Below are 72,089 nucleotides of genomic sequence, written 5' to 3'. Positions count from 1 at the left end.
GAGCAAACGGCCTGTCAAGGGAATTTCAGGTAGTGTATATTCAATACATAACAGGTGAGACAGAGAATACCAGTGGGGTCATCATGAAAGAGATCTTTAAAAAATGTGGAAACTACTTTTATATCAAAAAAGGCTACAGCAGCAGTGTTACAGAAATAATAATTAGTAATAATACATTGCTTTGCCTTTATTTAGTAATAATTTTTTCTAAGGCTTTTATTATGAAAAAAGAATCCTAGGATGAAAAATGAATCCAATAACTAATTTGATTTGCCCAAGATTAGAAGTAGAAACCTGCCCTCTGGGTTTCTAGTTTACTCTTCTGATAGGCCTTGCTCTCTCAGAGAATCCAACAATTTTATCTGAGTGGCCAATAAAAGAGACTACAACTTAACTATGCCATTTTATTTCATCAATTCTCTTCCGATTACATTCAGTAAAGTAAAGAAGGTGTGTCTGTAGGAAAGGACACACAAAATCAAAGGGTGGCTCCTGCAGAGGTATTGGCTTGTGCTCCGGACTTCAACTGAGGGGACAGATTTTACATGTATCATTGAAGTATTGAGAGCTTCTGATTGCTTACAATTAAAATGGGCTCCTACGCTCAGATAACAGGACAAAATTTGCAATCAAGGAGAGGAAGGCACAGAGATTCAAAGCACAAGGAGGATGTGATGTGTCTTTGCTGGCTCTGAAGCAAGAGCGGGTCATACACAGAGGAATGTGGGTGGTCTTTAGGAGATAAGACAGGGCCCCAGCTGACAGCTAGCAAGGAAATGAGGGCCTGCAAGGAACTGAAGTCAGCCCACCATCTGAAGGAGCTTGAAAGCAGATTCTTCCTCAGAGCTCTACATGAGCAAGCCTGGCTGACATCTTGATTTTGTCTTTGTGAGACTCTAAGAAGCTAGACCGGAATAGCCATACCAAACTTCTGACCTAGAGAACTGGGAGACAATAGATTTGAGTTTTTTAGGTTACAGCATGAGAGGTAATTTGTTACATGGCTATAGAAAACTAATACAGTTATAAACATTCTGCCCCCCAAGTAGGGAAAATGGAATCAGTCTTGCTTGGAAGGCTCCATTAGGTTTCAAGGCCCGGGAATATCCTCAGTGGCTTTCCTCCCTGCCTTCTGAGATCTTAGCTCTGAGTCATCCTTCCTTTTTCATGAAAGATAGATCCTATTTGCAGCTGAGTAGTAACCCTGCTTCCAGCCAGGAGAATTTGGGGATGCTGAGAGTCTCCTTTTATTTCACACTCTTTCTGTCCCTTACAGTCTCAGTTGGCAGTGCTCCTGCTGATAAAATATTCCCAAGTACCTTGTGGCTTTATGTGGATTTCTGGGGGATCACTCCATTAGACAAAAGGCTCATCCACAGATTTTTTTCCTGAGATAATTCTTTTCTATTTTTGGCTTCAGCTGAGATTGCTGAAGGACACTGCCAATAAGCTTCTTAGAGATCTTCTGGTTTGATTGAGATCTATGAAGCACACCTTTAACCTCTGGTGATTGAACACCCTGAACTTTTGATCTTTTCAGGGTTGCAGCAAAAGGTTGTATAGCCACACCTACAGTTTTTACTCTGTACACACTTTCAGGAGTAACCTCTTAATTTTAGTATCTTTTGCCATCTCTATAGGTTTAGAATGTCCTAAATCAGCATGTCCTGGTTCCTTTTTGCTTAACAATCTCAGTTCAATATCCAAGTTTATTATTTACGAGTTCTGCTTTCTATATAACTGCAGGAAACAATTTTCCTAAACTTCCCACTACTATATAACAAGGATCTCCTTTCCTCCAGTTTCCAGTAACGCGTTCCTCATTCTCTGCTGAGCCCTCACCAGCAGCGTTTTTAGTGTCCACAAGACTAACAGTCTTTTCAAGCAATCTAGGCTTTTTCTCTCATGCTCCTCACAATTCTAACAGCCTCAGTTCACTGCCTGCTTCCAAAACCCCTTCCACACTTTTGGGCATTTGTTACGGTGGCACCCTTGGTACCAAAATCTGTATTTGTTTTCGATTGCTCCAAAATAAATGATCACAAACTTAGGAGCTTAAAACAGCATACACTTATTACCTCACAATTTCTGTACATGAGAAGTCCAGGCAGGCTCAAGTTGGTTCCAGGAATTCAAGGCTTAACTCAAGATGTCGAGTTGGCTGTGTTTTCATCTGGAATTCAAAGTTCTCCTCCAGCCTCCTTCTTGTTATTGGCAGAATGCAGTTCCTTGCACTTATAGGACTAAGATCCCCATTTCTTTGTTGGCAGTTGGCCAGGAGTCACTCTCAGCTCCTTGCAGCCACTCTCTAATCCTTGAACACGGCCCTGTTCAACTCCAAAGGCAACAATCGTGTATTAAATCCTTTTCTACTTCAATATTTTTGTATCAAAAAAAAAAAAGAAAAGATTCTACCTTCAAATTATCACCTATGGTTGGGTTTAGTTCTACTGTGAGACTTCAACTGTGATGTTTCATTTCTATTTAGTGTATAATTTGTGGACTTTAGTTCTAATGTAACCTCCCCACGTGAACTTTTCAATAATCATTTCTGCCTTGGCCTGAGAACATACCTTGATTAAAATACGTTCTTCTCTCCAACCTCTTAACTCTTGTTATCAAATAACAGCACCTTGTTCCTCTTGAATTTCAGGAACTGTGTGAGAATTTCCTTTATGTAAACTGTGTACCTATCTGAAAGTCTTGCTTTTATCTTATCAATTACAGATTATAGACTGAATGCCAGGTACGTACTTATGTAACATTTCTAAATTATTCTGGAAGCAAATAATGAAAGTACACAAACAAATACAAGTAAAAAATAAAATATTCTTTATTCACTTTAGTTGGAAGTTAGCCAAATTAAACTACCATGTATTATAATAGTTGTTAACATTACAAAGGTTATGTTAAATAAGAAATATTTCTCAATATCTTGAGAAGATATTGCTGATGCCAGTTACTAAGTGTGAAGTTATTTTTGAAAAATATTCATGTTGATGTATCTTTTAACACACACCAGTTAATTGTTTAATAATTAACTAAAGCTAAGCAAAGACTGATACTAAGCAAAAATTCTACTTCACTTTCCTGTTTGAGGGAACTTCCTTCAACCACCAATGACTAAAGAAGATAAAATTAAGTTGCTTTTAACATTTTTAGAGTAAAAGAAGTTAGAGATAGAATGACAAGTTGATTAAAATAAGAACATCTTTATAGAACTAGGAAAGAAAATATTGTCTTTTGTTATGTATTAATTTATATAAGTGATATTCCATTCAAACTCAAACAAATTATCAGTCTCTGTTCAACTATAATATTCACGTTTTCTGAGCTTTAACTCCTCAAAGTCCTGTTGAGTAAAAACATAATTTTTTATAAATACAAAACCTAACACTGAGAAAAATGTCAGTGCAGATGGACATACTTTAAAAAATTTTTTTTGACTGTATTCCTGTTTATTCCTGTTAGGTGGCACACTGAATTTAGGGGAAGATGTTTAAATCAGAATTTCTTAGTTTCTTAATCTGGAGTTCTAGGACACAGAAGGGTATCATTCCTTTAAAATGAACACAGACTTTGTGTATGTGTACATTTTTTTTCTTCTGGTGGAGAGTTTATGTCATTTGTCAAATTCTTAAAGATTTCTATTTGTCATACTTAAAGAAACAGGACCATCCCATCAACAGGTAGAGTCTTTCCCCCCTCTTGAATCAGTCCTTGTGAATTTCTTTGACCTATAAAATTTGGCACAAGGGATGCTGGGTGAGTTCCAGAGCAAGGCCTCAGAGGCTTTCCAGATTCTGCCTTAGCTGTCACTGTACTCCAAGGCCACCTTGCTATGAAGAAGCCTGGGGAGAAGGCCACCTCATTCTTTGCAGCCAAAGAATGATGACCGAAACATGGGAGTGAAATCAGCTGAATGCACCTAAATGAGGGAGCCCAGGGCAGACCAGCAGAGGAACCACCCAGCTGATCCAGAGAACTGTGAGAAATAATAAATTAGTGTGGTTTCAAGCCACCTTTTAGGTTAGGGTATGTGATGTAGCAACAGATAACTGTTAGGTAAAAATCTAACACTCCACAAAAAACTGGTTGAGAGACAAAAAGCAAGTTCACCTTGAAATACTTTTCCCTTTACTACAGAGCCTTTTGGACAAATGTGTTAAAAAAGGGGACTATTATCAACATTTGATGATATTTCTCTTCTGCTCTCTAAGTCAAAAGGACTTAACATTGAGTTTCAGAAAAATGTATTATTTTACAATATATTGTAATAAAAATATATTTAATGGGAAATGGAAACCACCTTACTGCCCATATTGGAAATAAATAATGGAGTAGATTATGGTCAGAAATCACTTGTTCTCAACAATGGCCCTCTTTTTTCCTTCTTTCCTTCCTTCCTTCCTTCCTTTGCAAAATATATATATATATATATTTTAAAAATAAGTTTTTATTAAGTAAAAATTATGTATAGATTTTATTTCCTTTGAAGAACTCAAAGTTTCCAGGATTATTTTATCAATACAAGAGTTCACAGGCCTAAATTCATATTCAGCTTCTCAGGGTTAGGTAGCCACTTTTGCAGGTAATATTTGCTCTGCCCTATTATTCCCTGATTTTTTTTTTTTTTCTTGATTTTTCCTCCTTGGCACAGAGAAGTAAGAAATCCTGTGGGGGTAAAATTGATCTATGCCAATGTAGGAAATAGAGCGCAAATCTAGGAAATCTTGTTCTCTAGATTGAGAAGCAAAAGGGTTACCTGCCTCAGCAGATCGCACACCGCGATACGCCTATTACATTGACGGGCAATTGCTTTCTTTAAGGGTCTAGTAAGCTTACCTTATTATTTTTCTTCAGCCCAAATTCTTACAACATTGTCAGTGGAATTTCTTGACCTTCTTTATGTAAACATATAGAATCTCCAATTTGAACTTTTAAAAGCTCTCTCGGGGAGAATTCTCCCTCTGAGAAATTGATCACTTTACATTCACTGTGTCTTGACTCAAAAATAATTATATATTTAGATCATTTATTCTATATCTTCTTTGACCTGTTTATTCCCTGTCTGAATGAATGCATATAATATGAATTGAAATGTGGTCTTTCTTAAATAGAAGGTGATCTCAATTCACTTGTCACTGATGGTTTACAGATAAATGACGCTGCTGTTCAATCCATGATTTATTCAATTGTCATGTGACATTAAAATGCTTAGTTTTCCACACGCATTTTCATTAAAATAAAATTTTAAAAAATCTTTCAGTTATCAACTCACCACCTGTTTTTATATTAGATTTTCATTGTTAATGTCTTTATTGATTTATTATCAGTGTAAGAGAAATATTATAATTTTAAGACAAATTCAAGTAAAATTTCCTCCCTAAGGTTCAGAATGTTAAAATAAATAAAACAGAACTACTTGGTGAATATTAAGTTGAAGGGAAATAATCTGATGCCAATAAAATGAAAGAAATTATTGACTTTCTCATGTCAATTTTTTTCCTAGGATTTAAAAAGAATCTTGATATTTTATTATAAACTTCTAGTCTTCTATCATTTTTCTTAATAGGTGACATCCTTCCTAGCTTTATTCAACTTCTTCGCCAGTATGCACTGCATAACGAGCCATTTCAATAATGACATGCATATACCAAAATAACGTGTTTCCTTAGCCTTCTGCTATTTTTCTTTGACAATCCCCAGCCCTGGTTTGCCCTCCTTGTCTGCTTCCTTCATTCTTGCTCCAAGGATGCTGAGCATTCCTAGAGAAAGTCACAAAGCTATTCAGATATTGCTAAGTGTCTTCACAATGAACTGTCTCTACTTTTTACAATAGAACCCTGATTTTTTTTCAGGGCAGCAATGTGTCTAGCTAATACAATTTATTTCCCAGCCTACTTTCTGTGGTTCTGGTAAATTAGATGTGTGCTGAGAATGACTGGGAAAGTTTTACTTTCCTGATACAGGTGCCACCCATTTCTTATTCCCTAATTCTTCCCTCATCTTCTTCCTGGCCCCAATGGATATGAGAAGCTGGAGGTAGAATGCCATCTTGAGACTATGCAGGGTCACCAACTGTCCTGGTTTACCAGGGACTAAGGAGGTGTCTCAGTGTGTTACTTTCAGTTTTAAAACCAGGACAAGTTGGTCATCCTACCATGAGCTGACAATGAAGTGAAAGATACTTAGGATGGCAGAGAGAAAGATGAAGGGGGCTTCCCGAGTTCTGTTGAGCTACTATCTAAGCCATGCCTTCAGGCTTTTTATTACACAAGAGAAACAAGCCCTTATGTATTAAAACATTGGATGTGGGTTCTGTTACACGTGCTCAAACACAATCTCTAACTGCACTCACTACCTTCATACAATCTGGTCCGTTTGAAGTGGACCATAGTCCATTTGAATGGTGTAACCTGCAGTTGTGCAGTGAACAGCCTATGCAGCTGTATGTGGTGACCCTTACCCAAACTATACTTCCCTAAAGCCATGAACCTCCTAATGTTTCAACCATGATTTGACCTTACAGACAATGCTGTTTTTCAGATACACTCCTTCTCAAAATATCTCCAAACCGTTTCCCTTTCTTTCTTCCATGTGAACTCTCAGAAAAAAGGATTACTTCTCCTTCTCAAAGTGTACCTCTCCCAGGATAAAGTTGGTCACTTCTCTTCCCACCTCCTCTGGGCTCTCAGTTCACCTGATTTGATTGAAAAATATTCAGTTTTATTATCCTTTTTTGATTATAACAACCAATTTGATGAGATTCTCACATCAAGGTATGATCCTTGGGTAAACCAGTTTGTCCCCATGTTAGATATTCTAGTATTAAAAGTAACATTTTGATTTTTAATGAGTTTGTTCACCCAAAATTTAGATCTATCTTTTATCTGCATAAGTTTCTTAATTATGTGTTCTTAGCAAAATATAGAATCCCCTAAGAAAAAAGAAACAGAAATGAAACAAAACCTTTTTATTACTTAAGGTTAATGCTAAACCAAAATGTTTTATTCTTTTTAAATTTTGAAGTAGTCAATCTCTAGGCATTCAGAAATTAAATCAACATTATTGAGATTATGTGCTTCTGATTTAGATTACCCCCTGACACACCATCCCAGTTATATATAAAACTATGTTGGCAAATTGAGAGGGCAGCTTCTGATTCTCATTTATTTTAAGGCACTTTGCTAGAACCAGATGTTTTTTGTTTGAAAATATCATATGGCTGTCTGGCAGGCTAGAATCAGAGATGTTCTTGTTGAGTAAAGGTTTCTAATATGATAAGAAATATGCAGTGGGGAGAAAAGAAACTTGGAAATAAATATAAATTCTCATTCAGTCTATAAAATTTTTAAAAGTTCACTTCTGTCTCATTTCTCTAGTTCTCAAATGGATAGAAAACTAGGATGGTGTAAATAATGTTTCAGTTCTTCAGAACTATTTCAATTGCCCAAAAGACTAGATGAAGAGAGAGACAGAGAAATAACGTAATAATTGCAGAACACTAGGATATTTCTTATTTCCATCAGGTAGTGTTTTAGTTATTTATGACTATATAACAAATGACTCCACAACTTAGAGGCTTAAAATAGCAATCATTTTGACATCTCTTATGGTTCTGTTGTTCGACCGGGCTCAGCTGGACAGTGCTGCCAGTGGGCTCACCTGGGGTTCTTCGTGAGGTTGCAGTTAGTGGTAGCTGGGGCTGGAGTCATCAGGAGGCCCAACTAAGATGCTGGGCCGGCTGGACCTCTCCACATCTCCATCTGACCTCAGGTCCTCTCCATGTGGCCTTCTTGTGTGGTCTCTCCACATGGTCTCTTCAGCAGGATAGCCAGACTTCTTCAATAGTGATTCCCAAAGTTGAGCATTCCAAGACGGGACACAGAAGCTGTCAGTCCTCTTCAGATCTAGGTCTGGAGTGAATATAACATCACTTCTGCCACATTCCATTGGTTAATGCAAGTCACAGGTCAGACCAGGTACAGTGGTGAGACATCTGCTTAAGCGCGTAAATTTCATCAGGTATGGTTCCTTGGGAGTGTCTCTGTCCTACATACCCCGGACTGGTTGCATTAACAGTTGGAAGAAAAGCATAAAAACATTGCTTCCTTTTTCAGGAGCATGGAGATCTATACATGTGCCTTTCAGAAAATAATTTGGGATGGTATTTTCAGTATGGTTCTAGAATAGCGATCATCTCTGATAGGGTGCTTGCTGTGTTTCATGGTTAAAAGACTTGGCAGATGGCGGACCTCAAACAATTCAGTTCCAGACTTGGGATTTTAGTCACATTTTTCAGTCAGAAGAATTTTTAAAAACAGAGAGGGCTTACTCACAATTAACTGAACACGTAAGGGACGAGCTAAAGGAATGATTACATTTTAGGCTAACTGAAGAGTGCTAATAAGAAATATAGGCACCCAGATAAAACTGACTATTAAGGAAATTATCAATTACCTTTTGGAGGTCATTTGACATCTAGCCTAATGGAGAAAAAATAAAACAAACGAGCTTTCTGAGGAGTTAACTGCCCTGCCATGGGCCTCTTGGTGCTGCTATATTGTACAACTGTCTCTGCCTGCACCATCACCATTAATATAAACGAGTTCCCTGGCAACGTGTGTGGGATGGGAAGCGTGGGATTCCCAGGAGCCTCTGTGACCTTAGAAAAATGCCTTCCAAGATGAGTTACTCCCACAGACACTTCGTTCAGCTTATTTTTATGCTTTCTAGTATATAATACTTATCTTCCAAATTAATACAAACCTATCTCCCAGAGCTTGCTAATACCAAGGCAGGTTGGCCTAGTGAGTAACAGACCTGGAAAAAGACAAAATAAGGAATGCTTCTAGAAGAGCAGAGAGACTGAGGACAATAATATCTCTCATTTCTCTGGGAACCTATCAAGTTAATAACTATGTACAGCAAATCAAGAGATTAATTATATTAATATTTCACTGTAATTTGGTCGAAGAAGACATAGTGGACATAATAAAGTTATGCAAGTCTACTTCGATCAATGACATTTAGCACTAGTTTCAAGTTACTATAATTATATCTAATTATTGCTATTTTTTTACATATAACCATGTGACCTAGGAGTCAGGAAGGTAATATTGCTAAATCAGTTTTGACTGTCCTCAGATGTTTAAAATGAGGTTCAGAGACTACTTCACGAATGACCTTTACTAGGATGAAAGATTTGATAAAAGGATGATGGCGATTCTGTGGTTGGGTATGAGCTTATAGAAGAAAAAGTAGGAAAATGCAATTATAAGGATCCATTGGAGGGACATATTTTAGAGGATCTTAATTTGCTTCTTTAAATTCCTTGCTGTATTTGAGAGGTGGACCAGAAGACGAATTCCGGATTCATTCTGTCATGTGTACCGTAGGTGTAATTTTGGAGTCTATTGAGAGTTTTTGTTCTAAAAGCTTGTAGGATACGGTGGAGCCTTGCGAGCAGGTACTCAGTAACCACAGCTCGTGTGTCTGAATTCCCCTTGGCTGGAAATTCTGCAAAATAGATCTTATTTTGGAGTTTGTTTAATTCTTTGAAGGAAAGGTCTATACCTTACACATTTTGTAAGTAAAAAACTCTTTTTAGGCTTGTCTTCAAGAACAGGAACAAATACAGCTGGCAACAGTAATTTTAACATGTAAGGCTTAAATAAGCATTCTTTTCACAAGGGTATTTAAGAGGGCAGCCACAGCTGTATGTTCCTATCATTATGCTTACTTTGTCAATCAAAGGCTTTCTATAGTCTAGGACCACATCAAGTCCAATTAACATAACTAACATAACTTGTGCATGTCTGTGTAAACCAAGCACTGTTACTATTAGTAGTATTAAAATAATCTGGAATAGGTTTAGTAGACCTTCCTTCATATTTATTTCCAGCTTCTACCGTGGTCGTGTTTAATAGTGTGTGAGATACATTAGCAATGAACAGAGTTCTTTAAATTTGAGGGGAAATCTGAAAGACTGCCAGCAATAACTCTTTTCTGGACTCTTTCCAGATGCAAAGTAACTAACCCCTTCCTCTCAAGGATGGTGTGCAGGATACTAGCTGAAAAAACAAAATTCAGCTTGATATGAGAGGCTAGGTATAGCCAACTCCTGGTCTTGGTAGTATTCAGTGAAACTTTCAAGCTTTCAAGCTGATCCTACCAGGTACTTGGTGTGCTAGTCAGGTGTGCCCTGGCCTGCTGCTGCTGCCTTTGACATGCATGAACTCACCAGGCTGCCACTTCTGAGAATCAGTGGCAAACGCGGAAAATGAAAGGTAAGGTATATCTGAAATACATGAAACAGAGGCTGAGTCACCCTGTAATAGAGCGTATATCAAGTAGGCTGAATGCTTTTACAATGAACAGCGTTCTTTTAAATTTGTGACATAATCTGAAAGACTGCCAGTGATAACTACTTAAAGAATTACTTTGTCACAAATTACTATGTAAAAAATAGATAAGTAACAAGGATATACTGTACAGCACAGGGAAATATAGCCATTGTTCTGTAATAACTTTAAATGAAGTATAATCTATAAAAAATACTGAATGTTGTACACCTAAACTAATATAATATTGTAAATCAACTCTACTTCAATTAAAAAAGATGAATTACTCTGTAAATAAACCTGAGTGACCTACACTAGTTAAACCAGAGGACTAAAATGAGTCCTCTAAATTTTCACAGCATTTCATTTAGAATCACTGAAACTCCAAAATCAGTGTTCATCTTCTGCAGCTTTTTAAAGTATCGTAATTACTGAAAACAAAGGTTTCAAAGAGGAAGATACTGAAATTTATCTCTACCAATCAAAGAAGGAATTAAATGTATTACTTGATGAGAGTACAAATATTATAAAAGACCCCGTTTTCAAATTTATAATTGGGCTTTGGACTATCTCAACTTGTGGGGAGAATCTTGATGGAGCTGCTGTTTTTAATTGGATAAAATTATATTTTGTATCCAAATGGGTTAAAAATCAGAAGACATATAATTTTGCAGTATCTAAATTTAATTGAAACCGTCAACATAAACATATATAAAGAAAATTTATACGAGGAGCTTTGTTTTGTAAAAATATTTGTTGAAAGATGTTACTCTGTTTTAAAAAACACACACCTCAAAAAAGATTTGAGCTGAAAAAATTGTACATTTGAGCTGAAAAAAAGAAATTAGAATGTATTTTATAAGAATATATTTTCTTTATCAGAGTTTGCTTTGAACTTACTAGGTACCTCAGTACTTACAGGAAAAATTTTCAATTAGAATCATTATGGTCCACCAAGAAGCATTAGTTGAAGGTGTCAATAATTTCAAATTTAGGGGCTTCCCTGGTGGCGCAGTGGTTGAGAATCTGCCTGCCAATGCAGCGGACACGGGTTCGAGCCCTGGTCTGGGAAGATCCCACATGCCGCGGAGCAACTAAGCCCGTGAGCCACAACTACTGAGCCTGCGCATCTGGAGCCTGTGCTCCGCAACAAGAGAGGCTGCGATAGTGAGAGGCCTGCGCACCGCGATGAAGAGTGGCCCCCGCTTGCCGCAACTAGTGCCGCAACTAGAGAAAGCCCTCGCACAGAAACGAAGACCCAAAACAGCCAAAAAATAAATTAATTAATTAATTAATTTTTAAAAAGCCAACGTTTAAGAAAAAAAGAAAAAAAATTCAAATTTATGCAACTGTGAAGAAGATTTCAGGCAATTTTATGAACAAATTAAAAATAAGAAAAATCATATTTAAGAAAATGCATTCTTTAGAAAAATACCAGTACTTGATGGTGGAGAAAATATGCTAAATTGATTAAAGTATGTGAAAATGCACTGAGAGTAAATACGTAAATACTCTGCCTATGTCATTTTTAGCATTCAGGTAATTGGTAAAAAGATGTTTTGTAAAATTTGGTATGTAAATATATATTTATGTTTTAATATATATTTTATTGTATTTTTTGAAAAATAATGTTTAAATAGAATATCTCTGTTAAATACAATAGAACCAAGTTTTCAGTCAATAAATAAGTATATCTAAGAATTATACAATTTTAATTGTTTTTATTGTCTCCTTTTTGTTCTCAAAAATGCCCTGGTTTGGTCAATAAATAGGCCCACTAAGCCAGACTTTTTTTTTTTTTTAACAGTGGAGATTTCAGACTTTTGGTGAGAGAGACAGTAATTTGGCCGAGAGGAGTTGGAAAGAGCTTAAAAAACATCATTGCTTCATATCAAAAACTGGTGAGATAAATGGATATTCTGAAAAGAAAGAATGGCTAGAGCAGTCCCAAGTTTCCTTTGCCATCTGTGTCCATCCATCTTTATAACCTAGCACTATGCCCAGCATAATACCATACCTGCAGCAAGTCTCTAAGTACGTGAGTGTGACAAAAAGGAACAGACATGCTTTACATGCACGGAAACTTGCTACATACCTACAGGGGTGTGGAGGGCATAGTCCCTGCTTTTCAGAAGTTTTTCTATTAGGGAAAGCAAAAAGCCATAAAAATGAAACGTGAAATAAACTTTAAAGTAAAAAAAATTCTAAATGGGTCTGATGATTAATTACAGCTTAGTTATTGCTAAAGTTATTTAGAACAGCATTCCATGATGGTTAGTTACCTTTAAAAAATAGGCTCACTAAATCAAAAGTTTCTGTAACTTCTCTCACTATTGGGCAGAAATTATTTTAATTATTGTATTAGCAAATAGTTTAATGGAAATGATTATATGATGTACATATTTCTTATTTCAAATTTTCTCTAAACATGTAATTTTACAACCATGAAACTGAAGGAGTCAACTTTTCCAATGACAATAATGTATGGCAAACAAGTTAAGTGGTAATTAAAATTGCTTAAGCAAACGAATATCAAAATTGTATCTTTTAAAAAATCAATTTTCCTCACTCGAATTCTTGAGGATTTATACTCTTCTGCCTTTTTTGCTTGTGTTTTGGAAAAGAACCTCAGAATTTGCAACAAATGTGTTAAAGATTAAGATCAACAAACTTCAAATGCCATGGATAGCCAGGGAATAAACAGAATGCAAGAGTAAGCAAAAACACAATCCATTTTTCTAGTTAAGAGTGATAGCTAAACTTTGGAATTCCTAAAAACAGATGGGAGACTGGCTCAACATTTAAGAAATAAGCACATTTAAATTAATGGAGAATGGGAGGAAAGCTCATGGTTTTAGCATAAATAATAAAATAATAAAGATACATTTCCTACTCCATCAGTTGACAGTACTTTCCCAGCAGAGATTTGGAATCTAATCCAGGTCCACGTGAATGCAAACAACTGGCTTGTCTAGTTCAAAAGTAACTGCCCTGTGGTCAGGTCCTCTAGGGCAGTTCATGTTATTCTGCATTCTGACCTCGACCATGGTCTTTTTCTCATAGAATGGCCTCTGTGGGTAATCAATCGGTCCAGAAGGGCAGGGGCCTGAGACCCAATCGTGATTGCTTTCAACCTCCATCTGGCCATGTCCTTCACATGAGGCAGGTGGGAACATCGCCCCACACCCCTACGATTTTTAGTTTTACAACCTTCTACCCGGTCTTTACTTGCTTCTCTTAGCCCCAGACTGAGAAAGTTAAAGCATCACCGGAATTTAATAGATTGAAAGGGGACCCGGATGACTGAGGAATACAACGGGCCCGGAGTGGCCTTCTGGGGACAAGAGGGTTAAGGGAGTGGCAAGGGGCAACTCTCCCAGCTCAACTGCCCCTCCTAGCATCGGACACGGCCCCCAAAGCCAGCGGAGTCCCTCAGCCTGGAAGACAAAGGAAGGCTCAGGGCCGAGTGCTGAAGGGGGGGCAGCGACTCGCGTGAGCTCGGAGACGCGAGAACGCAGCCCCCGCCCCTTTCTCCGCCCCCGTCCCCGAGAAAGGCGGAGCCCCGAGGCCACCCCGAGAACGGTCTCCCCGCGGCGCAGGCAACGGGTCCCAGGCGGTTGCACACGCCCAGGCACGGGCGGCGACTGGACGGTCCGGTGGGGGAGGGGCGAGGCAAGGGGGCGGAGCCGGCGGCCGAAGAAAGGCCTTGCGGCCGGGAGGGGCGGGGCTTGTGCCGAGGGGGCGGGGCTGCGGGGCGGGGCGGAGCCGGCCGGTCCGGGGCTGCCTGAGACAGTCACTGCCCTGACGACGGCGGCTGCTGCGGCGGCGGCGGCGGCGGCGGCGGTTGGCCAGTGGGGGTTGGGAGGAGCACAGCCAAGGCTGCTGGGGCAGCTGGAACTGGCAGTTGCCGGGGGCCAAGAGGAGGATCTGGAACCCGGAGCGTGCTCCGGGCCGGGCGGAGGAGGCGGCTGCAGTTGGAGACCGGAGAGCGCTGGCGGCGGCGGCGGCGGCGGCGGCGGCTTCTCAGCGAAGCAAGTGTCTGAAGCTGAGAGTCCTCGGTGGCGGCGGCGGCGGCCGGGACCGAGGTAACCGAGGGGCGGCGGCGGCGGAGGCGGTGGAAGCGAGGCCCCACGCTCAGGTCGGATTCTTGGGGGCATGTGCCGGGGGCTACGACCTGACCCACCCACCCAGCCACCCTGTCCTGCCTCCGGCCCCAGACCCGACTTCTCCCGTCGTTCCGCCGCGGGCCGGGCGGGGGCGGGAGCGGCGCCCGGGGTAGGGACGCGGAGCTGGACGCCGCCCGGAGGCGACCCCTCCTCAAGGATTGGCAAGGACGTCGGGCACCCCCTCCCCCTTCAAAAGACACACCCCGATCTCGGGGCGGGGCGGGGTGTCGAGGCGTTCCCAGCCTTCTGGAAGGAAGACCTCGGGGTGGAGGCTGCACCTCCGTCCGTGGCCTCTCCAAGGTGGCCCCCCTGTGGCTCCTTGGGGCTGTTGAAACCAAAGGTGGTTCCCGTCGCTGGGAATCCCGGAGTTCCTTTTGTCTATCAGCTGAAACTAGAGGCCGCAACTGTAGGCGAACACCCACCGGTCCTGAAGCCCTCCGCTCCTTATCCCTTTCCTGCCTGGAAGGCACTCTGCCCCGCAGGCTTTTCTGCGGCCACAGTAGTAGATTTCATTTCTAACCCCCCTCCGAAACGTTCCCCCCTTCGGCTCAGAGGAAGGAAGCATTCCCATAGTACTTGTGTTCGGATTTATCATTCATGTAAGCTCACCCGCCTTTTTTTCTTTCCAACCCATTTCCATCTAGCCACAACCCTGATAATCATCCCCTAGGTTTTGCAAACTATCAACAAAGAAGTGTGGCTAGTCGCGTAAACAGAGCCCTTGACTGGCTGGGCTGTGCAAGTTAATGGAGCTTCCTGAACTGGCGCTGTTCTACCAAGCTGGTCGGAAAGACCTTTTTGGCTAGAGTTAAGGATGTTACTGCATGTGCCTAAAGTCTTTTTTTTCTCTCCTTTCTACAGTGAGGTTTTAAAAATCCAGGGTAACTTGATTAAAATGTAGCTGTTTGGGAAGCCTAACTATAGAGGAAGAAAAATACAGAAAGGAAAATGTAATTATGATTTTGGGGTAGTTGTCCAACTTTTTGAAAGTGCCGAAGATGAAGTGTATGGATTTTTGAGATTACTGTAAATGGTAAATTGTATTCTTTGATAAGTAAGCTTTTAGCATGTGATATTTTGCACTGAGATATTTTTGTTTTATTTTAGTTACTGGTGGGAATTATTGATTACCTGGACATCTTAAACCGAGAAGCCTGTGAACAGGTTCATTAAGAATCTATCTTGAAAAATGCGTTTTATGAATGCTTTGAATTAAGAAGGTGTTAACAGTGGTTTGCCATTTTTGCCACATAAGAGACAGTAATCTGAAACAGTTCCTTCCCTGGCAGTTGCCCATATACTTAAAACTGGCAGGGTCTCGTACTTTGAGTGACTATCCTTCAACAAGGAGTAGAGCACTGACAATCTACTGTATAAATGTAATCTCTTTGGTAGCATTTACTATAATGGACACCTTTTCTGCATCTAATTTTCAGATACAGACTTAACGCTTGCGATCTGGAAAAGCATTTTGTACAAATTGAAAGATTGGGCTTTCTCTTCAGTTTTCCAGATGTATTGTCTCATCTGCATACTTGAAACATCCACAATCACATGAACTCCAGATGTAACCATGGAGTTTTGCGACCCATCAAGATATAGGAAAAGTGTTGGCCAAGGTTCGGGACCAGGCAGTTTTCCATCAGTTCAACAATTAATATAAACTATTATATTCTCTGCTGATTATCAGGAATAAAGAGCCAAATAAAGTCATGCACATTCTGTTGGCAGATGGACTATGTGGCTGTTGAATTTTACTGTAACTGGTTACTCTTGTCATTCAAAGTCAACTTAATATGCAAGTTACGTCCTAATGGATGTAAAGACCTGTGTTGACGTACCCAGATTCTAGCAAATGTTGACGCTAAGAAACCTATTATGACTAATCCTTGGGAAGAGAAAGTCTGCAAAATGGCTCAAACGAGTTTACTGCAGGGGAAGCAGTTTTACTGTAGGGAGTGGGTTTTCCACAAGCTTCAGCACTGCCTCCAGGAGAAAACTAACTGCTGCAACAGCGCTGTCAACACACCGCCCCTTGTAATGAATTCTGGGAATAACGCTAGTGTTGTCTCTGGCAAAGGAGCTGCCTGGGGCGTGTTATTGGTAGGAGGGCCTGGCAGTGGCAAGACAGCCTTATGCACTGAGCTCTTGTGGCCAAGTTCACCTACAAGCTTGCAGAGAGGCTTACATCGCCAGGCTTTGGCCTTTCATTTCTGCAAAGCCCAGGACTCTGATACTTTGTGTGTTGGAGGGTTTATTAGAGGTCTGGTTGCCCAGATCTGCCGCAGTGGACTTCTCCAAGGATATGAGGACAAGCTAAGGGATCCAGCAGTTCAAAGCCTCCTACAGCCCGGGGAATGTGAGAGAAACCCAGCTGAAGCATTTAAAAGGTAACAATAAGAATGTCATGGTGTTCTGGTTTCTGTGCAAAAATTAAAGTTTTTTTCGTTTTTTTTTTGTTTGTTTCTTAACTTTGCCAGTGCTTTTACTACCGCTGTATATTTGGGGATAACCTGGGGTTATGAATACACCTGTTTACTTTGTTGAAGGAAATAAAATTTAAGCTTTGTATTGTAAGGATATGGATTAAAGTATATCTTTTACTTGTTTAATAACAGAACGTGAAGCACTGAAGAAACTTAATTTGAGAGGTGTGATATTCTTGCAGACTTTTTAATGTGTAAGTGCCATCCAGTAAAACTCAGGGCAAATCTGTTATCTTCTGCTGTTAGCCATCAAAATCAGCGTTAGAATTGTTATATCATTCTTAAATTAATGAGGAAATAGGTTAGGCAATACCTGTATCACAAGTATGAGATGCCAGGTTTGATAGACAGTGTTCAATATGGAATCACTGTGTATGGAATCAATAATGCAGTCTTTAATATTAAACTTAACTTTTAAGAGACTTAAGTCTCTGACCATAAACAGCTCTTTTCCTCTTGACTTACTGCTTTTTCTGGAGATACTATCACTAGTTGAAGAGCTGAGTTTTCATTTCTTATAAGTAATTTCATAAACTGCATTTATTGACACCTTAGGAAATGTTTCAAAGAGCTTATAGTCTAAGTTGAACTTAGTCTAACTAAATTATGTAATTATGCAATTTGTTTTATTGGAATTAGCTATGTAAATTTCTAATACCTTTAAATATTTAAAATCAAGTCTGATAACTATATTTTTGATATATTCTGATTCTAAGCAAATCTTTCCCTATAGTGTCAGAGATTTTCTTGAAAAAGATCCTTCTACTCAGATGGATTTTCTGTAATTTTTTTTCCTGTGAGTTTTAGTTACTCATTGAAGGGGAATAAGAAGCCAATAGAGCTGTGTGTAAAAACCACACCAGTATTGATTTTCTGGTTGACAGAAGGAGCTAATCACTTTGTATTCCCGGTCTGTACTTGGTTAGGGAAAGCCTAGTCTTTCCACTTGGACCATTTTGGTGCTCTTATTAATCTTCCACTGGATCTTTCAAAAACTTGGGTCACTTTCTTTTTCATTAAAGTAATGAATCATTAAATAAATTAGGTAACTTTGATATTGGAAAAGCTGTTTCTGATAATTCACAGAGCTACATTTCCTTCAAGACTGTGAAGCAGTAAAATGACCATAGTCGAATGCAGACGTGAGAACACAAAAATTAAAAAGAAATATTTTTACATAGTCTATGGCATTAGATGATCTAGGCCTCTGCTTTTGGACAAATAGTTAAGATTTCATTGTGGGTTTTATTAGTGACTGATTGACTTGTTAGATAAGTCCTTTAGAGAATTTTGATAGGAATGTATTTTTGATAGGAATTTTATTTAGGCAGGGTTAGATGTAATTCAACAAGTCGACAATGGAACAAAAGATAATTATTTTCAAAGAATTGCAATATTTTGAGGGAGACAGAGCTGGAGGTAATTATAACATGATAGGAGATGAAATATAAACAAAGAAAAGTTTGTTTTGTTTTTTTTTTTCATTTTTGACAAAAACAACCTCCCAAACCAGTTTGTGTATTGTTACTTTCTTAACATCTAACACTGGATAATATTGATGGCTTTATATATTCATGTGTGAAACAATTTAATAGAAATAGTAAATTGATAAAGATAATCTTAGTTCTTCACAGATCCACAAAGTTGGGGAAATTTCAGAGTGATTCAGTAATTAATGCTTTTTATCTGCTTTTCTTCAGTTTTACGTCCTAATTTTTTATCCCTATTTTTTTACCCTTAATGATACTAGATACAGTATGTAGTGCTGCAAGCTAACTTCTTACATGAAGTCACATAGCTAAGTGGTAACTTGTTAATTACCAGTTTTTTGAAATCACATTTTCTTCACGATAATTAAAAAAAGAAACTTCATGTTAATCTTAAACTTCATGTTAAATATTGCTACTTCTTTTTCTTCTGACATGGTAGAGTATAGTCTGTTGATTCTGAGATTTAGTTGTCAAGAAATTTCTTCTGACATCCATTCATTCATTCTTACAGCAAATGTTTATTGAGAGCCTTTTGTGTTTTAAGCACAGTTCAGCTGGAGATATTTATTGAGAACTGTCTGTGTGTTAGGTATTCAGATGTGGATAAATCAGTGAACCGAACAGACAAAATACCGTCTTCATGGAGCTTTAAGTTCTTATGCTAATATTTATCTTATTTCTATAAAAAGAAATAATATTGATACTTCAGGTATCAATATATAGATACTTACTGTAGATGCAGCACATGAACATTTTAACACGAATGGAATTAGATTATCTGTTGAAGAGAATGATGAATGAAGACATTAATTTCTTATTTTTGTTCTTCTCCATTTTTCTTCACTGGTTAAAGTGAAAAGCTATTGTTACTACATTTAGAATATATATATTTTATCTGTTTCTGTTGGTGGAACTAAGTTGATGACAATTACATTTTTACTTGTTTTGAGAACCAAATGCTGATTTCTTTCATTCTGCCTCCCGCTTCAGGCTTTTATTGCAAAACTTTGCCTTTTGTGTTGAATTGTCTTTTCTAGAATTAGTGTTAGAGGTAGAGTTTCCTAGTAGTCCTCTAACTATAAAACAAATTCCAGTTGTTTTTGACAGAAGGATCAAGGCATCTAAGTTATGGAATGAGGGAAGGGCTAGTGGTTTTAGATCCTGTGATTGGTTTAGAAGCACAACTGAAGATGGTTATTTTTTCAACCAGAAACTTCTTTCTGAACTTTACTATCATGGTCCTTGAACCCCCAAGGGTCTTTTTTGGAGAGTTAGATGGATGTGGAGTAGAAGTACAAAGCTTTGTTCCTAGTGGATATCATTCTCTTTTATTTCTGGTTAACAATCTGCAAGGCCAGGTGTGAGTCAATTCTGCGTGTGATGTCAATTTTTCGGAGTCGAGTAAAAAGATTTTGTTCTGTGTAATGTTGATAGGAATTAATTAAACATCTTCAGTGGTACCACAAATTAAGTGTAAATGGAATAAAATCGTGATGAAGAATTAAGGATGAACGACTCTAAACTTTGAGAGTTTAGTAGAAAAGTCGTGTGAGAAGTGGTGAAAGATAACAATGGCTTGTTAGAAAAGGATTGGGAGCTGGAAGACTAGACTGTGACCTTTATTTTTATGTTGACTAAGAATCCTTGAGTGGTGAAATTTTCTTTCTAATCTTTTTATCTCCCTCTTGAACATTTTATAGTTCTTCACTGGTATCTCTTTAGATTTTTAACTTCTTTTGTAATTATTTATGCATACATGTTCTGTAATCTCCTCTATTAGGCATATGTTTCTTCGTGACATTATTCATGACTGATTAATATTTTATGTTTACCATAGCGCTTTGAAGAGCACTTTGCATATAGTAAGTGCTGAATGATTATCATTTGAAGGAGTGAATAATACTACTTACCTATCTAGAATGTGCTTGAACCTGATTGAAGGAGAGCTGAAGTGCTTGCATAAGAAAGGAAATTGAAATGTTATATCATTTAGGTCAGTTTTAAATGCAGACCAGACTGGTATAGTGATTATTAATTTATTAACCTGCTGTCTGCTCTTTAGTGTGTATGAATGTGGATTGGTCCAGATAGTTTTACGTGGCCAGATGTCTGTCTTCTGTCTTAACTGGCTCCAAGTATTTTTGGCAAACTCAACAAAGGGGCAAAGAACAGAATGGGACTGGAGCGTGTGCTTCCTTCTTACCCTCAGTTGTGGGGTATGTTCAAGGCAAAATATTTCCTTTCCATTATCTGTCTTGAATATCTAAGACTATTTAAGATAACCATCATTATCTATTCTTAAATATTGTCAGATTAAAAGATCTTGTAAAAGTGTCTTTACAGTTCACATTTTGAATAAAATAAATGAAAATATAATTTTCATAATCAAAATTCTACATTTCTTTTAGTGTAATAGTGTCACTTTCCACTGAATTGTCTGTTGCTTCCAACTCTTATGTTATTTTGACTTTGATATGGACTTCCATGCATTCAAACCCTCGCACTTTCCCTTCCTAAAATCTTTTCCTTTTACCCTAGACGGGCTTTCTCTCTCTTTTATACTTCATGTCTAAGTGCTGCTTCCTTTGGTTCCTGGTACCTTTGTCATTTGCTGAACTAGTCCTCAACATTTAATCAGTTCTGTAGTGGCATAACATTGCTCCATATTTATACTGTTTAACATTAGCCACGTTCTTAATTCTGCTTGGCCATTTTTTTATTTACTTCTTGATAACTCAGATTTTATTTTGGATCAGAAAGAGTGAAGTAAAGTAGTGCCCTATAGGTTGAATATATTTTTTATCCAATTCAGGAAATTTCACACACCCATCCAGATTTGGGGGTTTTCTTGAAAAAAAAAATTGGAAATTTTGACACTATTAGCTTTTCATTTTTTTTGAAGCAATAATCTGGTGGCACTGTGTTAGCTGCTGTCTTTATGTGGGGCCTACACATTCTAATTTGATTCCGTCTCCTCCACTCTCTATTATTCTATCCCAAGACTACTTCGTTTGTTTATATATGCCAGCCTGGCTCCTGTGGGCATTTTCAAACATGAACATGTTTTCCATTCTTCTGAGTAGAGAAACACTATAATTTTTATCTCCCCCCAAATTTGCTATTATATTATCTTGAATTTGTACATGCAAGTACTACTACTTCTTCCCTATCACCTCATTTTTTCTTAACGTGCTAAAATCTGACTTCTACGTCTACATATTTACAGAAAGATGTTTAAGCATAATAGCTTTTCTGAATCCACTACTCAGTCGATCTTTAGCCTTAGATGATATATGTTAGAACTTTCTTCATTATTTGTGCTTTCTCGCATTCAGAATCTCCTGTCTGACTGTATCCTTTGATGGCCCTTCCTCTAGGTTCTCTCTGGCTGTTTGTCCAACAAAGCTTCCTTAGATCTTCTCTCTTTGTATATACACTCCTTCAGTAATTTTATTTACTTACATGGCTACCGATGCTCATGTCTAATATGATAGCAATCAGATCTACATCAACAGCCTTTGTCTTCATTCTGATCAACATGTATCTTTTCACTGGAGTGTCTCTCACTTACCTTCCTCTGTTCAATCCAGCGTCTCTTAGCATTTCTCTTCGTTGACTCATTCATTCCTTTTTTTTTTTTTTTATAAATTTATTTATTATTTTATTTATTTATTTTCGGCTACTTTCGTTCCTTGTTGCTGTGCGCAGCTTTCTCTAGTTGCAGTGAGTGGGGGCTACTCTTCGTTGCGGTGCGCGGGCTTCTCATTGCAGTGGCTTCTCTTGTTGTGGAGAACAGGCTCTAGGCGTGTGGGCTTGAGTAGTTGTGGCACGCGGGCTCAGTAGTTGTGCCTCGCAGGCTCTAGAGCACAGGCTCAGTAGTTGTGGCACACGGGCTTAGTTGCCCCGCGGCATGTGGGATCTTCCTGGACCAGGGCTCGAACCCGTGTCCCCTGCACTGGCAGGCAGATTCTTAACCACTGCGCCATCAGGGAAGCCCCGTTCATTTCTTAAACAAATAACCAGCACCTGCTATGTGCCAGATGTGTGCCAATGTCCAGATAACAGGACTAAAGTGGTGAGCCAAACAGGACACTGAGCTCAGTGGGGGGAAATACATTGAACAAATAATCACAAAAATAAATGTAAAAATGGAGCTTTGGTAAGTGCTAAGAAGGAGGGACACAGGCTGATAAGAAAGCATGTAATATGAGGCTTGATCGTTGTCTTGGCTTCTGGGAAAACTGACTCTCTTATCTAAGTTGTTCCATAATTACTCTTATTTCCTAGACCCTTTCTACTTAAAAGTATGATCTTAAGAGCAACAATAGTGGCACCACCTGGGAGGTTACTATAAATGCAGAATCTCGAATCTACTGAACTGAATCTGCCTTTTAACAAGATTCCTAAGTGAATTCTGTGCACATTGAAGTTTGAGAAGCACTGCCCAGGCTAGATTCTAGAATTTTCTTTGACTATTTTCTATTATATTTCTCTATTCTACGGTATTTAATCTTTTTCTTGGAATGGTTCTTGAATTCTTTTCCCCTAATCTAGAATTTTTGTTCATCACCTCTTGGATGTTCTACTTAATCTTAGCCTCTCTATATGTATTTCATTTTGGTAACAGTTGGCCAATTAACCATAGTAAAACAGTGCTTTCTTTAGGCCATTCCTCTGAGCCTGTGATAACCTCTACAACAAATTTAAATTTCTCTGCTTGGCTTCAAAAGCTCTTCGTAATTTGGTTCTCTTCCATCTAAAGTATGTATCATGTTTCCAGACTTCACCAGAACACATTAAGCTCATTTATTCTTTCAAGAAATATTTTTAAGCATATGAGACAATGTTAAAGTCGACAAGAGATATGAATAAGAATAGCCTTATTTTTCTTAGTGTTTAGTAAGAACTTGATATACATAGTAAGGATATGGACCTTTTGTTTGTTATATATCTTGCAGATTTTTTTTTTAGTTTGTTTTTTAGCCCTTAACTTTGTTTTTAGCAATTTTGCTTTTTAGAAAATATCTATGAAGTATAATGGCTTCTATACAATGTAATGGTTTGATTTTATGAAGTAAAATAAGTAAATACTTATTTTTCTCCCCTTCAAAAAATCTTTGAAGTGTATTCTGATTGGTTGCCTGTCTTTACTCTCTAGTTGTTCTAGTGATGTCTTTGACCATACTATACAATTGTTTTAAATTTCAAACCAGTTTCTTTCTTTCATGTTATCTTAATCTCAGAAATATCCCTAATGTCATTTTTTTTCTACAACACATGTAGTGTAGCTAAATATAGTCTTTGGTAATAAAGTAGAATTTGAAAATGTTCATGTAATTACTTAATAAAAATAGGTATTAATTAAGAGAACTAATTATATCTTAATTGTGGTTATCTTGAGAAATGATTTGGAACATTCCAAAAACTGGTGACCTTTTACAGTTGTGACTCATGATTTGAATATATAGAAACTGGTGTGGATTGAATTATTTGCTTTTGTTCTTCTTCTCTCCATGTATCCTTGGTCTTTGCCATGTGATATTGCAGTCCTTCTGCTAGAGAAGTGTACTTCTCTGCCTTTTGATTTTGGCTCAGCCATGTGATTTGCTTTGGCCAGTGGGATGTTAGTAGACATTACCCAAACAGAGGCTTAACATGTGCGTGAGTGATTGGACTTGTCCTTTTTGTGTCTCATTACCTTCAGAAGAACATGTTCTGGTGAGCTTGTTGGTCCAAAGAGGATGAGGGAGATGTGGAGTAAACCAGACCCAACCTGAAGCTTGACTCCAAGCCTGGAGTACAACGAACTCATAGACACAGGAGAAAGTATAAATGATTGTTATTTCAAGCCACTGGGTTTTGGGGTGGTTGTGGTATATTACTGTTGTGGCAATAGCTAACAATACAAAACTTAAGGAAATAATATTTCAAATAGGAAATCATTAATTTTCATCAAAAATCTAGGAGTCCTCATTGATTCCTCAATTTCACTCACCCCCTACACTCAAATCCGTCAGGTACTTTTGTTCTGTTTCCAAGATAAAACAAATACCTCAACTTTTCTTCATCTCCATTGCCGCCACTCCCATTATCCCTTTTAGTGGTGTCCTAACTGGTCTTCTTGTTGCTATTGTTGTCCCTCTTATCTTCACAAAGCAGTTAAGGATAATCAGATCTTGTTAATAACTCTCTGCATAAAACCTGCAGATAGCTTCTCACTACCTTCCGAATAAAATCTAAGCTTTACATGGTCTAGCCCTTACCTAGCCTTTGACTTCAGCCTGTACTGTTTTCAGCCTTGTTCATTGGTTCTTCATCCACATTGTTATTATTGTTCTGAAATAGGTCACATTCTGGCCAACAGATTTTTGTATGGCTACTTGCTCTGGTATCACTTAGTGTACCAGCTTTAATGTTACGTCCTCTGAGATCTTCCCTTGTCCACTGAATCTTTAGAAGTCTCCCCACCCAGTCATTTTCTTAAATCACAACATCTCACTTTGTTTTCTTTATTTCTTAATTTTCAGTGTCTATCATGATTGGGAATTATTTTGTGCATTTGTTCACTTTGACTTTCTGTCTGCCTTCTGGAATGAGCAGAGTACTTGTCTGTCTTGTGTCTTTATATCTCCAGGGCTTAGACTATAGCAGAGACTCAGTATTTCCTGAATTAATGAGTAACTGTATTTTACTTTAAAATGTTATAATTTTGTCACATTGATAATTTGTATTGCTCTAACCATATTCAGCTTTGAAATATTCTGTTTTCCTGTGGAATAATACTATATATGTAGATTATATAGTTATAGATGAAAAGTATTTAAAACCAGTATTTTTGATGATTTCATCAGTGTCAACAATTCATATTGAAATTAATTTTTATCAATGGAAAATCTTTTTAATAGCATCAGATTTATGTTATGTGATGTGAGTCATATGAGGTCATAAATCCATAGTTTCATCTGTAGAATTCTTATCATTCTTTCAGCCATTGTCATTTAAATTTCATATTCACTTAGAAAGGAGAAAAAACTTTTGTAGCTTAAATCTCAGCTAATATGTTTGTTAAATTGCTACTTTAGGGAGAGAAGCAACTTGCAAACGGAGGACTTCACAGGAATTGAAAGGGAAAAAATAATGGTACTAAAGGGGAAGAAATTGTAGAAAATAAATTTACAGAGGAAATGATAGATTGCTCCTACCCCCAAAGGTTCAGTTATACAGGAAAGTTAATAAAATAGAAAAACAAAGATGCATGTACTTCCTCATTTTGCCATATTTGCTCTAAATCTGGGTTTCCTGTTTCTGTTTTAAAGAAAAAATAATCCACATTTGAAGCCACCCAGGTATCCCATTAAGTCTGATCTACTCACACCCCGTAGGTGACCCCTCCTGTGAATTTACATTTTATGCCTATGCAGTTTGACCAGTTATATACATAGGGAGATAGATATATATGTATATACACATACTTGTTACATGCTCTAGTTCTGTACATTTTTGATTCCACATCAGCAATTCTCAAACTTTTTTATTCTAGGTCCCCTTTATACTCTTGAAAATTGTTGCGGACACTAAAGAATTTGTTTATGTGGGTTGTATTTATAAATATTTGTTTATTTAAAATTTAAACTAATATTTAAATATGTATTAATATATTTAATAATATTAAATCTTTATCTATTAACATAAATAACATTTTAATGAAAGAATAACTATACTGTCCAAGACCAAAAAAAAAACACTTAAAGAGGGGCGTTGTTTTACATTGTTTTGCAAATCTTTTTAATGTTAGGCTTAATAAAAGACAGCTGGATTATCATGGTTCTGTTTCTGCATGCAGTCTCTAGAAAACTCCACTTTATCCTTGAGTGAGAACAAGAGTGAAAAAGGCAAATGACATCTTAGTTTTATTATGACCCCGAATAGGGGACTCCTAGGGATCCCCAGACTACACTTTGAAAACCATTGTTCTGTATAAATAGTACTGTGTTGCTAGCACTATTCTGCAACATTTTCTGTGTAACATTTTTTTTTTTATGTTTGGCCAAGTTTTTATATGTGGATCTACATGATTCACTTTACCATACAGTATATAATTTCATTCTTTATACTATAATTCATTTGTTGTCATGTTGATACTCATTTAAGATGTATTCAACTTTTTCAACTTTACAAAACAGTTACAAACATTCTTGGGTATTCTGATGTGCTTATACTAGGAATATAGTAATGAAGGGTGATTCCAGGTTGAATACTTAGAAGTGAAATTTTGGATCATAAGGTGTGTATATCCATCTTCAACTCTGAGGAGATAGTACCAACTACCCTTTAAAATTACATCAGTTTATCCTCTTGTAGTACTGTGTAATTTGAGTTTCCATTACTCTACTAGGTCACCAATACTTGCCATAATGTCAGAGTTCTTTACGTTCTGGAAAGTGAATGTGAAATGGTACCTTATTTTAAATATCCTTGATCCTGTGGCTTGTCATTTTGCTTGTGAAATTTTTGTTTTGAAATGTACAAAAAAGAATATAGTCAAATATATCTTTTCTTTTTTTAAAATTGTTCTAGTTCTCATAACTTTAATAATTTTATTTATTCATTTATTTTATAAATTTATTTATTTTATTTATTTTTGGCTGTGTTGGGTCTTCGTTGCTGTGCGCGGGCTTTCCCTAGTTGCGCCGAGTGGGGGCTGCTCTTCATTGTGGTGCGCGGGCTTCTCATTGTGGTGGCTTCTCTTGTTACGGAGCACAGGCTCTAGGCGCACTTGTGGCACGCGGGCTCAGTAGTTGTGGCTCACGGGCTCTAGAGCACAGGCTCAATAGTTGTGGCGCACAGGCTTAGTTGCTCCACGGCATGTGGGATCTTCCTGGACCAGGGATCGAACCCATGTCCCCTGCATTGGCAGGTGGATTCTTAACCACTGCACCACCAGTGAAGTCCCTCAATCTTTTCTTTTTATGATTTCCTTTACACTTTGGCCTTTTTGGGTCTTAATATTTAAAAACTTGTTTTCTACTTGATTGTTCTAGCAGCATTTGTTGAATGGCTCATCTTTCACTATTGATTTGTAATACCACTGCGGTGAGATACACACACACACATACATACACATGCATGTATTTCTGAGTTCTCTATTTTACTTTGGTTTATTCATTCATTCATTGATTTATCAAATATGTATTAGATACCAGGAATGCACCAGATGCCATTCTTAATACTGAGATATATTAGTAAAAAAGAAGTGGCAAATATCATCTGTGTTTATGGAGCTTACATTTTGAGGGTTGGGGTGGGTGGTTAGTAGAAAAATGAAAAGTTAAGAAGATAGTATATAATGCATAGCATATCACTACACAATAAGTGCTACGTGGAAAATCAAAGCAGAGTAAGGATGGTAGGAGTGATGTGCTGAGTAGGTTGGGGGAGGAGTGTTGCTATTTATATAGGGGAGGTTAGGGCATCCTGAAGGAAGTATCCAGACTGAGGATATATCAAGTACAAAGTCTTGAGGTGGGAGTTGGCTTAATATTATCCAAGAGAAACAAGGGGGAGCCTGTGTGGCTGGAACAGAGTGAGCAAGTAGTTGAGTAGATGAGACAAGTAGAGATGTAGTTAGGAGCCACATAATGTATGGACTTGGAGGCCACTATAAGGACATTGATTTTTACTTTGAGGAGATTGGAAGCCATTAAGTCTTTTAAACAGAGTAGTGAAACATCATATGACATGATTTTAAAGGATCACACTAGCTACTGTGTTGAGAACTGGGGTGGTAAATGTGGAAGCAAGGAAACCAGTAAGTGGCCAGTGCAGCAATCAAGGTGAGAGACAGTATACTTGGACTAAGGTGAAGCGGTGGAGGTGGTGAGAAGTGTTGTATTCTGATTATTTTTAAGATTGACCTGATAGCACATTGGATGGTGGAATATGAGAAAAATAGAGGAGTAAAGGATACTTGGCTTGAGATAGGATACTTGGTTAGATACTTAGAACCAAGTACTTAGATAGGATACTTAGAACCAAGGATACTTGGTTCTAAGATACTTGGCTTGAGAAATTGTAAGGATGAAGTTGTCTTTTACTGAAAAGAAGAAGACTAACAGGAGCAAGATGGAGTTTGAGGTCAGAAGTTTAGTTTTGCGTATGTTCAACATTAGACGTCTGAAGTTAGGTAAGCAGTTAGATTTACAAGGCTAGATTCAAAAGAGAGGTGCTGTCTCTATATATCAATTTGGTTTCAATGGAATATAGATGGTATTTAAGAGCATTAAGTAGCTTATGTAAGGAATGAATGTAAATAGAGAAGACAGAAGATCCAAGATCTGAACCTTAGTGTACTTCAAAATTCAAAGGTTGAGAATATATGAAGAAAAAGTAGCTAATATGAAAGGAGCAGAAAGCCAGGTGACAAAGTGAAGACAGTGTCATTAGAAGGAGGAAGTGATAAGCTAAGTCAGGTATTTGCTGAGTTGAGGATTGATTTTAGTAACATGGAGGTCTTGGGGTATAGGTGGAGTGGAAAATAAACCTTGATTATAATAAGATCATGAGTAAGTGAGAGGAGTAAATAGACAGTAAATATCGGCAGAATTTTTGAGGCATTTTGCTGTAAAGAAGGGGAGCAGCAAAGTTGAATAATAGCTGGAGAAGGATATGTGTTTGAGGGTGATAAAGAAGAGATGAGATTGATGATTCGAGAGAGAAAGGGCAAAGTGCTGGAAATAAATCATTGAGAAGGTAAGATAAGAAGGATCTGTTATTAGAGTGGATGGGATAGGAGCACAGATGGTTCATCCATAGTTAGAGGAGGGGAGGCAGTGTATGTAGATATAAGTGCAGGTGGGTTGGGAGAGTAGATGTTCCAATGAGTTTGTGGAAGTTCTCTTCTAATTATATATGCCTAGAAGGGTGTGTGTGTGTGTGTGTGTGCATGCACACATTTATATATTAAATGTTACTTATACTTATTTAAATAATTTTTTATTATCTAGGAAACAAGGTCAATAGATGCAAGTGAATATGGGGAGCAAGGAAATCATGGAAGTTTGAGAAGAACGAAGTGTAAAATATCATCTAGGCAAGTGGGGCATGGATGGTTTAGTGTTTCTCCAAGTGTGGTGTAGGCCCCTGCAAGGTCAAAATTATTTTTAAAATAATACTAACACATAACACAGTATTTGTTTTTTCACTCTTGTTCTCTTTTGAGGGTATAGTGGAGGCCACATGAGAGATTGAGTGCACAAATATTCTGGCTGAGATTTTGATTAGGGTTGCATTGAATCTTTAGATTAATTTGTGGGAATTGACCTGTTTGCAGTGTTGAATCTCCTAACCCATGAATATATCTCCTAATTCACTGTTGAATCTCCTAATCTATGAATATATCTCCTAATTGAGTGTTGAATCTCTTAATCCATGAATATCATGCTAACAATAATATCTAGATTATTTAAGTCTGTATTTATTGTCTCTTTTTCCTCTAGATTACCAACCACGTATTTCTGCCCTTTTTCTGTCTGATAATTTTTGATTGTATGTCAGACAGTGTGTTAAATGACTAGAGTTCCAGATAATATCTTTCATCAGAGAAGGTTTTCGTTTTTCTCATTTGGTCAGAGAGAGTGAGGGGCTGATAAAATCAGGGATGGAGGTGGGCTGGGGCTCCTTTGTAGTCTTAGTAAGACTGCTAGTTTATTTCTATTATTTTGGTGTGGACCTTCTAAGCTTTTGATTGAGAGTTCCGAAAGGACTTGATAATTCAGTTCTTCCCCAAGAAATATTTATTTAGTCCTTTGACTTCCTGCCCTTTATACCTTCAAATTCTAACAAATGTCTTGAAGAGGATGGGTTTTGTGTTTAAAGCAAGTACCCTCCCATTAGCAGAATTTTGTCTTCAACATACAGACTATGGGAGATTTCATGCTGGCTTTTAGACACACTCATCCTAGTTCCCCAGCTTTTTAAATACAACCCAGAATTTAGCAAATGTACCTTGGAGAAAATCAGCCTCTTGTTAGGGACACCTCAGATTTGCACTTTCTCTGAAAGAGACATAGCTGACCTCTGAAAGTTGTGCTGATTTTATGCCTCTTTTTAGGGACACCTCAGATTTGCACTTTCTCTGAAAGAGACATAGCTGACCTCTGAAAGTTGTGCTGATTTTATTCCTCTGGTAGAGTCCCTCAGGGTGGCCCAAGCCTGATTCTCAGTCTATACTTAAAATCACTATATGCCTCAAATCAGCAAATGACCCCTGAGGAGAAAGCAGCAGGTGGTTTGGTTTTTTGTTTTTGTTTTGCTCATTTTGGATCAACTCCCATCCTCTGGAGTTCTAATTCATTTTGTTCTCTTGCTTCAACAGCTTTCTCATATCTTTAAAAATGTAAATTTTGTAACGGATAACATTTTTTTTCTAGCTATTGCAGCGGGAGTTTTGGGCTGCTGCCACCTACTGCATTTTATCTGGCAGTGGAAGTCCTGATGAGGAAGATTTCTCTGGTTCTCTCCTGTTTTATTTGATTTGTGGCTTTGCTTGTTAAATAATTCCTTTCTTAAAAAATGGATTTTATTCCCTCTTTTATTTATGTGAATATCACAACTACATTTTCTTCACATTCTTTGGCAGTTTTATAAGTTACTTTCATTTGGACATGAACATGTATTCTGATTGTTGAGTTTGCTGCTTTCTCTCTGAGTGCTATGAATTTTGTAATTTTTTTTTCACTCTCCTGTTTGGTTCACCACTTCTACCTCTGCTCTCCTTGCTCTGATTGCCGATTGCTTCTACCACTCCCCACCCTCAGTGCAGTCTAGGATGAGGGCCAATAATTGAGATACGAAGCTCGCACTCCAAGCCGATACAAGTGATTTTGTAGATTTAGTCACTGACCCATGATCATTTTAGGTTCAGTTCCTGTCTCCATGGAGGCTGATTTTTTGCCCTCCCTGCTGCTTCTTAAAAGCCATAGCCCTAGGCGGTAGTCTGTGCTTTTTGTTTCCTTCTTTCATTAGTAATAAGGAGAGCCCCTGTTCCAGCCCCTAGTTTCAAACAGTGAATCTGAGTCCTATTAGTAGAGGCAGGACTACTACCTCGTCCCTTTTACTTCCACCATCTAATCCCCAGGCTGCCATTGCAGACTTGTTTGACAAGCTGAAGTTTTTGGTTCACTCACAGCATTATGCTTCTTTTCTGTTTCTGATACTTTGAAATGTTTATTTTATCTTTGACTCTAGTTATGTTTTTCTTATTTCATTTTGTTTTTATAGTCCATCATTCCCTGCTATATTTTAGCAAAGGGGAAACAGTTCATAAAAGCATGAAGTTACACCAATATCTTGGTCGAAGTTTAGAGAGAAATTTTACCCTACATTTTGGCCAAGCTCCTGACCTGATTTTAATTATCAATTGTACTTATTAGGTTTTTTTTATTGAGTATATAAATTTGATCCCTAACTGGTTTGAGGTATCTTATACCCTGTTCCACATTTTTACATGCTTTAATTTACTGGAGGGTAATTTCATTCCTAAGAAAAGAAAATAGGGAAACAACCTAAGTGTCCATTGACTTAGATAAATTGATAAAGAAATTTTGATACGCATATATACACATAATTCAGCCATAGCAAAAGAAGGAAATTCTGCCATTTGTGGCAACATGGATGGATCTTGAGGGCATTATGCTGAGTGAAATAAGTCAGACATAGAAAGACAAATGCTGTATGATTTCACTTGTGTTTGGAATCTAAAAAACCCAACTCATTGAAATGGAGATCAGCTTTGCAGTTCCCAGAGGCAGGGGTTAGGAGGTGGGGGCATTAGGTGAAGGTGGTCAAAAGGTACAAACTTCCAGTTATAAGAGGTGTAATGTACAGCATGGCAACTATAGTTAGCAATACTGTATTGTATATTTGAAGGGTGCTAGGAGACTAGATCTTAAAAGTTCTCTTCACAAGGAAAAAAATTGTTAACTGTGAGATGATGGATATTAACTAAGCTTATTGTGGTAACATTTTACAATATGGACATATATGTGTTGTATACCTTAAACTTAATACAATGTAATATGTCAATTATATATCTTAATGAAACGGGAGAAAAAGAGAAAAGTAAAACCTGTGTTTGTTTTCCTAAGACAAAATATATTAAGTAAGTATTATTAGTGATTTAGTTTTATGCTAACTTTTATTTTAAAGCATAGCCTTTTGAAAGAATTTAATCATTTCATTAATAAAATGACGGGCCAGTTTGTCAGCATTGTACTTCCACATGGTTCTGGAAAGTGCTAGGTATTTAGGATTACCCTTCTAGGTAAACTTCAAATGTATAATATTTTGATGCTAAATTTCACTAGATAGTAGTGAGATTTTAGACTGCAGAATTCAAAGTGGGTAATCTGGTAATATTACGTATAATTTTTTTTTTGGTTGAAAAAACTTTCTCAATTGAATTCCCTTTGCAACTTTGTGAAAAATTAGCTTCCTGTATTTATACTGGTCTGTTTCTAGACTTTCATGTGTCTGTCTTTTGCAAATACCATACTATTTTTTTTAATTTACAGACTTTATTTTTTTAGGTTCACTGCTCTTAAGGGGAACGTGTAGAGAGTTTCCATTTATTCCCATCCCTGCACACACACAGCCTCCTCCACTATCGACATCCTGCATCACAATGGTGCATTTGTTATAACTGATGAACCTGCACTGACACATCATTATCACCCAAAGTTGACATTAGTGTTCTCTCTTGGTGTTGTACATCCTATGGGTTTTAAGAAATATATAATAACATGTATCCACTATTATTGTATCATACACAGTAGTTTTACTGCCCTAAAAATCCTCTATGCTCTGCCTATTCATCACTCCCTCCTCGTAACCTCGGGCAACCACTGATCTTTTACCATTTCCATAGTTTTGCCTTAAGAATGTTTGACAATCAGAATCATACAGTATGTAGCCTTTTCATATTGGCTTTTTTCACTGGGTAATATACATTTGATTCCTCCATGTCTTTTCATGGCCTGATAGCTCATTTCTTTTTAGTGCTGAATGATTTTCCATTGTCTGGATGTACCATAGTTTATTAACATTCACCTACTGAAGGACATCTTGGTTGCTTCCAAAGTTTGGCAGTTTTGAATAAAGCTGTTATATACACCATGTGTGCAGGTGTTTTCACGGACATACCTTTTCAGTTCATTTAGGTAAATACCAGGGACACAATTGCTGTTTTGTATGGGAAGAGTATGTGTAGTTTTCTGTGAAACTGCCAAACTGTCTTCCAAACTTGCTGTGTACCATTTTGCATTCCCACCAGCAACGAATGAGAGTTCCTGTTGCTCCACATCCTTGCCAGTATTTGGTATTGTCAGTGCTTGGATTTTGGCCATTCTAGCTTATATGTAGCAGCTTGTCTTAATTTGCAATTCCCTAATGACATATGATGTTGAACTTCTTTTCATATGCTTACCTGCCATCTGTAGCTTCTTTGGTGAGGTGTCTGTTCAGGTCTTTTGCCTATTTTTTATTCAGTTTGTTTTCCAGTGTCCAGGTGCATCTGCCCCAGGTAAGTAAGTGCTTGCATTCTGTGTCTGCCTGCAGATGTCTGTGTCACCTTAGATTTTGGGCTAGTTGGTTGCCCTGTGACCTGAGCACTCTCATGAGTTCATGAAAAGTCTTGAACTTGCAGTTTGCCTGGCTTATTTTGTTGTAGGACTGGGAGGGAGACTCTTAACTAGTTCTCTACACCTGAGGGTGTGAGCCAGAGAATGAGATGAAACTCAATGTTCAACAGTGAAAACCTTAAGAAACTATTGTACATGTAGTATCTGTCTAATAGTATACTCCTTATAATACTTGTAGGAGCTTTTAAAAGTTAATTAGCCTCGGGCTTCCCTGGTGGCGCAGTGGTTGAGAATCTGCCTGCCAATGCAGGGGACACTGGTTCGAGCCCTGGTCTGGGAAGATCCCACATGCCGCGGAACAACTAGGCCCGTGAGCCACAACTACTGAGCCTGCACGTCTGGAGCTTGTGCTCCGCAACAAGAGAGGCTGCGACAGTGAGAGGCCCGCGCACCACGATGAAGAGTGGCCCCCGCTCGCCGCAACTAGAGAAAGCCCTCACACAGAAACGAAGACCCAGCACAGCCATAAATAAATAAATAAATAAATAAATAAATAAATAAATAAATAAATAAATAAATAAAATTAAAAAAAAAAAAGTACTGATCTAGAGCACCCCTCAAAAAAAAAAAAAAGTTAATTAGCCTCTTGAGAAAGGCAGTAAGTAAATTCACTGGATTAAAAAAAAAAAAAAAAAAAAAGAATGGATTTCATTTCAGAATTGCCCTAATGGTCTTTTAGCTGCCTTTCTGCCTGAATATCAGAAGGCCAGCTACAGAAGCATGATGCTGCCGGTGCTTATTTTCAACATAGAATTGAAAATGGGGGGAAAGCTAGCTCAAGGACTTTAAATTCATAAAAGTATTAAGAATGTAATATATATTGCCTGAATTTTAATAATGTACCTAAGAAATGTAACACATTTTATTACATGTATCTACAAAGGTAAAACCCTGTGGCTCACTGCTGTTTTTAAAGACGGTGGTTATCTTTGTATGAATGTGATAATCTAATACTATTACATTATCTCATTTTGAAGATAATATATACATACATATTCACAAACAGGAATATCTGTTTTAGACTTCTAAAGCACTCTTGCTTTGTGTGTGTATACTTTGATGGGATTGTCATTTATAAAATGATAAAATGTAATCTGGTAGAGATATGGATCTGTGTGTCACTTGGTGGTGTAGGTATCCCCATATGGTGCTTTTGTTGGAATAAATGAAAGGGAACTGAATATGGGAATTCTGAGTCTAGAAAATTTTTTATCTAGTGTTTCAGAGTAGCAGTTTTCCTATTAATTACCATTCATCCATGAAGCAAATTTTACTGTTTGTGATGTGCAAATAATGGTTTTGAGTGCTGGGAATCTAGCAGTGCACAGGATGGGCGCCATCCTGGGGGAGGCAGCATGGAAGTGGAGGAGCTTCACCCCAGCCTTACAGTGAAAGCAGTACACGAGATAATGCAATAAATTACTTTGAGGATGGGATCAACACTACAAAGAAAACAGGATGAGTTGTTAGAGGAACAGTAATAGACGATGAAGGCCATTTAAGACATGGTGGCCAAGGAAAACCTCTTCAGGGATAAACTTTGTGTTGAAATCTGAAGGAAGAGAAGTTCGGCCTGGGGGAGCTTTCTAGGCAGAGGGAGTACCAAGTACATAGGCCCTGACTGGAGGAAAGCTTGGGGTTAGGACTGAAAGGGGGGACCGTGGCTGGAATAAAAGGGAGGACTCAGGAATTAGTCCTAGGATTTTGACTTAAGAAACTAGGGGGGTGATGGGATACCACTAATTGACATGGGGAAGACGGGTGGGGAGGAACTTATTTGGGGGGTAAATTGAGAGAGAATGCTTCTTTAAACATGTTAAATTTGAGATGCCTGTACGACATCCACATGGAGATGGTAGTAGACAGTTTGGAGTTTAGAGGTGAGGTCAAGGCTAGAAAAAAATTACTCAACATTTTTAAAGCCATAGTTTGGCTTCTGGTTTTAACATGACTGACTAAGGCCTGGGAAATAGTCTAATAGCAAGAAAGTGAAACTATGAGAGGCCTTTAAACCCCAGCCTCAAGTTAAATGTGGAAGTTAATATCAAACTGAGATGCAGACAAAACTGACACATTTATTCTTTGAAATAAATGTATACGCTGAACATCATCAAGAGCATAAAGACCCTCATTGGGAACCATGGAGACAGGTTATAGACTTATGCTAGAAGTTTCCCTGGACCCAGTTAAGCAGAAAGGAAGAACAAAGAGGGCTGGGAAGAATGAGTCACCCACATGAGCTATGTGCAAGAGTCAGACATTTGGGGGTAATGGTGAGGGGGTTGTGGTGAGAAAGGCCTCCTTGTATACATCCCCACAGCTTCTCATCTTAATTGGTTGGGGAGAAGTAGAAGCGCAAAGAAGTTGTTCATTCCCATAACTCTTGAGTCATAAGGAGATTCTTAGAAGCCTGGACACTGGACACACTAACCTGCAATTGCTGATCCAGAAAGAAGTTATCTTACTGAAGAGCTGTCACAAGATATGTAAAAATATATCTCAAAAACAGTAGGGAGAAGGCATCTAAAAACAGCATCAGACTAGGACTTCCAAAACTATGTTGAATAAGAGTGGCAAGAGTGGACATCCTTGTCTTGTTCCTGATCTTAGTGGAAATGCTTTTGGTTTTTCACCATTGAGTATGATGCTTGCTGTGGGTTTGTCATATATGGCCTTTATTATGTTGAGGTAGTTCCCTCTATTGCCCATATTCTGTAGAGTTTTTATCATAAATGGGTGTTGAATTGTGTCAAACGCTTTTTCTGCATCTATTGAGATGATCATATGGTTTTTATTCCTTAATTTGTTAATATGGTGTATCACATTGATTTGCGTATATTGAAGAATCCTTGCATCCCTGGGTTAAATCCCACTTGATCGTGGTGTATGATCCTTTTAATGTGCTGTTGGCTTCTGTTTGCTAGTGTTTTGTTCAGGATTTTTGCATCTATGTTCATCAGTGATATTGGTCTATAATTTTCTTTTTTTGTGATATCTTTTTCTGGTTTTGGTAATGGATAAAGAAGGCACATATATACAATGGAATGTTACTCAGCCATAAAAAGAAATGAAATTGAGTTATTTGTAATGAGGTGGATGAACCTAGAGTCTGTCGTACAGAGTGAAGTAAGTCAGAAAGAGAAAAACAAATACCATATGCTAACACATATATATGGAATTAAAAAAAAAATGGTACTGATGAACCTAGTTGCAGGGCAGGAATAAAGAGGTAGACATAGAGAATGGACTTGAGGACATGGGGTGGGAGGGCGAAGCTGGGGTGAAGTGAGAGTAGCATCGACATATATACACTACCGAATGTAAAATAGTTGGCTGGTGGGAAGCAGCAGCGTAGTACATGGAAACTGGCTTGGTGTTTTGCAATGACCTAGAGGGGTGGGATAGGGAGGATGGGAGGGAGACTCAAGAGGGAGGGGATATGGTGACATGTGTATGCACATGGCTGATTTGCTTTGTTGTGCATCAGAAACTAACACAGTATTGTGAAGCAATTATACTCTAATAAAGATTTAGTAAAAAAAAAATCTTAACAGTCTATTTTAAGTGAATAACAATTTAAGTTTGAAGGCATAATAAAGCTCTACATTTTACTCTTCCTCTCCCCCCCCAAAAAAAAAAAAAAAAAAAAACAGCACCAGAAATGCTCACCAGAAAAATATTGCCATGGAACAAAAAGAAAACCGTAGCCAAACATATTGTCTTAAATGAAAACATAATTAATGAGCAATTGCCTGACTTAAACAGTTGCATGAAGCAGAGATATAAATGCTTGGAAAAGAGATGGTGAGACAACAGAATGAGATGAAACTTAGCCAAAATATATATGGGGATTTACTCTGTGAAGAGAGAGAGATTTCAAATCAAGTCAATAAGAGAAAGATAATTTAGTAAATAGTTTGGGGATAACTGTGGAGCCATGTGGGGAAAAAAAATTGGAAACCTAGTTCACATCTTATGTCAAAACTAACGTGATTAAAAAATAAAATTTTCAAAGCTTTTGAAGAAAACATGAGGAAATGTTTTTTTAAACCTTTAGAGTAGGGAAGTCCCCTCAGAAATGAAACATATAAAACTCAGAATTCATAAAAGAAAAAAGACTGATATGTTAACATATAAAACTCAGAATTCATAAAAGAAAAAAGACTGATATGTTATATAAAAGTAAAACAACAGAGAAATTGTACATTTCAAAAAAACCACTTAAAAAGTCAAAAGAAAAGTAACAAATGATGGAAAATATTAGCAACAAAATCATTTTCTTAATACTCTCCAAAAAAGAGAAACATTAATCTTTTGGAAAATGGATAAAGGCTATGAAGACACAGTTTAAAGAAAAAGAAATATAACTCCTAGACATTTGTAAATAAGATGGACCTCATGATAAGGAAATGTCAATTAAAAGCATTATGATGCCATTTTCTGCATATCTATGGAAAATAACGTTAATTGCTATAATGGAGGGGCTAGGGAAACAGGCACTCTTACGCAACTGTTGGGAGGGTATATTTATATAATTTCTAGAGGGTATTTTGACAATATCTGTGAAGATATACCCAGATATGCCCCTTAACCTAGCAACTCTCATCCTAATAATATATCCTACAGATATACTTGTATATTTTAAAATGGTATGTATAAGAATATAGTAAATTTAAACTGAATCATATGAATAATCACATTAAATGTAAATGATAAATACCCTAATATAAATGGCAGTTTGTCTGATTAGATAAAAATGCAAGATCTAATTATATGTTGCCTAAGACAAATACATATAAAAAGACATATAGCTTAATTTTTTAAAAATGAAAAAATATATACCTGACTGTTTTAGCTTACTGCCCTTGGGTTCCTTTGTTTTTGAGGCAGAGATAGCAGTATGCTGATTTTTTTTTTTAATTTTATTATATATTTTTTTATACAGCAGGTTCTTATTAGTTATCCATTTTATACGTATTAGTGTATATATATCAATCCCAATCGTCCAGTTCATCACACCACCACCCTCACTCCCCGCCACTTTCCCCCCTTGGTGTCCATATGTTTGTTCTCTACATCTGTGTCTCTATTTCTGCCCTGCAAACCAATTCATCTGTACCATTTTTCTAGGTTCCACATATATGCGTTAATATACGATATTTGTTCTTCTCTTTCTGACTTACTTCACTCTGTATGACAGTCTCTAGATCCATCCACGTCTCTGCAAATGACCCAATTTCATTCCTTTTTATGGCTGAGTAATACTCCATTGTATATATGTACCACATCTTCTTTATCCATTCGTCTGTTGATGGGCATTTAGGTTGCTTCCATGTCCTGGCTATTGTAAATAGTGCTGCAATGAACATTGGGGTGCATGTGTCTTTTTGAATTATGGTTTTCTCTGGGTATATGCCCAGTAGTGGGATTGCTGGATCGTATGTTAATTCTATTTTTAGTTTTTTAAGGAACCTCCATACTGTTCTCCATTGAGGCTGTATCAATTTATATTCCCACCAACAGTGCAAGAGGGTTCCCTTTTCTCCACACCCTCTCCAAGCAGTATGCTGATTTTTAACTGCACAGAGGCTCGGTGCCCCTAACCCCCAGGTTGCTCAAGGGTCAGTTGTATATAGAACAATTGAACAACACTATCACCACTTGACCTAATTGACATTTATAGAATAGTCCATCCAACAATAGCACACACAGTCTTTTCAGATGCTCACACGTTTACTAAGTTAGACATTCTGGACCATAGAACAATGCTTAATAAATTTAAAGGTGTGCAAGTTATACAAAGTATGTTATCTGATCACAATTGAATTTAAATAATGGTAACACAGGAACATAAAATACCTGGGAGGTCCCCAAATATTTAAAAACTATACCACTCACTTCTCAGTAACCTGTTCCATAGAAGAAATCAAAGGGAAATTATTTTGAATTGGATGATAGTGAGAATACTTGAGGGAAATTCATGACATTAAAGGATTATATTAGAAGTATGAAACAATGATTTCAGTTTGTATTATACGGAACTAGGAAAAGAAGAACACACAACCTGGAGTAAGCAAAAGAATGGAAATAATCATCAAATCCTATCAATTTCACCCACCAAATTTCCCTAAGATCTGTCCACTTCATTCTGACCCTGCTGCTTACCACCTTATTTATAACATTGGTTTTAGATAGACAGTAGACCGTCGTGGATAAGAGTGTAGACTAGGGGGTGACTGACCATCCTGGTTTGCCCAGGAGTGGGGCGTGGGGGGCATGGACAGGGAGGAGGAATGGCTGGTTCTCAGCACTTGGTGCTTAAAACTGGTAAAGTCCTCGGCAAACCAGGCTGAATGGTCTACCCTTGTGTAGGTTCTAGAGCCAGACCCTGAACTTCAATCCCTTCCTTGAGCTTTGGATAAGTGACTTCTCCTCGTGTGCCTTGTTTTCCTCATCTGGAAATGGGTATTACAGTAGTACCCATCTTAAAGACTTAATGTGAGAATCAAGTGAGTTGATGCAAATGTGAAGTACTTAAATGCAATACAGCACTGAATTAAAGTTAGCAGTGATGGCCTTGGTAACAGTAGTTCAGGATGGAGATTGTTTTTTCTTTTTTTCCCCCTTAAATTCTGAGCAGTGGCCTCCTATCGCACTCTTTCCTTCTAGACTTACTCTGTTTCAGGCTTTCCTTCAACTGTAGCCAGTTATCGTTCTAAACACAGATATAAACATATCAGTTCCGTGCTTAAAGTACTTCACTGGCTCCTTAATACCCTTAGGTCAGAGTTCACATTTCAAAATAAAGTTTGTAAGGCCCAGCATTTACTCTTTCAGTAATTTTCTTCAGTATGTTGTTCACTAGTCTTTCTCTTCCCCCAGCCTGTCCATGTCCTATTGCCTTAATTAGATTTTTTTTTCCTGTGTCTGTTGCCTTACTCTAGAACTTTCTCCTGACTAAGCTCCTCTCCTAACTTTGCTGACCTCTCCCCCTACCCTATCCTGATCAAAAATAGGTTAGGTGAGGGCTTCCCTGGTTGCGCAGTGGTTAAGAATCCACCTGCCAATGTTGGGGACACGGGTTCGAGCCCTGGTCCGGGAAGATCCCACATGCCGTGGAGCAACTAAGCCTGTGCGCCACAACTACTGAGCCCACATGCTGCAACTGCTGAAGCCTGCACACCTAGAGCCTGTGCTTTGCAACAAGAGAAGCCACTGAAATGAGAAGCCTGCACACTGCAACGAAGAGTAGCCCCCGCTTGCCGCAACTAGAGAAAGCCCGTGCATAGCAACGGAGACCCAACGCAGCCAAAAATAAATAAATAAATAAAATTAATAAAATTTAAAAAAAAAAGTGGTTAAAGTTATGGTCTCTCTCAAGTGGCACTGATTATAGGATATTACTATAGTATATTATGATAGTATACTTTATATGTACTATATATAGAAATATATATATACTGTATATGTATATATGTAGGTAAATATATAGCACTGGTTTTTCGTCAATCTTCTTTGTTCTCATAGTAGAGGAACTATATACATAAGGTACAATAAAGTAAATTTTCCTAAATTTATAACATTCCTTCTGCCAGGATGGCCCTGCCTTCCCTTTATTATAAAATTTATTGCAAATTTATTACTATTCCTGGAGAATTTTAATTGATCCTTCAAAACTTAGTTCATCCTGAGCACCTAATGTTTGAACGTTTCCCTGACATTTTCTGCCTTTCTTATCTACTTCCCTTGAGTTGATCATTTCTTATCCACTGTGTTAGTAATTTTACTGCTTTTTTTGGTAGCACTGAGCAGCCTACATTGAAGTTATTTGTTTTCCATTCTAGGCTACAACAGTGTGAAGTCTTTACTTCCTATGGGATCTCCTATGGATACAACACTATGCTAGGTTCTGGGGTTATACTCATGAGCAAGACTGACATAGTCCCTGTTCTTTTGATGCTTAATTTCTAAAGAGAGAAATAAGAATTAATGACATTAAGTAAGTTTAACATTACAAACTTGATAATGCTGTGAAAGAGAAATACTTGATGTTGTGAAAGCACATTATAGGGTCTCGGTTTTGAGAAAGTGACTCTCAAGCTTACCATTGAAGACCAAGGAGGAGTTAATCACATGAAGAGAGAAGGGAAGCACAGACCAGGCAGAGGAGACTGCAAACCAAAAGGCCCTTGTGTAATTGTATCTAGTAAAAGTCATGGAAGAAGCTAGTATGGCTGGAGGAACATTGTGCAAAGTTTGATCTGCTGCAGTAGGAGCTCTGGAGGGAGTGGCTGGAGGCATGTAGATTAGTGTGGTTCCTGGGTGAACGAGACGACAGCAGTTTGGAGTAGGGTGATGAAACAGACCAGGGTGGGTTTGAAGACTTTTATAAAGAAGTATTGACAGGACTTAGTGATACATTGGATCTTGGTTGCTATCAGGATTGAAAGATTAAGAAGAGAGTTGTAGAAAGGATTATCTGTACATTTCTGGTGTTCATAATTAGATGGATTCTGTCCTCTTCACCGTTGTGTCTTTCAGTACCTCATTCAGCACATGGAATGCTCATGTAAATATTTGTTGAAAATGAATGAGTATTGTTTCAGTTATGAAAAAGTTGCATTCAACTTCAGTATAAATTATCTGAGTAGGAAATGTGTTCTGCAGTGGGATTAAACCTAATAATTTATTCTTTACATTGAAATTTGAACATACATCAAATGGAATCTAGACTGTAGTTTATCTTTGAAAAGTCTTTTAAAATACAACTTGTTTATGACAAACTAGATGAAGTGCAGTCATTTTGTGAGAGACATGATGATAAAATCTTCTAAATTCTAGAGAACTCTTGATATCTTTTCTATTACTGAAGTGATCCCCAGTTTCTTTTTCCTTTCAATACATTTTAGCTTTGTTATAAACAATTCAAGCTTTTATTATTGATAAAAATTTCAGGAAAGGAATAGTGAAATCTTGTTTCAGGTTCCTACTGCCCTTCTTAAGAATACTGAATCAATAATACACACACACACACTTTATTGTGGAAAATGTTGTTATTGGAAATGTGAACTATTTAGGAACAGTATTCTCATTAAAGTAAGGAATTGAAACTTGTACAATAGTTTTATTCTAAAACATTAATTTTTTTCTTAAAACAATATTTATAACCTGTAATTCTAGTGTTTGGATAATAAACCTTAATATCATAGCCAATAACATTCAAAATGCTCATATGGATGTGTTTTACAGGTGTGTCCTGCTCCCTCTTTTGGGAATGAAGCCTCCCCAGCAAAGCCTCTATCTGCTTGTGGATTCTGTGGATGAAGGGTGTAATGTTACCGAAGGTGAACAGACATCTACCAGCTTATCTGGGACTGTGGCAGAGCTTTTAGCTGGTCACCACGAGTTCTTTCCACCATGGCTATTACTTCTCTGTTCTGCCCGAAAACAGAGCAAAGCTGTTACTAAAATGTTTACCGGTAAGCATAATTCCTGCCGTCTTCAAATGTTTTTCACTGATGAACTAAATAATACATGTGGGGCTTCCCTGGGGGCGCAGTGGTTGAGAATCCGCCTGCCAATGCAGGGGACACGAGTTCGAGCCCTGGTCTGGGGAGGATCCCACATGCCGCGGAGCAACTAGGCCCGTGAGCCACAATTGCTGAGCCTGCGCGTCTGGAGCCTGTGCTCCGCAACAAGAGGGGCCGCGATAGTGAGAGGCCTGTGCACCGCGATAAAGAGTGGCCCCCGCTTGCCACAACTAGAGAAAGCCCTCGCACAGAAACGAAGACCCAACACAGCCATAAATAAATAAATAAATAAATAAATAAATAAATAAATAAATACAACTAAAAAAAAATCACATTAGGATTTTAAAAAAAAAAATACATGTGTTTCTTAGAGGAGAGTACTCAGTTGAAAATCTGGTCATTGCTTCTGCTATTCTGTCAGCTGTTCTATCTGTTCTATCAGCTGTTTTCAACTGTACTTTTTAAAGGTTGTATTAAAAACAAGCCATAGAATATTTTAATATCATTTAATAGTACCTTTTGTTTTTTTCAAGATTCTTTATCTAACATCTTTAGTAAAGGTTACGAGTATTTCACGCCATATTAGCTGCTTTATATCTGTAGGGCTGCATTTTTTATGCTGATGTGTCCTGATCAGCTTATGATATTTCTTCTAACTAGACTGAGAGTAGTGAATATGCCTATTTAAAAATCAGTGGCAGTTTCTCTAAGACGTTTTTCCTGGTTTAAGAGGAGAGACAGAGTCAACAGCCATTTAGGATACCTCTTGAAGTAGATCCATTTTTTAACCCTTTTCTGATGTGTGAGAAAACAATCTATACAATGTATAAAAGTACCTGATCAGGTTTTTTTCCTTTACTTTTCTTGTTTCCCGACTCTACTTTTTCTTCTTTTTTTACTACCACAATAAAGTTGTGGTTACTCCTATTAGATTATGTAAAGCCCTTTTTTTCTTTGTGCTATGGGAAATAAAAGCATAAAACAAGGACCACTCACAGGATTTATAGTGTAATTGGAGAGATAATTAAGTTATTGGTTAATTAGCCATATCACTTGTAAATAGTTCTGTACATTTTACAGAATGGTGAAACCCTACTAATTTGTTAAAATGGTTTCCTTTAACCAGATTTATTCCCTCTTTTAGATTCCCTTGCTACTAATAACAGCACTTTTGATTGATTTCCATTATACTACTCTGTTCTGTTGTTATTGAAAATCTAGTTGATAAAAGTTGGGGGATTAACAGGATAACAGCTAATACTTAATGTAGCTCTTAGTATGTCAGGTCCAGATAAAGTTAAAGCCCCTTTTGGTCTATGTCATCCCATTTCTTTCCCTTCTTCATTTGAGACAACCAGTATTATTAGTTTATTTTCTGTCCTTTCAACTCATATTTATATTCTGTATATTTTTATAGTTCACATAAATGAAACACTGCATACACCATCCTAGCTATTCCCATTTACTGGCTATGTGACCTTATGCAGCTTACCAATATGACCTGTGCCTCAGTGCCCTTATCTATAAAATGAGGATTACACATTCCTATTACTTTCCCCACAGAGTTTTTGTGAGTCTAAATGACAAATTACATGTGAAGCACTTAGAACAATGCCTAGTACATAATAAGTGCTTCATAAGTGTATTGCTGCTATTATTATTATTATCACTATATCCTTTTGTTTTATAGCATTATTTTTGAGCCCTATTCCTATTACTACTTATAAACCCAGTTCATTGGTTTTAACTGCTGTATATTATTCCTTCCCATGAATAAATCTCCAGTTTTTCCATTATCCTATTCATGGACATTTAATTATTTCAGTTTTTCATATTACAAAAAATGCTTCATGAACGTACTCAAACACATCTTGTGTGCGTGTGCTAAAGGTTTACATTACAAACCTAGACAGAATTACTAGAGGATAGAGTGTGTACATTTTGAGCTTTAGTTAATTTTGCCAAATTGCTATCTAGTGTGCTTGAAATAATTTATGCTCCTGCCAGCAACACATGAGATTTCCCTTTTTCTCTATGTTTTCTCAGTTCACATTTGTTATTTTCAGATCTGCATTTTCTGCTTTAGGGGCTTGTGCTTGATGTTCCCTCTGACTGGAATGACCTTCTCCTGAACTGCTTACTGTCTTAACATTTCTATCTCTTCTCAAATACCAGTCTCCTGCAGCCTTCTCTGTATTTTTCTATCCGATTTCTATTTTTGCCACCTCAACTACTTAGTCACACACTTTTCTTCCTATGTCTTATTACTGTTTAAAGCTGTTTACATTTTACATTTGTTTTCTTACTTGGGTGTCTCCTCCACTAAGATACAGCCTCCATAAGAACAGGAAATTTGCTTGTCTTGTCCACCACTGTATCTCCTCAACATCTAGATCAGAGCTTGGAACAAAGCAAATAAATGAATTTGTGTTTCTTTGAACTATGTCTTGGTGGAAAAAGCAGTGAACCAAGAAGGAGTAAGGAGGAACTGAATATGGTCTTGTTCTCTTACCATACTCCTTCTTCTCAAATGTTGTTGATTATTAAAAATGCTGAGCTGTAATAAGCATCAGATCACATCTCCATTGATGATAGGTTTGGAATTTGGGAGTAAACGTTGAAGAATATTACTAAAGTTATGAATACATATTTTCAAGTTGCTTTCAAAAGATATATGTTACATATTTCTACCTGAGAGTGTTGGTTTCTCGGAACTTCCACCAGTATTGAATTATATTTTCATATTTGCAGATTTAGTGTGTGAAAAATAGTATCTCATTTTTATTTATACTTCTTATTTACTATTGAATCCTTCCCTTATGCTTAATTTATCAATTTGTCTCTTTTTTTTTCCTTTGAATTATTACTTTCTCACCTTTACCTAGGTTTCCTCCAGGAAGTTAGTGATATTCTTATTGATTATTAAGAGGGCTTTTATTTCATATTTTTTTATTCTTTGCAACTATTTTCTTCAGCTTCTTAAAACTGTAGTAATTCTTTTGAAGTCCATTATATTCACTCTAATGTATTGTCCTTTACTATTGTATATTCTTATTTTTACATTTAGTGATTTTTATTTTATATATTCTACCGAATGGTGTGAAATAAGACTCTAACCTGGATACTTTATCAAATCACAGATCTTCTCAGCACTGTTTATTAACTCCCTGTACCACTAGTTGTCAGTGCTTCTTTTACCTTAAGTGTAGGCATATGTGCATATATGTGTGTGTGTGTTATTGATGTATTTCTAAACCATCTGTCTGCTCTTCTAAACTGTCTGTTGGCATTTTTATGCAACTGTCACATTGGTTTAATATTTTAAATTTTCTGGGCTTCCCTGGTGGCGCAGTGGTTGAGAATCTGCCTGCCAATGCAGGGGGCACGGGTTCAAGCCCTGGTCTGGGAAGAGCCCACATGCCGCGGAGCAACTAGGCCCATGAGCCACAACTACTGAGCCTGCGCGTCTGGAGCCTGTGCTCCGCAACAAGAGAAGGCCGCAATAGTGAGAGGCCCGCGCACCGCAATGAAGAAAGAGTGGCCCCCACTTGCCACAACTAGAGAAAGCCCTCGCACAGAAACAAAAGACCCAACACAGCCAAAAATAAATAAATTAATTAATTAATTAAAAAAATTTTTTTTTAATTTTCTTGTACAGTTACTTCCCAGTCATCTTTGCCATCAATATTATTCTAAAATATGTGTTTTAACTTTTATTCCACTAGATTGACTTGAACAGCTTTTTAAAAATTATAACTACCAATGATGTAAACAAAAAATTATTACATTTAGTTAAAATTCAGGAAAAGTTTGACATTTAAAATATGCTTTCATTCTGTCCATGAACATAGCATTTTTTTCACTTATTAAAAAATTTTTTCAGTATTCCTTATATTATGTCCTACATGTTTCTGCTTTCTACTGATGTTTTAATGAAATTATATGGATTTTGAATTGAGATGTATGCATTCCAAATTAGAATTGGCAGGTGCAACTTATCTCACAGGCTTGACATAAGAAGTGTTATGTATGATAAGTACTGGAAGTGCTGCTTTAAAAATAATTGACTCTCAATAAATGTTGATCTCTTATATTTCTTTCAGAACCAAACCAAGAACCAAACCTGTTACTGTGGAGGGTTAGCCTAGATTCTGTCTTAATTACCTCAAGTTTCAATCATGCTATCTTAGTTACGTAGGTTTAAATTACAGATATTTATTCATAATAGGCAATATGATCTTTCATGCCAATCATCTACAAGATCACTTCGGAAACTTTAAAACACTGTACAACGTAAGGTGGTAGTTATTATTTTTTAAAATCCTTTTTATTAGCAACATGCCAGGTGTTTTCCAGCTTAAATTGTTTTAATGAATTTATAAAGTCAAAAGCAAATAAACACACAAAAAAGGTTTGGAGGCAAGTTATCTCATATCACTGATAAATGTAGAATGTTATACACTTCTAGGCATGTTTTAAATTCTTCAGATCAGGAGTGTCTTTTTTCGTAATTAAAATTTATCATTTGAAATTAATTCTGTTGAGACTAATCAGTTATATGTTTAATCAATCAATTGAATGTATGTAAATATATATAATTACAGATTCCATTTTATATAGATTTAGAGGTATGCAAATGTGTTATTTCTTCATGTGTCATTCTTGTTAGGTTGTGTTTTTCAGTAAATTTGTCCATTTCATCTAAGTAATTCAAGATTAGTGTCACAAAACTTAATTTATCAACTTTCTCTCCAAACCTGTTACTTGTCCTTTAGTGGTCTCTTTTTCCATGCTTTTGGCCACACCACAAATGAATGTCAACTTTGACTCCTGTTCTCTTTCCTTCTCCACACTTACTAAGCTCTACGTAATCTAGCTCTTACTAGTAATTTCCAGATCCAACTTTTATTTTTATCTGTTGCTGCTACTGCTTTGGTTGTTGAGGTTTTCAGTGATTCTTTTTTGTTTTTTGAATTTTATTTTATTATTATTTTTTTATACAGCAGGCTCTTATTAGTTATCTATTTTATACATATTAGTGTATATATGTCAGTCCCAATCTCCCAATTCATCTCACCACCACCACCCCTTTTTTAAAAAATTAATTAATTAATTTATTTATTTACTTACGTTTTTGTCTGCATTGGGTCTTCGTTGCTGCACATGGGCTTTCTCTAGTTGTGGTGAGAGGGGGCTACTCTTTGTTGCGGTGCACGGGCTTCTCATTGCGGTGGCTTCTCTTGTTGCGGAGCACAGGCTCTAGGCACGCGGGCTTCAGTAGTTGTGGCACATGGGCTCTAGAGCGCAGGCTCAGTAGTTGTGGTGCACGGGCTTAGTTGCTCCACGGCATGTGGGATCTTCCTGGACCAGGGCTCAAACCCGTGTCCCCTGCATTGGCAGGCTGATTCTTAACCACTGCGCCACCAGAGAAGTCCTAGTGATTCTTATGTAGACTTTATCACAGCCTCTGTAAGAGGTTTTGCCTCTAGTGTTGACTCCACCTGTTCGTCTTTAGTGATGTTAGAATAGTCTTTCAGAATGCGGATCTGCCTTGGTCCTCACTGACTTCTAACCACAAAGTGAAAGTCTCATCTCCTCACATAGTACCCAGCATATAGTAGGTGATATATACATTTGTTTTATTCAATTGAGTAAGAGTATTTTACTCAGTATTAATTGACCATCACTAATCTTTGCTGAATTTCTAGATTTATTCCTCTTAAGAGAGTTCATTCACTTAGCAGTTTTTTCTTCTGGAAGATGAATTACACAGTTGTCTAGTCTATCCATGTCTATAAAACAGGATATCATCTCCCTTCGGAAGATGATATTATGGTTTCCTTTAAAGAACTTAAAGTGAGTTTTGAATAGCTGTAACTAGTATGGTTTTAGGTTGGTTTGAAGTTTATTAAGTTGCTATATTATCACAGTGCTGAAATTTTGTTAGCATAATTTGACCAAGTTGCATCTTCAGATTCAAGCTGTTTATTGACAATCTAAGATTTTATTATTTTAACTTGGTAACATGTAAAATAATGTAATTTAAAGGCAGCGACAGGTGATATTCTAACTATATGCAAATATTCAATTCCATAATTAAGACTAGTGTACCTTCAGTTATGTGGATAGAAATATGTAAATTTTTCACATGGAAAAGATCAGCTTACAAAAACAAACAAACCTTATTTATGTCTCCTGCAACTTTTTTTCCTAATCATTTGGGGGAATCAGAAAATCTTCCCGATGTGCTTGGCTATGTATGTAAGATGTCTAATGCTCAGTTTAGTATCTCTTATCATGGAACTTGAGAGGAGCACTGAGCCACTAAATGAATAAGAAATAGTTCCATTTGTGGATAGGAAAATGAAATCATTTATCTGCCATCAGTGTGTTTTTCCAGAAGGAAAAGAAAACTGATTCATATACTTCTAGATATCTATTGACTGGTTTATTAGTGTTAATTGACTTATTATTGATTTATTTGCTTCTCAGTTTGTCACATGTTGAAGACATTCTCTTTGAATATATGGCAACTTTGATAATCATTTTCAATTGACATCTACTTTTTTGTCCTTAGGTTTTCGAAAAATAAGTTTAGATGACCTTCGGAAGGCATATATTGTTAAGGATGTTCAGCAGTACATTCTTCATCGCTTAGATCAAGAAGAAGCTTTGCGACAACACCTCACAAAAGAAACTGCAGAGATGTTAAATCAACTGCACATTAAGAGCAGCGGATGCTTTCTTTATCTAGAACGAGTTCTCGATGGAGTTGTAGAAAATTTTATTATGTTAAGAGAGATTCGTGACATCCCAGGAACTCTAAATGGTCTGTATCTCTGGCTGTGTCAGAGACTTTTCATAAGAAAACAGTTTGCAAAGGTTCAGCCTATTTTGAATGTGATTCTTGCAGCCTGCCGACCTCTGACCATAACGGAATTATATCATGCAGTATGGACCAAAAGTATGTCATTAAGCTTGGAAGACTTTCAGCGCAAGTTAGATGTCCTCTCCAAACTTCTTGTTGATGGACTAGGAGATACTAAAATACTGTTTCACTACAGTTTTGCAGAGTGGCTTCTGGATGTGAAACACTGCACTCAGAAGTATTTATGCAATGCAGCAGAAGGACACCGAATGTTGGCTATGAGTTATACCTGTCAAGCCAAGAATTTAACACCATTGGAAGCACAAGAATTTGCATTGCACTTAATTAATTCAAACTTACAGTTAGAGACAGCTGAGTTAGCTCTGTGGATGATATGGAATGGTACACCTGTCAGAGACTCCCTGTCTACACTAATACCCAAGGAGCAAGAAGTGCTACAGCTGTTGGTGAAAGCTGGTGCTCATGTCAACAGTGAAGATGATCGCACGTCATGCATAGTCCGACAAGCCTTAGAAAGAGAGGATTCCATTCGGACATTATTAGATAATGGAGCATCAGTAAATCAGTGTGATTCAAATGGGAGAACATTACTGGCTAATGCTGCTTACAGTGGCAACCTTGATGTAGTGAATTTACTTGTCTCTAGGGGAGCAGATTTAGAGATAGAAGATGCTCATGGGCACACACCACTTACCCTAGCTGCTAGACAAGGACATACCAAGGTGGTTAATTGTTTGATTGGTTGTGGAGCAAATATTAATCATACTGATCAGGATGGCTGGACAGCATTAAGATCTGCTGCTTGGGGTGGTCATACTGAGGTCGTTTCTGCACTACTTTATGCTGGCGTCAAAGTGGATTGTGCAGATGCTGATAGCCGAACAGCTTTGAGAGCAGCAGCCTGGGGAGGACATGAGGATATTGTACTGAACTTGCTACAACATGGTGCTGAAGTCAACAAAGCTGATAATGAAGGTCGAACTGCTTTGATAGCAGCAGCCTACATGGGACATAGAGAGATTGTGGAACACCTACTGGACCATGGAGCAGAAGTGAATCACGAGGATGTCGATGGCAGGACTGCACTCTCTGTGGCTGCACTTTGTGTTCCTGCAAGTAAAGGACATGCATCGGTTGTTAGCCTTTTAATCGATCGAGGTGCTGAAGTGGATCATTGTGATAAAGATGGCATGACTCCACTGCTGGTGGCTGCCTATGAAGGACACGTTGATGTGGTTGACTTGCTTCTAGAGGGGGGAGCAGATGTCGACCACACAGATAACAATGGTCGTACACCCCTGTTAGCAGCAGCTTCTATGGGTCATGCTTCGGTTGTAAACACACTTCTGTTTTGGGGTGCAGCTGTGGACAGCATTGACAGTGAAGGGAGGACAGTCCTCAGCATAGCTTCAGCCCAAGGAAATGTTGAAGTAGTACGTACTCTACTGGATAGGGGGTTAGATGAAAATCACAGGGATGATGCTGGATGGACACCTTTGCACATGGCAGCTTTTGAAGGTCACAGATTAATATGTGAAGCACTTATTGAACAAGGTGCTAGAACAAATGAAATCGATAATGATGGGCGGATACCTTTCATATTAGCTTCGCAAGAGGGTCATTATGATTGTGTTCAAGTGTTATTGGAAAACAAATCCAACATTGATCACAGAGGTTATGATGGAAGAAATGCACTGCGGGTTGCTGCATTAGAAGGACACAGGGACATTGTTGAATTACTTTTTAGCCACGGAGCTGATGTGAACTACAAAGATGCTGATGGTAGGCCTACACTTTATATTTTGGCCTTAGAAAACCAACTTACAATGGCTGAATATTTTTTAGAAAATGGTGCAAATGTAGAAGCAAGTGATGCTGAAGGAAGGACAGCACTTCATGTTTCCTGCTGGCAAGGCCATTTGGAAATGGTGCAGGTTCTGATCACCTACCATGCTGACGTCAACGCTGCAGACAATGAAAAGCGCTCTGCTCTGCAGTCTGCAGCCTGGCAGGGCCATGTAAAAGTGGTGCAGCTTCTGATCGAGCATGGCGCCATGGTGGACCACACCTGTAATCAAGGTGCAACTGCGCTCTGCATTGCGGCCCAGGAAGGGCACATTGATGTCGTGCAGGTTTTATTAGAGCACGGTGCTGATCCAAACCATGCTGATCAATTTGGACGCACTGCTATGCGTGTTGCAGCCAAAAATGGACATTCTCAAATAATTAAATTATTAGAAAAATATGGTGCATCCAGTTTGAATGGCTGTTCTCCATCCCCTGTCCACACAATGGAGCAAAAGCCTCTACAGTCAGTGTCTTCAAAAATGCAGTCATTAACAATTAAATCAAATAGCTCTGGCAGTACTGGTGGAGGGGACGTGCAGCCTTCGCTGCGCGGGTTACCAAATGGGCCAGCTCACGCATTCAGTTCTCCTTCAGAATCGCCAGACTCGACAGTTGATCGGCAGAAGTCGTCATTGTCAAATAATTCCCTGAAAAGCTCAAAAAATTCATCTTTGAGAACTACTTCATCTACAGCAACGGCTCAAACAGTGCCAATTGACAGCTTTCACAGCTTGTCATTTACAGAACAAATTCAGCAGCATTCGTTGCCGCGCAGTAGAAGTCGACAGTCAATTGTTTCCCCGTCTTCCACAACACAGTCCTTGGGACAGAGCCATCATTCACCGAGCAGTGAGTTTGAGTGGAGTCAAGTAAAGCCCAGTTTGAAGTCAACTAAAACAAATAAAGGGGGGAAATCAGAAAATGCCAGCAAATCTGGGTCAGCTGGGAAAAAAGCTAAACAAAATAATTCTTCACAGCCAAAGGTTCTAGAATATGAAATGACTCAGTTTGATAAAAGAGGACCTACAGCCAAATCTGGGACTAGTGCACCATCTAAACAGATGCCAGCAGAATCGCAGTGCAAAATTATACCTTCAGCTCAGCAAGAAATTGGTCGATCGCAACAGCAGTTTCTTATTCACCAACAAAGTGGGGAACAGAAGAAGAGAAACGGAATAATGACAAATCCAAATTATCATCTTCAGAGCAACCAGGTTTTTCTTGGTAGGGTTTCAGTCCCACGAACAGTACAGGATAGAGGGCATCAGGAAGTGCTGGAAGGATATCCTTCCTCGGAGACGGAATTAAGCCTTAAACAAGCCCTGAAGCTTCAGATTGAGGGTTCTGACCCAAGCTTCAACTATAAAAAGGAAACACCATTATAAAAGGTAACATTTCATCAACATAAAGAATAAATGTCCAAAGTGTAGTTCCCTCTACTTAGAATACTCTTCCCTAATCCACACGGCCAGTTCCCCCACCTCATCACTATTCCTGTCGTCTTCTCAGCAAGAACCTCCCTCATCACTCTTTGGAATTTGAATTCTCCCACCTCCAGCACTCCCTTTCCCCCTTTCCTGCTTTACATTAGACACAGTACTTACTATTTAACATGCTTTATATATTTTATTTATTATTATGTTTATTATTTGTCTCCTCTCTACTGAAATGTAAGCTTTGTGAGAGCAGGGATTTTTATCTCTTTTGTTCACCACTGTATTCCAGGTACTTGGAATACTGCTTGGACCTATAGTAGTTTCTCAGTAGAAATGTGTTGAGTAAGTGAATGAATGAATGAGTGGGTGAATGAATATGCTATTTATGGATCTCAGATTAAGAATTCCTTCCTATACAGTCATTTCCCCTCTTAAAAGTTCTCTGATGGTAACAGAGGCAGGGGCTATTTCAGTAATATTCCCTTTTGGGTTTGAATAAGGTAGTGTATATAGTGCTTAGTAGGTAGTTAGTGAATGTTAATTTCCTTCCTTTTTCCACCCTGGAAGAAATAAAAGATTTAATCATGAAAGGTAATTTTTATTATGACAAATCTCATAAGAATCTTCCAAGTAAAATTTATACATATCAAGAATAGGTGTGGAAAGATGATAAATGGATGTATTGGCAAGAGGGTATTTAGGACCCAGTATATTTAGACGTAAGAATTAAATGTTAAAACCCCAAAATAAAGTTATATTTATTAAATAAAAACATTTTTTTCCTCCTTTTCACTACAGTGGATGCTACAGTAATTACATAGGGGAAGTTAATGGGAAAACAGATGCATAATTTTATATTATGGATACTTTTTCGGAAATACATTTCTCATATTCGAGATGAACTCAGATTTCACTAGGAATTTTTGCTAACTTATACTACAAGTATATTTATCCCACTTTGCTTAATCATTTTTCATCCTCTAACAAAATTGTACTCTTTTCTTTAACAAACTTGAAATCTTTCTTTTGCTTTTTTGTCTTTGGAGATATATTTTTAGGGATGTTTTAGGTAAAACATTATTATAAATACATTTCCTATACCTTATAATAATAAACACCCTTCACTGTGATTCTACAGACGACTAGTCAAATCTCATTCAACAATAATTTGTCTAAAAGTAGTTAATACATTCTCCAATGTGATTTATTTTAAAAATATTTAGTTCTGATGGTATAGCCCTCCAACTCATTCTATCTTTTGTAAAGGTTAAGTGTAGATATATATTATACAGTAAAACATATGAATTAAGGTAAACACTTTGTGGAATCTTTAAAAGTGATTTATATGTTAAATAATGAATCTCTAAAAGGTCTACTTTTGTGCTTTACATAGTAAATATATGTATATATTCTTTTGTAGGGTTTTAAAACGATGTAGTTAGATAATAAGTATAATATAGAAATTAATTTTTTTTTTAACTTTTGCATTAGTTTCCTATTCTGTGAAACAGAAGACATTGTGATTGGAGTGACTCTTCAGCTACTGGATGAAAACATAAAATGCCTGTTGATTTGCTGAAAAAAAAAAAAATGAAGAATGTGATATCTGCAGTACAGTTACCTTAAATACTGTAATGTGCCTAAATAGTAAGGCTGCCTTCTCAGTGTAACCCTCTGTACTTAAAAAAATCTCATTTTGTGTGCTTTGTATTCACTACCCAAGCGTAAGCACTTTTTTTTTAAAATGCAGATACATACTGCAGTTCCCTGATAAAAGCTGAAAAAGATTTTGAGTAAAGTATTTTAAGTTAAGATTTGATAAATGTGCATGTGCCATGATCAAATATATATGAAAAGGCAGTGTTCTTTGTATTTATTTTTTTCTTTCTGTGGCAAACAAAACTTAAGCATACTGTTTCAGTTGTATTTGCCTTGTTGTAGTGTATGGCTTGTTTCCTGTATCCTTAAAAATGTCACTCAATAAAATAAATCATGCAACTATTTTACGTTCACTACACCTTCAGCACTGGTTAAAAATGTGTTTCTATTTAATGCCACATCGAGGTGAAAAAATAGTTTCATGAAAGCTTTTTAAAATGTCTAGTATTTTAGGGATCTGCTCCAAGTAGTTTATATTTGGATTTCCCGGTAGAATCCTCCTAATCTTTGGCTAAAGGTGTCAAAAAAAAAGAAAAAAGCAAAAGAAAAGAAAAAAGAAAGAAAAGAAAACACACACACAGACTATAGGCAGAATAAAGTTCTGCTTCATTCACTGGGATGCAGTTTCACCTTCCACTCACTTGTCATTCCACCTTCAAGAAGACAGATGATCATTCCTGAGGCATGAAAATTCTCAGGGACAGAGCCAGGCCTCAGTGGCATGTGTGTAGAGGGAGATGCACCTGTCTATCTGAGGGTAGATTTTTGATCCCTGAACAATTCATTGACTACCCTTCTCTCTTCCATCCAGTTAAATAAAATATCTACCACTGTAAATTGTGATGCTAGCTTCTCTCTCAGTTGTTTCTATTTTGTAAATCACTGCATGACCAAAATAGCCCCCACTCAGAATCAATTGGATCAATTTTAGTGATTAGTTGGATGAATATTCTTGATGAATATAGCACATGTTTTCCTTCACTGATGACACCACTAACCTATCGGCCATAGCACAGGTGTATTTTTTTTTTTTTACTGCTATTTGATAAATGGTAGTGATGGATTTGCACTTTTCTGTCCACATACTCTTTCCTGTTTTTCTCTTTGGACAATCGCTTCCAGAATGATGGATGCCAGGGTTAAGGGTGAAGTCTGTAACCAAGGAAAACAAAGTTGACCACTCAAATGAGCATGTGACCCAGAGCTTTAGCCTCCTGGGTGGACTCTAAACCAGTTGAGCTAGCTTAGTGGGTTGTGTGCATGTCTGGAAAGATTAAAATTTATTGTTTAGAAACCAAGGTTGTAGGTTTGATCTTTGAAAAAGCCCTGGGATCTTACAAAACCCAGAAATTCTGTTCTTTCTATGTGCATAAGGAGGAATAAGGGAAGAGAATTTGGAGATTCAGCACAAAACCATTGCTACTACTGGAAAAAATCTTTAGAAAATGTCTAAGTAACTGAGATCAGTAATGTCATCTTCATATATGAAGGACATATACATGATACATTGTTCACAGAACTAGAAATGTATAACTGGTTGTGATAAATGTTTCACTTGATCTTCCTATAAGGCTTTTATTTTTGCTTCTGTTTTTTAAAGTCAGCAAAACTCATGCGTTTATGTCATCAGTAAGTCATAATCAAGAATAGGAGATAAGTTCAATTAATATTAAGGTGACATGGCAATATTGATTACTCGAATGTGAATGTTTCAAGTATTGAATTTTTGTCCCTATGGGACATTGATTAAATACACTTAATAGGACTCTTGCAAAGTAGCCTTAAAAGTGTTAATGATTCTGTTAATAAATATGAACACATCCTATTATTATAACCAACTTTACTCATATCTCAAATACAGTACATTTACGTAATTTTAGAAGATGAAGCTCCAATTTCTTATTAGGTATATTTTTCTTTAGAAAGAGAACCCTGAAAGCTGCCAGTTTTTCTAGTAAATCTTGAATTATTGGAATTGTATTTATTTAATTTTATTGTTTTTACAAAAATGCACCTTGTGGCCAAAGGGCAAAGATATGGCTCATTACATAAGGGATTTATGTTTTCTGAAGAGCTAAATGTTTTCATATCCATACTATATACACTTGAAACAGTTGGTAGGAAGAGAACCTGCTGGAAAAATATGATTTTCAAAAGTAAATATTCCTCTGGATGTTTTTATATTAATTAAGTTTTGGAATAGAACAGCAATGGCTTTCAGTTAGAATAAGGATGAAAAGGGGGCTGAAGATGCCCTGCTTTGCTTATTTGTTTCTATGGGGATTTATTTAATACCATGACCGACAATAGCTTCTGCTTCATTAAGAGAGTAAAAATAGTCCCACAAATATAAAACTCCTAAATAGCTATTTTTAAAATAAAAATGTTTAAATTTTGTAAATCACCTGATGCCACAACACAACCATGATGCCATGTGCTTATAACAGTTTTATACCATTCCATGTGTGCTCCTTCCCTAACAGTCATGAGTTGATAATAAAGGAAGTGATAAAAAATACAGCAATGAAAAATAAAATCTCCATGTTTTTAGGAAAGGTTTTGGAAGGAAAATTGACCAGAACTCAGTATGTCCTGCAAAGTACAGCCAGCTATGTTATGTCCTTCACCCTCACCCCCATGCCTACTGGGATCCTCACCAATAATAGTTCACTGATTAAAAAAACAGGAGTAAGTACTTTTTCCAATGTTGTTTGCCTATGCAAATGTTTGTTTTACTTTAACGTCCTCCGCTTACACTTCTCAGCAAATGTAGTTTCAGACAAATGCTTTTTCTTTTTTTCATTTTTCCCTTGGTTTGGGGTATGTAAATAGCCTAAAATGTACATTGAATTTCACATTGTAAAAGTTTTATTTTATTCCTTGTATTATATTAAGCAAAAATCCCTATGTATATGAAAGTGCATAATAAATATATTTGCTTTACAGAGGATATCTTGTTTTAATTTTATCCTTGAACCAATAGAACATCCATGAACGTGCTTGCAGTAAAAGCAACTGCTAGTTGTTTTAAGTTAACTTCTTTTAAGTACATACTGAGCAAATGAATTTTGGAAACATTTCACAAAGAAAAAAATGAGATATAAAACCTTTCAAAGGAAGGTAGAAAAACAAAAAGATCTAGCCTTAGTATCTTCCTAAAGTTTCTATAAGGACTTAATATTCTCCCCCCACCCCCAAAAACATACTGTATCTCACCATGTCAGGTTTCCTGCCTCTGAAATTGCAGTAATCCAATAAATTGTGTGCATGTGTGTGTGCTCCTTGATCCTCAGAATATCATGGGCATCTTAAATTTGATATTTTGGGGTTTTATTGCAAACAATGGTCATTCATTTTCTAAATAATTTTCTATGTATGCTTCACTCAGTAAACTTAAGTCACTTCTTCAAGACCTTCTGCTTCTTCCACCAGAACACAGTATTGTGTGTGTGTGTGTGTGTGTCTGTACTCCATAGAGGTTTCTAAAAGGGCCAACAAGGCATGTTCTGTTAGGTAATTTTACAATAATTACAGGGTTCTATAGTCATTACCTCACATTCTTTATAAAATTGTTGGAATAATAAAAGTCTTACTTTAAAAATTTTTAATAATTTTTTTTTAAAACACAAATGGGTGATGTACATAGAAGAATTTTAAAACAGACTGGTTGACTAAATAAACTTACATGGAATTTTCTAGCTGGTGGTCCAAGGAAATACACTGGGAACTTGGCAATGACTAATGTTTTCACTCCTTTGGCCTAACAGTTGGAGGGAATCCAACTAATAGTAGTGAGATACATATCAAAGGCATAGATTCCTGAATTTCTGGGAAAATTTTATTCATCATGCAAATATATGCACTCATCTCATCTTTAAGATAGGGTCTCTGCTTGCTTGTCTTGTTAATATAGTAAAATTAGAATTATCCAATATTAAAATGGAGTCATTTGAAATTTACTGCATATTTAGATTTCTACTCTTAAATACACACTGTCATTACCACACTGGCAAAATTTAGCTACATTCTAATGACTGTATTCTTAGAAGAATATATTTTTAATGTTTAGAAAAAGCCCCTGTGTACATCTAGCTTTCTACTTATTCTTGTTCTAAATTGATACAAAGGTATGTCCCAAAAGAACTGTTGCTGCAATTTTAATGTGTCTGTTACTCCTATTTTGTTTGTAAACTTAGGTTGAAATATAACATACACAGGAAGAAACACAAATCCTAAGTTCCTGTCCTGTACATTTTTATAAAGTGAACATACCTGTTTAACCATCGCCTGATCAAGAAGTAGGCTGTAATCATACTCTCAGAAACCTCCCTTGCCACTTCCTAGACATTACCCCCAACAAAGAAAACCACTATTCTGCCTTTCTTCATGATAGATTAGTATTGACTATTTATTTAAGCTTCATAGAAATGGAATCAAACAATATGTCCTTTTTGTGCTATTTTCTTTCCCTTAATGTTATGTTTCTAAAATTATCCACACTATGTGTAACAGTGGTGTACCCCTTTTCGTTGCTATAGTATTGTTTGTCTTTTAAAACTGTTGTATAATATTGCATTGTGTGAATTGACCATACTTTCAAAAATCCATTTTACTACTAATGGGTATTTGGATTGTTTTGGTTTTGGGCTCTTGGAAATTCTGCAGGCAGTTACATTTTTGTGCATATTTTTGGTGTCCATATGTATACATTTCTTTTTCATGATGAGTGAAATTCCTGCATCTTTTGGTATGTGTATGATTAGCTTTAATAATGTCAAACAATTTTCCAAAGTGATTGTATCAATTTCTACACACATCAGCCATACACAATAGTCTCTTATTGCTCTACATCCTTGTCAATACTTGGTATTGTTTAATTTTCTTCTTTTTTCTTTTCTCTTTTTTTTGTCATTCTGTTTGATTGTATTCTAGTATTGCATTTGAGGTTTGAATTTGCATTTCCCAGATGACTAAAGAAATTAGACGTTTTACATATGATTTTTGTCTATTCGTATATGCTGACTTGTGAAGAAATTTGCCCCTTTTCCCCCTTGGTTTTCTTGGTTCTTAGAAATTCTATTATGTTTTGGATATAAATCCTTGTTATAATATATACAATGCAGATATCTTCTCTGATTCTGTGCTTTGCCCTTTCACTCTCATAATGGCATGTTTTAATAGAGGTTCTTATTTAATATTTTTTAGAAGTTATGCTTTTTTGTGTCCTATTGTATAAATATTTGCCTGGCCCAAGGTCATGATGATAGTCTCCTATGTTTTCTTCTAATAGGTTTTTGTTTTACCTTGATGAATTATCAAATTAATCCAGCATTATCTATTTCTCATTGTATTTTAGTATCATTTTGTCATAAATCAGGTATTCTTATAAGGGTGGATCTTTTTTGTCCATCCTTGAGCCAATATCAGACACACTTAATTACTGTGGCTTTAGAAGTTTTAATATCTAGTAGTGTGAATCCTCCCACTCTTTTCTTCAAGATTGCCATGGCTCTTCTTAGCACTGTTTTGCGTTTCCATAGAACTTTTAAAATCAGCTTCTCAGTTGTCATTTCAAAAAGAAACTTGCCAAGAGATTTTGACTGGGATTGCATTGAATCTGCAGATCAATTTGGAGCTGGGTGAATTGATCTGTTTATACATTTAGTCTTCCAATCAATGAACTTGTGTATCTTTCATTATTTTCAGTAATGTCTCTTAGATTTCTGTGTAGAGGTATGTGCATCTATTAGATGTATTCCTAGATAATTTGTTGCTCATTGATGCTGTTGTAAATGGTATTTTTATTTCATTTTCTATTTGTTATATATAGAAATCGTTTCAGTATATTGATCATATATTCATAAGTCTTGCTGAATTTTTTAATGTGAGGTATAACTTACATACAATAAAATTCATCCTTTTAAAGGATAGTTTGATGAGTTTTGACAAATGTATACAATATCAACACCACCACAATTGAGATATAGAATATTTCCATCACTTCATAAAGTTCCTTTGTACATGCCCTTTGGAAATCAATTCTCTCTTCTCACCCCCAGCCTCTGACAACCACTAGTCTGATTTCTTAATAGTTTTGCCTTTTTAGAAATATCTTATTTGCATTTAGATATTTGTGTCAACATATGATTTCATTTGTTTTGGGTAAATATCTAGGAGTGGGATTGCTGAGTTGCAAGGTACGTATACCTTCACATTTATAAGAAATTAATGAAACCCTTTACAAGGTGGCTCTACCATTTTGCATCCTCGCCAACAGTGGATGAGATTTCCAGTGTCTCCACATTTTCACCCACACTTGGAATTGTCAGTCTTTTTAATTGAAATTGTCATTGAGATGACTGTAGCCTCACATGCGGTTGTAAGAAATAATAGATACCCTATGTACCCTTTCTCTAATTTCCTCATATGGTAGCATCTGGGGAAACTACAGAACAATATCACAGGCAAGATATTATCATTGATAAGATCCACCAATCTTATTCCAATTTCCGTTTTACATGTTCTCATCTGTGCGCGCGTGCACGCGCACATGCACACATTTATTTCCGTTCAGTTTTATCATTTGTGTATGTTCCTATATCCAACACAACAGTCAAAATACAAAACAGTTCCGTGCCTACAAGGATCCCTTGTGTTGCTTTCGTAACTACACTCACCTGCTTCCTATCCAGCCCCTCCATTCTTAATTCCTGGCAACCACTAATCCAGTCTCCATTTTCATAATTTTATTATTTCAAAATTGTTAAATAAATAGAATCATAGCGTATGTAATGTTTTTGGCTTGGCTTCTCACTCAGCAGAGTTCCCTTGAGGTTTATCTAAGTTGCGTGTGTCAGTAGTTGTTTTTCTTTTTACTGCTGAATATTTCATGGTGTGTACATGCCACAGTTTATTTGACGATTCACCCATTGATGGGCATGTGGACTGTTTCCAGTTTTGAGCTGTTTTGAATAAAGCTGCTATCAATATCTGTGTATAGATTTTTTTTGTGAATATAAGGTTTCATTTCTCTAGAATAAATGCCCAGACTTCAATTGCTGAGTCACATGGTAATTGCATGTTTAATTTTATAAGAAACAGCCACACTTTTCCAGAGTAACTATATCATTTTACATTTTCATCAGCAATGTGTGAGTGCTCCAATTTCCTCACATCCTTGCCAGAATTCGTTGTCACTGTTTTTTATTTCAGCCATTCTGATAAATATATAGAGGTAGCTCATGTTTCAATTTGAATTTCTCTAATGACTAATGATGTGGAACATCTCTTCATGTGTCTATTTGCCATCTATATATTCTGTTCAGTGAAATGTTTGCGTTGTTTGCCTATTTTCCAATTGGATTTTTTGGGGGTTTTTAATGTAGAGTTTTTAGAGTTTTTTATTTGTTCTAGATACGAATCCTTTGTCAGATACATGGTTTGCAATATTTTCTCACAGTCAGTAGCTTGTCTTCATTTTTTTCATATACTCTTTTACAGAGCAAAAGTTTTAAATTTTGGTGCCCTCCAATTTATCAAATTTTTTAAATTATGGATTGTGCTTTTTCTGTCAAACCTAAGAACTCTTTTCTTAGCCCTAGACCCCGAAGACTTTTGTCCTTTTATTCTAAATATTTTACAGTTTTTACATTTTACATTTAGGTTTAGGTTGAGTTCATTTTTTTTCTTGGCTATGAAAGTCCAATTACTTCAGCAACTTTTGTTGAAAAGTTTATTCTTCCTTCACTGATTTGCTTTGGCACCTTTGTCAAAAATCAGTTCAGCATCTTTGTGTGGGTCTATTTCTGGGTTCTCTATTCTGTTCTTTTGACCTGTGTGTCTCTTACTCTGCCAATACTGCTCTATCTTGATTGCAGTAGATATATAGTAAGCCTTAATATAAAGTATCATGATTCCTCCCATATTACTTTTTTCAGATTTTCTAGGGCCTGTGTCTCTCAGTGGAAATTTTAGCTAGTCTAGAGCTAAGTAAATTTATTTAGATCTTTGATTTCTTTCATCAGCTTTTGTAATTTTTCATTTACAGATCCTGTAAATGTTTGGTTAAGTATATATCTAAGTAATTCATGTTCTTTGAAGCAATTACAGATTGAGCTTTTAATTTCAGTTTACACATGTTCTTTGTTAGTGTACTAACTTTTATGGGTAATCTTGCAGAATTCACTTGTTTTTATTTAAGTGAATTTAACAAGGTCAGTACACAAACACAAAAATATTATTTATACTAGCAACAAACAATTGGAAAAAGAAATTTTAAAAATACTATTTACAAAAGCATCAGAAAAAAAATGAAATACTTAGGGATAAATTTAACAAAATATGTGCAACAAATATACACTGAAAACTACAAAACATTGCTGAGAGAAATAGAGTGATATATTGTCTTCATGAATCAGAGAACTCAATATTCATAAGAAGTGCATTCTCCCCAAATTATCTATAGATTCAGTGAAATAACAATCAAGGTCCCAGCAGTGTATTTGTGTGGATATTAACAAAATGATTTGAAAATTTACATGGAAATGCAAAGGACTTAGGGTAGTCAAAATATCGTTGAAAAAAGAAAAAAATTGGATTTACTGTAAAAGTAATCAAGATAGTATGATATTGGCATAATGATAGAGATAGATCAATGGAACAGAAATGAGTTAATGAACAGATCTACACATATTTGTTCCATTGACTTTCAACAAAATGCCAAAGTAATTCAATAGTGAAAGGATAGTATTTTCATCAAATGAACATTTGTGTCTAAAATAAAGAACTTGTACTACACAATAATAAGAAAACCTAATTTCATCCTAGTTGAAAAAATGGGCAAAATATTCAAAGATACTACATTAAAGAAGATATACAGATGGCAAATAAACATGTGAAAAGAGGCTCAACATTAATCTGTAGGAGAAACCAATTTAAAATCACAATGAGATTTAACTATATATCCACAAGAATGGCTAAAATTTTTTAAAAGACTGACAAAGAACTTTCTATTCCAATAAGGTGGAACATAGTCATACCCATGTTTTACATATTCCTTATGGCTGCTCTCACACTATGAAAATATAGTTAAATAGTTGCAACAGAGATTGTATGTATGACCCATTAAGTCAAAATTACTCACTATCTTTCCATTTACAGAAAAAAAATTTGCATTAGATTATTTATTTGAGATCTTCTTTCCAATATAATAATTTAATGCTACAAAATTTCCTCTAAGCACTGCTTTAACCACATTCTACAAATGGCATATTGTTTTTCTTTTGCATTCAGTCAAAAGTATCTTCTGATTACCCTGTGATTTCTCTTTTTGACCCAAGTGTATTTAGATATGTATTGTTTGCTTTCTAAATATTTGGGTATACTTTCAGATTTTTCTAGAAAGATACATTTTGATTATTCATTCTTGGCTATTCCATTGGCATTAGAGAACATACTTTTTATGACTTCAATCTTTTTACATTTGTTGAGGTTGTTCCATGGCCCAGAATACACCTATCTTAGTAATGTTTCATGTATGTACAGTTGAAAAAAACACTTATGCTGTTGTTGGATGAAATGTTATATATATGTCAATTATGTCAAGTTGGTTAAGTATTGTTCAGCTCTTACGTTTTCTTGTTTACTTGTTCTGTCGATGAATGAACAAGGAGTACTAAAATCTTTAATTATAATTGCAGATTTGTCTTACTCGTTTCAGATCTTTCAGATTTTGTTTATGAATTTAGAACCATTGTGCCCTCTTGATGAATTGACCCCTTTATCCTTATTCAATGTACCCCTTTATCCTTGGCAAAATTCCTTATTCTGAAGTCTCTTTTGTCTGATATTAATGCAGCCATTACAACTTTCTTCGAAGTCTTTTTTCCTAGTATATTCTTCCATCCTTTTACTTTCTGCTTTTTTTTATTGGAGTATAATTGCTTTACAATGTTGTGTTAGTTTCTGCTGTACAATGAAGTGAATCAGCTATATGTATACATATATCCCCTCCCTCTTGGATCTCTCCCACCATCCCACCCCTCTAGGTCATCACAGAGCACCAAACTGAGCTCCCTCTGCTATACAGCAGAGTCCCACTAGCTATCTATTTTACACATGGTAGTCTATATATGTCAATCCTAATCTCCTTTACTTTTAACCTATTTATTTCTTTATATTTGAAGTGGGTTTCTTATACATGGTATGTAGTTGGTCCTTGCTTCTTTTTATCCAATTAACAATCTGTCTTCTGATTGGAATATTTGACCATTTCCATTTAATATAGCTAATATGACTGAGTTTGTCTACTGTCTTGCTACTTTTTTTATGTTTGTCTCCTTTGTTCTTCGTTCCTTTATTCTCTGTTTTCTGGTTTTATTTTGGAGTATTATTTTATGGTTCCATGTTATTCCAACTATTAGCTATTATTTATAGCTCTTAATTTTGTTTTTTAATGATTGTTCTAGGGTCTACTGTATACATCATTAACTTATCACTGTGTTCCTTCAGATAAGATTACACTTTACATATAGTTTAACAACCTTATAATAATATGTTTCGATTTTCTCTTTCCCACACTTTGCGTTATTGTTATCATATATTTTATATCTACACATGACTTAAACCCCACAATGTATTCTTACTATTTTTGCTCTAGACATTCAGCTATTTTTAAAGATTAAAAAAAACCCAAAACTTTATATTTACCCATTTTTTGCCATTTCTAGCACTCTTTATGTTTTTTTTTTTTCACATCTTTATTGGAGTATAAATGCTTTACAATGTTGTGTTAGTTTCTGCTGTGTAACAAGTGAATCAGCTATACATATACATATGTCCCCATATCCGCCCCCCTTGACCCTTTCTCCCACTCTCCCTATCCCATCCCTCTAGGTGGTCACAAATCATCGACTTGATCTCCTGGTGCTATGCAGCACCTTCCCACTAGCGATCTATTTTACATTTGGTAGTGTATATATGTACATGCCACTCTCTCACTTCTTCCCAGTTTCCCCTTCCCCCACATGCCCTCAAGTCCGTTCTCTATGTCTGCGTCTTTATTCCTGCCCTACTACTAGGTTCATCAGTACCACTTTTTAAAATTCCATATATATGCGTTAATATATGGTATTTGTTTTTCTCTTTCTGACTTACTTCACTCTGTATGACACACTCTAGGTCCATCCACCTCACTACAAATAACTCAATTTCGATTCTTTTTATGGCTGAGCAATATTCCATTGTATATATGTGTCGCATCTCCTTTATCCATTCATCTGTCGATGGACATTTAGGTTGCTTCCATGTCCTGGCTATTGTAAATAGAGCGGCAATGAACATTTTGGTACATGACTCTTTTTGAATTATGGTTTTTGCAGGGTATATGCCCAGTAGTGGGATTGCTGGGTCATATGGTAGATCTATTTTTAGTTTTCTAAGGAACCTCCATACTGTTCTCCATAGTGCCTGTATCAATTTACATTCCCACCAACAGTGCAGGAGGGTTCCCTTTTCTCCACACCCTGTCCAACATGTATTGTTTGTAGATTTTTTGATGATGGCCATTCTGACCAGTGTGATGTGATACCTCGTCGTGGTTTTGATTTGCATTTCTCTAATGATTAGTGATGTTGAGCATCTTTTTATGTATTTGTTGGTCATCTGTATGTCTTCTTTGGAGAAATGTCTATTTAGGTCTTCTGCCCATTTTTGGATCGGGTTGTTTGTTTTTGTGATATGGAGCTGCATGTGGTGCTTGTATATTTTGGAGATTAATCCTTTGTCTGTTGCTTCATTTGCAAATATTTTCTCCCATTCTGAGGGTTGTCTTTTCCACTTGTTTATGGTTTCCTTTGCTGTGCAAAAGCTTTTAAGTTTCATTAGGTCCCATTTGTTTATTTTTTGTTTTTATTTCCCTTGCTCTAGGAGGTGGGTCAAAAAGGACATTACTGTGATTTATGTCATAGAGTGTTCTGCCTATGTTTTCCTCTAAGAGTTTTGTAGTGTCTGGCCTTACATTTAGGTCTTTAATCCATTTTGAGTTTATTTTTGTGTATGGTGTTAGAGTGTGTTCTAATTTTATTCTTTTACATGTAGCTGTCCAGTTTTCCCAGCACCACTTATTGAAGAGGCTGTCTTTTCTCCATTGTATATTCTTGCCTCCTTTATCAAAGATAAGGTGACCATATGTGCGTGGGTTTATCTCTGGGCTTTCTATCCTGTTCCATCAATCTATATTTCTGTTTTTGTGGCCAGTACCATACTGTCTTGATTACTGTAGCTTTGTAGTGTAGTCTGAAGTCCAGGAGCCTGATTCCTCCAGTTCCGTTTTTCTTTCTTAAATTGCTTTGGCTATTTGGGGTCTTTTGTGTTTCCATACAAATTGTAAAATTTCTTGTTCTAGTTCTGTGAAAAATGTCATTGGTAATTTGATAGGGATTGCATTGAACCTGTAGATTGCTTTGGGTAGTATAGTCATTTTCACAATATTGATTCTTCCAATCCAGGAGCATGGTATATCTCTCCATCTGTTTATGTTATCTTTGATTTCTTTCATCAATATTTTATTGTTTTCTGAGTACAAGTCTTTTACCTCCCTAGGTAGGTTTATTCCTAGGTATTTTATTCTTTTTGTTGCAATGGTAAATGGGAATGTTTCCTTAATTTCTCTTTCTGATCTTTCGTTCTTAGTGTATAAGAATGCAAGAGATTTCTGTGCATTAATTTTGTATCCTGCAACCTTACCAAATTCATTCATTAGTTCTAGTAGTTTTCTGGTGGCATCTTTAGGATTTTCTATGTATAGTATCATGTTATCAGCAAACAGTGTCAGTTTTACTTCTTCTTTTCCAATTTGTATTCCTTTTATTTCATTTTCTTCTCTGATTGCCATGGCTAGGACTTCCAAAACTATGTTGAATAATAGTGGCGAGAGTGGACATCCTTGTCTTGTTCCAGATCTTAGAGGAAATGCTTTCAGTTTTTCACCATTAGAATAATGTTTGCTGTGGGTTTGTCGTATATGGCTTTAAATTTGTTGAGGTTGGTTCCCTCTATGCCCACTTTCTGAAGAGTTTTTATCATAAATGGGTGTTGAATTTTGTCAAAAGCTTTTTCTGCATCTATTGAGATGATCATATGGTTTTTCTTCTTCAGTTTGTTAATATGGTGTATCACATTGTTTTGTGTATATTGAAGAATCCGTGCATCCCTGGGATAAATCCCAGTTGATCATGGTGTATGATCCTTTTAATATGTTGCTGGATTCTGTTTGCTAGTATTTTGTTGAGGATTTTTGCGTCCATGTTCATCAGTGATATTGGTCTATAATTTTCTTTTTTTGTGATATCTTTGTCTGGTTTTGGTATCAGGGTGATGGTGGCCTTGTAGAATGAGTTTGGGAGTGTTCCTCCCTCTGCAGTTTTTCGGAAGAGTTTGAGAAGGGTAGGTGTTAACTCTTCTCTAAATGTTTGATAGAATTCACCTGTGAATCCATTTGGTCCTGGACTTCTGTTTGTTGGAAGATTTTTAATTACAGTTTCAATCTCATTACCTGTGATTGGTCTGTTTATATTTTCTAATTATTCCTGGTTCAATCTGGGAAAGTTGTACCTTTCTAAGAATTTGTCCATTTCTTCCAGGTTGTCCATTTTATTGGCATAGAGTAGCTTGTAATAGTCTCTTAGGATGCTTTGTATTTCTGTGGTGTCAGTTGTAATCTCTCCTTTTTCATTTCTAATTTTATTGATTTGAGTCCTCTCCCTTTTTTTCTTGATAAGTCTGGCTAAAGGCTTATCAATTTTGTTTATCTTCTCAAAGAACCAACTTTTAGTTTTATTGATCTTTGCTATTGTTTTCTTCATTCTATTTCATTTATTTCTGCTCTGATCTTTATGGTTTCTTTCCTTCTACTAACTTTAGGTTTTCTTTGTTCTTCTTTTTCTAGTTGCTTTAGGTGTAAGGTTAGATTGTTTATTTGAGATTTTTCTTGTTTCTTGAGGTGAGCTTGAATTGCTATGAACTTCCCTCTTAGAACTGCTTTTGCTCTGTCCCATAGGTTTTGGATCGTCGTGGTTTCATTGTCATTTGTTTCTAGGTATTTTTTTATTTCTTCTTTGATTTCTTCAGTGATCTCTTGGTTATTTAGCAGCACACTGTTTAGCCTCCATGTATTTGTGTTTTTTAAGAAGAGAAAAAGAAAGTGCCTGAGAAAATATTTGAAGAGATTATAGTCGAAAACTTCCCTATCATGAGAAAGGAAAGAGTCAATCAAGTCCAGGAAGCACAGAGAGTCCCATTCAGGATAAACCCAAAGAGAAACATGCTGAGACACATATTAATCAAACTATCAAAAATTAAATACAAAGAAAAATATTAAAAGCAGCAAGGGAAAAACAACAATTTCTTTGTTTTTAGATCCGGTTTCCTAACTATTATCATCTCTCTCCTGATCAAGAAGTCCTTTAACAATTCTTATAGCCCATGTCTTCTGGCAATGATTTCTTTCACTTTCATTTGTTTGAAAAGTTATTATTTCACTTTTATTTAATTTTTGAAAGATAGTTTTTCTGAGTATATACATCTGTGTGTTGATTTTTTTTTTCCCTCAGTACTTTAAAGATGTTGCTCCATTGTCCTCTGGCTTCCAAAGTTTCTAGTGGGGCAAACACTGTCATTCTTTGTTTGTATTTAATTCCTCCCCTGACCACCCTGCCCACTACTCCCTCCTGACAACCTCTGGCTGCCTTTAAGATTATCTTTTTATGTATTATTTTTAGTATTTAAAGAGAATGTCTCTAAATGTGTTTTTCTTTCTTGTTACTCTGCTTGGAACTTTCTGAGCTTTTTGCATATATATGGTTTGTTTTTCTTCATTACTTTTGGAAAAATCTTGAGTAGACCATCTTTACATTTGTTCTGTCCCCTTTTTCTCTTCTTTTGAGCCTTCAATTCTATATACATATTAGACTGTTTCATATTGTCCCAGAGTTGGATCTTCTATTCTGTAGTTTTATTTTCACTAATTTTTTTTTATATTTGTTTATAGTTTGGATAATTTCTACTGAACCATCCATCCTCAAGTTCATTAACTCTTTCTTATGCAGTATACAGTCTGCTGATAATCCTGTTGAAAGAATTTTTCACTTCTAATTATCATGGTTTTTACTTCAGGAGACTCTTATAGGTTTTTATATATTAAAATATGAAATTTCAACTTGTAACTTGGCTTGAATACTTTATATTATCTATCCATTTAAGTTTCACAATAAAGGTAAGCATTAGTATCATCATCATTTTACATATGAGACATCCAAGGTTTGTACTGAGGTTTAAGTAATTTGCCCAAAAGCATAGAGTAGATGAGTCAAAAAGCTAGGAGTGAACCCCAGCAGTCTAGCTTTAGTACCTATATGACTAATCACTGTGGCTATACTACCTTGCTGTAAATGAAAAGTAGCTCTGTCTTTATGTATTATGAAATGCCCAAATACTAGGTCAAAGGATTCTCTAGACCTAAGGTTCTAACAATTACCAAAAATACTTGATAAATGCATCATTATGGCAAATGGAATATTGTATGTTTTCTCAGTGTATTAGGCTAAAATTTTTAATAAATAATTCTTTAATAACCTGCTTGCTGCAACCTATTTAAAATTTCCTAAAGATTCCATTCAGTCATCTGATTAGCTTTACTCAACACTCTGAACCTAATTTTAACCTCTATGAAAATACTCATATTTAAATCTGCTATTTAAGAATGTACTATGTTAAAAACAATAACATAATTTGGGGGAGGAAATTTTAAAGAGTGTTTGTGGACTTATTCAAAATCCCATTAGTAATAATAGTGTTAGATATGTATCTAACATTAACAGATTCTTAGGTTTTGACTATTATCACCACTCTGAATCTTGAACTATTTCTTTTTAAATGTAAAGGTCAGCCATGGCCAGACATTATAAGAATTATCACAAAATGGCACAGCAAGAAATTCCTTATAATAAGGTGGACCACTGAATGTGGATGTGGCTTTCTCCAAGGCCAATATTGTGAAAGGTGAGTGTGTGGCTCTGAGCAGCACTGAGAGTGCAAACACACTACTCCCTGAAATCACATCAGTCATGCTTTTGTAGGAGGGAAAGGAGATGCTGGGAGTCATGTCTGTTCACATATTTGATTTGAGTACTTCCAGAACTGCTTATTTACTGATTTGGTAATAAATCTAAGTGGAAACAATGGTAAACAGATGACTCATCATTCTTTTCAGTCTTTTAACCACACCTAGCCTTTGTGATCTAGCCTAGTTCAATTGTTTAGGAATTGGAGCATAGTGGGTATTTGCACATTACTTTGAATCTGAACATTTTCTCTTAAGAATTTGAGGATGAATTTTATATTAGACACATACAGCACCATTATTACATATGACATTAATTTTATGTATCAACTGGGCTAGGCTATAGTGCCCAGATGTTTGGTCAAACACCAGTTTAGATGTTGCTGTGAAGATATTTTTTAAATGTGATTAACATTTAAATCAGTGG

The 72,089-nt window shown here is 36.6% G+C and overlaps 1 protein-coding gene across 17 annotated transcripts; it reads left to right on the top strand.

Moving 5' to 3' along the window:
- The first annotated feature begins 14,132 nt into the window (after positions 1-14,132).
- ANKRD50 (ankyrin repeat domain containing 50) lies at positions 14,133-71,083 on the top strand. 17 transcript variants are annotated; one of them, XM_082391373.1, is made up of 7 exons: positions 16,787-16,902; positions 17,131-17,192; positions 24,193-24,314; positions 29,492-29,577; positions 43,433-43,662; positions 50,291-53,838; positions 55,378-71,083. In XM_082391373.1, exons 5-6 carry the CDS (start codon positions 43,458-43,460, stop codon positions 53,833-53,835), a joined length of 3,750 nt encoding a protein of 1,249 aa, XP_082247499.1. In that variant the 5' UTR covers positions 16,787-16,902; positions 17,131-17,192; positions 24,193-24,314; positions 29,492-29,577; positions 43,433-43,457; the 3' UTR covers positions 53,836-53,838; positions 55,378-71,083. The 17 variants fall into 17 exon arrangements, with proteins under 17 accessions (XP_082247502.1, XP_082247511.1, XP_082247498.1 ...); XM_082391387.1 differs by lacking the exon at positions 17,131-17,192 and having other exon boundaries at positions 16,768-16,902; XM_082391385.1 differs by lacking the exons at positions 17,131-17,192; positions 24,193-24,314; positions 29,492-29,577 and adding an exon at positions 14,134-14,431 and having other exon boundaries at positions 16,018-16,902.
- Positions 71,084-72,089: the final 1,006 nt, after the last annotated feature.

This window comes from Balaenoptera borealis (assembly GCF_965194805.1).
Source record: "Balaenoptera borealis genome assembly, chromosome: 4".
Classification (NCBI taxonomy): Eukaryota; Metazoa; Chordata; class Mammalia; order Artiodactyla; family Balaenopteridae; genus Balaenoptera; species Balaenoptera borealis.
This window is presented reverse-complemented; position numbering and strand designations above follow the sequence as displayed.

What these genes read in the sequence shown, in the direction of transcription:
- ANKRD50 (XM_082391385.1), top strand. Translation starts at nt 16,391, where the DNA reads ATGACTAATCCTTGGGAAGAGAAAGTCTGCAAAATGGCTCAAACGAGT. An exon ending in CCAGCTGAAGCATTTAAAAG is followed by an intron (nt 16,903 to 43,432) that starts GTAACAATAAGA and finishes TGTGTTTTACAG; the next exon opens with GTGTGTCCTGCTCCCTCTTT. An exon ending in TGTTACTAAAATGTTTACCG is followed by an intron (nt 43,663 to 50,290) that starts GTAAGCATAATT and finishes TTTTGTCCTTAG; the next exon opens with GTTTTCGAAAAATAAGTTTA.